Genomic DNA, 61974 nt, shown 5'->3' with positions numbered 1-61974 from the left:
CAACTCAGCAGTAGACAGTCCAAGTTGTCAAGTGACAACCAGAAATGGGGTCATGTACACATATAAAGTGCTCCTGACTGAACAGATAGTGAATTTGTTCAGGGGGGGTGGGGGTGGGGAAAAGACTATGGGAGTGGGAGAAAGACCTGTCTGTCCACACCCTAGAAGTGACTACCAGCTGATGTTCCGGATTAACTCATATAAAGTGCTCCTGGCTCTGCGGAGTAGCTCTGACTGAACAGATAATGAATTTGTTCAGGGTGGGGGCAGGGTGGGGGGTACGGCAGGGAAGGGAGAAGACTATGGGAGCAGGAGAAGGATCTGTCTGTCCACACCCCAGAAGTGACTACCACCTGATGTTGTGGATTGACTCTTATTGTGATTTGGGCCGTATCTTTATCTCTATTTAGAAAGCAAAATTTTTTAAGGAGTTAATTAATATGACCAACATGGGAAAGTCATTAAGGAAATACCTCATTTATGTATCAGGAACAAGGCCTTCAGGGAAGGTTGGACTAAAGCCTTTGAGCTGAAAATCCAGAATTCAATTCTATTGGCATTGTTAACACATACCCGTGTTAGTGTGACCCATCAGCAACGAACCAGCATCAAGGCACACACTTTACACATTCTCCTATTGTCATCTTTGCCTTGAGAATTGATGATAAAAATACTTCTTATGTGTGGACATAGTTCCTTTAAAAGTAAGTGTTGTGAATCATTAATTTAAACAAAATTGAGGTATGAGTTAATAAGGAAGCTCATAATTTTAACTTACTTGCTTATCAACTCAGGACTGTGATATGACTCCGATTCTGAGGGAAATGATATGGACAGAGGGATCTGTTTTAGCCAGCAGCTCCTTGCAACCCTGCCTGGTTCAAGGACACCTCCACAAAGGTAAGGTAGCACATACCCACCTGGTGGCCCAGAGAGTCACGCTTTTTTTCTTCCTCCCACTTGGTCCACTTGAGCAAGACAAAAGCAGGGGTACCTACCTTCGGATCACCTGGCAGGGGTGTCTAACCCATGGCCCACAGGCCACATGGGGCCCAGGATAGCTATGAATGTGGCTAAACACAAAATCATAAACTTGCTTAAAACCTTTTTTTGCTCATTAGTTTCTGTTAGTGTTTGTATATTTAATGTGTGGCCCAAGACAGCTCTTTATCTTCCAGTGTGGCCCAGAGATGCTGAAAGGTTGGACACCCCTGCTAGAGCTTTGATATCTGTTTTTTTTTTTATGGGAACGCAACCTCTCCAGTTAAATACTTAAGTACAGAGTTTATTCACTTAATTTTCGGCCCTTATACCTACCAGAGACCATGCCTACTGCCCAGAATGAGTAAGTTTTCTGTGAGAGGCAGTAGATAAACCACTTGAAACAGCTCGTGCCTCTCTCTGTGTTTTATAGTTGAACAACTGTTTTTGCTATCCAGATCTGTACAGGTTCCAGCATTAAGTCACACTTTTGGCTTATTTATTATTTGGCCAGATATATTAGCTCTTAGGTCTTGGCAAGCATGACCCTTCTCCTGGGACCACTCTTTAGAGACCCCTACCCTTGCCCTTTTCTGGTCACTCCTTCCCGCTGGGCAAGGAGTCCACAGGCCAGATGCATTTATTTACTCAGAGCCATGACTCCCCTCTTAGGGCACACTCTGGGTACTCAGACCCCAGAATTCTTGCCAAAAGCCCTGCTTCCAGGACTGGTGTGGGCCTCTAATCTTGATCTACCCTTCAAAGGGTGGACTGTGCCGCCGATATGGCATGAGCAGCCCAAGTGGTGGCCAAAAGGCAGTGGTGATGTCGCCGGAGCTTGAACATATGGGCTGGGATCCTCCTCATGGGTGTGTGAACCCGTCATGACATGGGCTGGGCCTGCAGGTGGGGAAGAAGGACATTGGTCTGGGCCAGGACTGCTCTGCTTGAATCACCACGTTCCGGTGTGGAGCTCTGAGCAGCCGGAATACTCTAAATTCAAACCTGTTTTCTAGGTCATTATGAACATATATCTGTTAGGATAGGAAACTAGCTTGTTAGCTTTAGCTACAATTTTGAAGTATTTAGATACATGGTATGTGGGTCTCCATTTTTATTCTTGTCCCAGGCCCCACCAATATGAGACTAGACCTGCTGTTGGAATAGGTTTGATTTTAAGTTTGTTTAAAGTTATAATACGAAGGATATGGTAACCGAGGGTTGAAGGGTGAGTAGTGGGTGGGCTGCTTTTTACCACGTCAAATGCAGCATTGCTCCCAAGCAATGTTCCAACTATGTCTCAATGTCCTGGTCCTGCCCCCAACTCGACAGGAGAAATTGTGTGTGTGTGTACACATGCATATGTGTATTCAACATCCATTAAGAACCAGAAGTATGTGACTTAGCTATTTTCAAATAATTCAAGCCCCACAGTGCTGCTCTGGTCTAGATTATTGCTGTTTCTCTGCCAAGCAGCTCTTCCCAGTTGACTTCCTTAAGCTGCTCAGAGTTAAGAGCCGGGCACTCTGAAGGCCTCTTCCAAGCAAAAAAAAGAATAAACTAGACAGGGAATTGGGCCAGGTGTCCTTGATTGAACACCACTTCACTTCAGCAAATCCCTAAGCCTTTCTATCTGTGTTGTCAGCTGTAAAGTGAGCAGACTGATTTGGCCCTACCGCAGAGTGGCAGGTTTAATTAATGATGACTGGGATGGGCTTTGTAATGTAAAGTTGTACATAAATGAAAAGGGAGCACTGGAGCCCTTTTATCCAGAGTCTGGAGTGCATCTTGCCTTCCGCCGCCACAGTTAAGCCTCTAAGTCCTGATCACAGACTGCTGCAGACTTCAGGGGTCCCAAAAAGCAGAGCTGGGCTCACATTACCTAGGCAGAAAGCAGGGTTTGGTAACAGGAGTGGTGAGTAGAGTGAGTAATCAGCACATGGTTCCGATTTCTGGCAGCACCAAGATCCACTGGTCCAGCTGGCGGCAGATGATGGAATGGTTTCTGCAAAGTACAAAGAACAAGTGTCCCGATTTATTCTTAGGACAATCCTGGAAAGATCCTTGAGATGTAAACTGTCACACTGAGGGGAGAGCTCTTTCTCAAAGACCTTCCCTGTACTTCTTCCTGTTGTCACTGTCGTGGTTAGTTGGCTGACAGCTCACGTTAGACTTGTTGACTTCAGGGGCAGTGTGGATAAAGCCTGTCCAGGACCCATTCCTTCGTTTAAAGTCTTGGGTCCTATCCTTGGGGGTCACAGTCCACACTTCACCTACAGACATGGGTACGTGATTTCCCAGAAGTCATATCCAGACTGGTGAGAACCTGGGAATTGTTGATTACTTTGGCTAACATGGGATTTCTGTCCCTCTCACGTAATTCATCTAAAAACATGCATATGCAGCAAATCGTAACTTTCATATACTTAGTAGACATGCTCTTTCCCGTAATCTCCTGAAGCTTTTGTGTTTCTGGAATGGAGTAAAATATTCACTATTATGTCATAACTATGTTTGTACAGCTTCTTCCTTAATATTAGGAGACCTGGAGCTCCTTGAAAATCCTGAGAGGGTCTTAATCATTTTCTCATTGCCCCTGATATCAGTGCCTTCCTTAGAGGACACACACACACCCACACCCACACACACATTGTTCAATGTGTTGAAAATAAAAAGACATAATAAGGGATGAAAAGTAACAGGATGAGGAATACAATGGAGCACAGAGTGTACAATCAGCACATGGAGAGGAAGGCCTAATGCCCATAAGGGAGCTTCATTTTCAATATTTTTAATGTCTTGTTGGAAGATCTAAGTATATTATATTAACACCAAAGGCCTTCAAATAGACTTAGACCTATATCTTGGTTCTGCAAGTTACCATTCGTGGGAACTCAGGAATGGTACTTGACCAACTCTGTGCCTTAGTTTCCTCATCTGTGAAATGGGAATAATGACACTACTTATCTTATACAGATGCTGTATAGATTAAATAATAATCCATGTAAAGTGCTTTACACAATGCCTGGCACAAAATGAGTGCTCGTGAAAGCATCATTATCATCATCACCATAGATTGGAGGGGAAGGAGTCTTGGTTGCTTTGAGAGCCTAAGAGGAGAACCTTCAGATTTATCAACCTGCCCCCGTAGTTCCATTAATGCCACCTTATAAATCTGAAGCACGACCCAGTGGGTTAGAACCTCCATGTTTTCTGCTTCTAGCCCCTGATTTCAGATTATATCTTTGGATAGTTGAAGAAGTATGATAAGATAGCTCTCATTCAGACAATATAAAAGCTGTTAAAAAGGCACTTTGCAAATTCACTACTTGAGTCTATGCATAAGTAATTTTGTTGCTTGTAAAATATATTGTTAGGCAGTGTGGATCCCTGTAAACAAGCACAGTTCCAATATATTGGTATGTTTTTAGTTTAAACTGGCTTCTCTCCTCAACATTTGGTCCCTAGATTTGATTACTCTACATGAAAAATGTTTTTATTGCACAATATTCAGCACCAATTTGCTGACTCTCATGAAGGTGTTTTCAGCAAACAAACTGTGTCCAGCTAATGTTCAGTGGTTAGGAGACAGAACACCAAGCAGCAAGGCAGCCTGACGGATGATGACTTAGATCACTGAGGGGAGTAGCCTTGTGGGGTCTCCATTCAGCCTATACCTCCTTTCCTAAGAGCTTCCTCCATTCCCCGCCCCAGGGTGGCCCCAGGAGTCACTATCACCCCGAGTGCCCAGAGATGACGAGCGCAGATGCTCCTGACCCAAGCTGAGATAACCAGATTCTTTTCCAGGGCACCTGGAATGGGGACACAGGCCTTCTGGTCAGGCATTACTGGCCCCAGAACTAGGACAGCACATAACAGGGAACAGGCATGGTCACTTTCGCTGTGTGCTCTGAGAAGCAGGAAAAACTGGGATGGAGACAAAGGACACTGAAACAGTGTCAGGGAGAAGCAGAGATGAGAAACCAGGTCAGCCCTGAGAAAAAAAAGAGACGTGGCAAAAGAATAGCCATCTCCATTCCCAGTGGCCTCTTGGGCTTTGTCCTGACCCCCACGAAGCCCAACTACTTTTCCTGCCCTGGCCCAGGTCCAGTACACTCTCCATTTTAGTGCAGGCAAGCTTCGGACATATCTGTTACACGAAACCCAAGGAGCTTTGGCTAAGTGAGTGAGCTGGCACTGAGAGAGAGGCTAAGCCAGGGAGTCTAGTTACACGGGCAGGGTCTGTCTCATGAGGTCCGCCTGGGTGGTCCAATCACACTGGCCTGCCAAAGTCAGGCATGCACACAAGTAATTTTTTGCTGATGATAAAATTGGATAGAGCAGCTTCAAAGTTATTCCTGAAAGAAAGTTCTCAGTCACTTCCTGTTAAATAGATGGCTTTATACATGGTGCACTCAGAATTTTGTCCAACCCTGAATACTTCTACATGGTTTTGTGTATCTGTGGCTGTCCTTGGTCATGCATGTTGTGGCAAAAACAAAAAACACTGGATAAGCACCAGTCTCTTCTAACGATTTGTCAGTCCCCATTGCTGGCCACTTAACATTCATCCACAGCTTTGGCCTTGCGCCAGATTCAGCGACAGATCCTGTCTCTAGCGGAAGGCTCTGAGAATTCTTGTTTCAGTAGTTTAGGGGACACAGTTAGGTTACCCTGTGACTTGTTCTGCTCTGATCAAATACCCTGGTTCTGGCTTCTGGGCCTCTGCCTTCATCCTGACACTGAGTCTCAGTTTTGATTCTCTCTTGCAGGACCTGAGTCCTTGATTGTCCAGGCTTCAGCCCCTGCCTCCATAACCTGACCAAGACCCTGGTCTGTTCAAAATCACGACTCTAATTTGCTAACATCTATTTTTCCCAAGTAACATACGTGAAATGCAGACCAAGCTGGAGGTGTGCTACCTGTCCCTTATCCCGCCTGACCCACACTGCCAGTCTGGGTCACTCACGCTGTTTTCTCAACATCTCCCACCATTCCACCACCCCCACTTCACCACTGCCAGTAATCATATTTGTTCCACTTATGGGACACCTGCCTTTCGCTACCTTCCAGACCTTTCTAACCCTGAATCTCTCTAAGTCACCATATCACCTGTTAGTACTTGAAAGATCCATGTGGTCCTGCAGCTCTGACTGCCTGGCAGACCCCTGTCCACTGACTTTGACTGGTCGCCAGTTACAAAGCCCAGCACACAGCAAGGTGGGTGGCAGGGAGACAGTGTGGTGTGATGAGTCTGACATGAGCATGGGCATCCTGAGTAGATCTGGTTCAGATCCTTGCCTTTCTACTTCCACAAGTTTCTTAATGCCTCCAAAACTCCAAAGGATTGTTGAAAGGAGCATATGAGATAATGTGTCTGGCAAAATTTAGCAGTTATTTAATACAAAATTTAGTATTTAATAAGATACATCTTTCTTTTTTGCAATTATATTTTTCAACAGATTTATTGGGATATAATTCACATATTAGTCAACCTGCTGTTTTAAAAGGTATAATTCAAAGGTTTTTAGTATATGTACTGGACTTAGATTCCTTAAAATGCAACTATAGCATGAAGGATATGAGGTTTAATAACAGTTAAAAGACTAAGGATTTTAATGAGCTATAAGTTATATAAATCAATCATGTGATGCCACTGAATTACCCAAAAGCTTATATGAGATTGGGCTGTATTTGATGCACATATAATTACAGAATAATACAAGTAATGATTCCATGTTATTCTGCGCTAGCAATGTGCTAAGTCACTGGGCCTGTTTTAAGAGGAATGTGGACAAACTGGAGCATGTCCAGAGAAACAGAAAGGGTGATGAGAAAGTGCAAAGACTGTCTGTAGGAGCCTGTGATATTCATCCTAAAGAAGTAAAGCCATCCTCAGTGAGCTCTGGGGATGTCATTTGGAAAATAAATGAATGTATTTTTTATGTTCTCTTCCTGGGCCAGAATCCAGGAAGGGTTAATGTGAATTTTGTTAATTTAAGTTAAAAAACAAGGGGATTTTGCCCTGGCCAATGTGGTTCAGTTGGTTGGAGTGTTGTCCTGTAAACTGAAAAGTTGCAGGTTCAATTCTGGGTCAGGATACATCCCTGGGTTGCGGGTTTGGTCGCCTGTCAGGGTGCATGCAAGAGATAGCTGAATGTTTCTCTCTCACATTGATGTTTCTCTTCCCTTCTCCCTCTTTTCCCCCTCTCTAAAATTAATCAGCATGTCCTCAAGTGATGATAAAAAACATAAACAAAAACAAACCAGATTTTTACAGGATATATGGAAAAATTAGAGCCCTGGACACGTGGCTCAGCTGGTTGGAGCATCATCCTGTCCACCCAAAGGCTGTGGGTACCATTCCTGGTTAGGGCACATAGCCAGGTTGCCGGTCGAGGCAAGTGATGGATGTTTCACTCTCACATTAATGTATGTCTGTCTGTCTCTCTCTCTCTCTCTCTCTCCCAAAAAGCAATGAATACATTCATGGGTGAGGAATTAAAATATAATAGTGATAAAAATAAAATTAACAAAAGAGAAAAAAGGAACAATTAGAGCTGTCTAAAATTGGGATGGACTGTTTCTTCCTAACCTGAAATTCTGTATTTAATATAAACCTCTTTATTTGCAAGTCAGACAGCAGTGTGTTATAGAACTCTTACTCTGTTATATGTTGTGCTCAGGTGGGCCAAATGATCCAGTAGGTCAGCTCTCCTTCATTCAAGGTCATCCATTCTGGGCTTGTCTAGCAATCCATTCTTTCCCTATGTTTCACTCCCACTCTCTGCTTTTTGATCAAGGAAAGAGAATAGGAAGCCCCAAACCTCCTTTTATTTTCATTAGTAATTCTGATGGTAGGGGAAATAGTCCTAAAATAAGTCTATGGCATTACCTGAACAAAATATTGTGCTCATTTATCTCTTCCCCACTTTAGTACATGACTTCATCTTAGTACCTGCCACTGGCCACAGTGGCAACATGTATGGAAATTAGCGAACACTGCAGGTCAGTAACACAACTCTCCTGCCCCAGCTCGTTTCCCAGTACTCTGCTGCTTTGGTCTAGGCTACCCAATGACTACCAAGCTGGCACGGTTAATAATGAAGGTAGACCTTCTATAGATTTTTGGACTATATGTCTCTATAAAAATATATACTTAGAGCCAGTGGTATTTACTTTTATCTAAAGGCAATATGGAATTTAAGTAGTTTAATATAGTTAACTAGTTCCCGATGAGTGGTATATGTACGGGAAAATATTTGCAGAAGACTAGAGTCATCTCCACTGCCTTCTAGGCCACATCTCCTTTTCCTTTCGGGAAAACCTGTAATAACCATGGTCTGCACAGCTACTTATGGAGTGACCACATAACAGACTGGGAAGGCATCTCCAGGACAAGGGCCCTCAGCAAACAGAAAGACAAGCTCTCTGTTGTCCAGTGCTTGGCCTGCACAAGACGTGGCTTCTTGTGCCACCTTTTGGATTTTGCAAGAACAATCTCTAAGCTTTTGATCAAAGGGAAGACTCCTGCAAACATTTTCTGCAGATGGAATGTATTCGTAATCTTCCTTAAGGCAGAACTATTGTAAAAACATTGCATTTTACATGTCATTATGAAGGAAATCACCATCAGGCCAAGATTCCTAGAGCCAACTGATTTCTATATCATCAACAAGCTCTAGCCACCACAACTGAGCATTTATTGAGCACTTACAGTATGCTATATAGTTTAAAGCATTATCTTACTTTATATTCATTTAACCTTATGAAATAGGTATAAATATTTTCATTTTACAGATGGAGAAACATAGAACTTAAGTGGCTATTAGAGTTAAAATGTTTCTGTGCTCCTAGGAAACAGGGTTTATATTAGTTCTTTGTATACAGTAGACATTCCACAGTTGAATAAGTTTTTTAATGTGAATAAATAAAATACCATTCTTAATACTTTGAACCCTTGGGCTCATTAGCCTTTTAATCTGATTTTATCTAATGGTAAAAGAGAATGATTTCATTTATTTTGCCTATACACACTTTCCAAGGGAAGCACTCACTATAATATCTCACCAACCCTAAAATGACTTAGGATTATTTTCCCAAGTTTAAAAACAAGTTAACTGAGGCTTAGCCAAAATTAAGTGGTCATTTGGTTGTTTTATCACACCAGGTTGAGGCAGAGGAAGGGTCAAAGGCATGTGTCACAAAGAACCTTGTAAAGTTACAGCTAGAATAGAAGGGCTATAGATAAACTAGAGGGGCAATAGTTATTAGTCCTCAAAGAATGACCATTGGCTTAGTTGTCTTGAATGTGGCACATTCCTGCACTTATTATGCAGTTGTAGGCACGTGGGGAGCTGAGACCAAATCATGATCTTAAGGAGGCTGTGGACTTTTAGGGAAGAGAAGATATAGATGCATAAACATAAAAGGACATGAAATTACAGTATAGTACAAGAGCATAAAACAAAAGACCGCACAAGACAGAAATAGTTATTAAGCAATGATTAATGTAGGCAATAAATGCTGCAGGAGTTCAGAAAAGGGAGAGATTACATTTGCATACATGTTTTGCTTACCCTAGCATCTTCACAAAACATCTTCACCATGAGATATGAGAAGACAATGGAGTTTGAGAGAGCACTTGGCCTCTAAGTAGCTCACTTTCTTCCCTGGAGACTCATGCAGATCCTGACTCTGAATGTCTGAGGTGGGGCCTGAAGGTTTGCATTTCCAAAAACTTCCTAGTTTTCCCAATGCTGCTGGTCCACGAGGTGGCAAAGATCTGCATGGCTAGGACTCTAGGCTGTCTCCCTTAAGGTGCCCATATCCATCTCAAGCCGCAACCTGTTAAACCCAAAGGGTTCTGTAGGCAGAGACGATGGACATCCCTGGGGTGACTAGGTTGGATGACTGAAGAGCCAATGGACCACATCCACACAGCCTTCCAAGCTAAGAAGGAGCACATTCTGGCAGGGAATCCCCATGTCTGGGTTCTGGAAGATCACAGATGCCCATTCAAAATGGGCAACTGAAGTTAGTGTATTGTAGGGACTATTTACAAGGCTGAAGCAGGGTTAACAGAAGCCAGCAAATGATTGTAAGGTATCACCTCAGGTAGAAAGGCCAAAAGGGGAGAAAGTAGTGATTAGAATCCCATGAGAGCTGTGGGAAAGGAACACCTGAAGCAACTGAAACCCTTAAAGAACCACAGCCACTTGGGAGAAAATGGCCCATCAAGGATAAATCCATGGGAATAAATTACCCAGCACTGCTCTTTTCCTGCCCTGTGATTTCCTGCTGATGCCTCCCATTAGCCTAACCCAACTAGAAACCAGGGGGTGAGAGAACCCAGTTGTGGTAGCCCATCAAAGGCAGCCTCCTGGGCACAGATTGAGTGGTTTAAACAACATATATTTATTTCTCAAAGTTTTGGAGGCTAGGAAGTCCAAGATTTGGTGCCTAGAGAGAGTCAACTTCCTTGTTCGTAAAAGGCAGTCTTCTCACTCTGTCTTTACATGGCAGCAGGGTGCTCTCTGAGGCCTCATTTATAAAGGCACTCGTTCCATTCACAGGGCTCCACCCCGATAACCTAACCACCTTCCAAAGGCCCCACTTCCCGGTATGAACATATTGGGAACTAGGATTCAACATATGAATTTTGGGGGATACAAACATTCAATCTATAGCACCAGCTCAATAAGGGCTCAGCCTCAGTCAGAAATTAAGTTGGTATGAAAAATAAAGAAAATGACAGCACAGTCTGTGTCTGAGACTCTTATCCCCTTATGGAGGGGAGCTTACCTGAGAGTGTTGAACATCTTTATGAAAGACAGGCAGAACTCTTACAATGGAGCTTCTGGAACAATGGTTGTGACTCTGTTGAGGAACTGGTATGTAGAGAAGGGGTGGGTTTTCCAGAGGTTGCTGCTGATTTCAGGAATGTGTTGAGAATAAGTCATGTGTGCTTTGAAACCTGCAAGCAGGTGGACAATAGAAGGAAGAGAAAAAGGAATGCAGCCTTGTTAAAGTTTGCTAATGACACAGATTTCTCCGAGCTTCTCAGAAAAAAGAAATGCTTAGAAAGGCAGGAGTGTGAAATGTTACTTAGGGCTCCCACCTCACACCCCAAGTTTCTTAAAAACAAAACTAAACTAAACCTCTCACCATCTTTCTGGGAAAAGAAGGGCACAAGCATGAGGAACTCTAACCCAGAGGAAAATGGGATCTGACCTATTTAGAACCAGTCTTGGCCAGCCTGAAATTTAGCATGAGTTGGGTTCCCAGCTTACACCCGACCACCTGCGAGTTTTCCCAGTGTCCGAAGTTGGTAAAGGGGGAAGGGAGAGGAGATGGCTGCACACTTCTGAGGTGAAGGGAGCCAGGAGCTGACTGGGAGAGCGCAGCAGCACCTTCTCAGACCTGGCCAGATCAAACAGCTGGAGAGCTCTCAGGCAGTAAACAGAACTCCAACTGGCATTTCATGGTCCTTGGGAAGCCAGGTGGGAGCTCCTTCTGCAGGATCCCAGAGAACAGTCTACCAAGGCAAAGGGAGTTCGGGTCCCTGCATCTTTCTTCATGTTCCTTCATCTACCATCTGTGCAAAAACCTAGGGGACATTTTAGGAGAAACTGAGCTCTGGAGGGGGAGGCAGAGTTATAAAAAGAGTTCAGGTCTTCTTGCCCTTGAGAGTTTTATTTCTCATGCTACCCCAGTTTCTCAGAAGTTGGAGGGTTTGATGCCATACTGGGCACTGGTTAAGGAACGGAAGCAATAACTAGGCCTGATCATTAGAAACTATTACAATACCTAATATAGATCAAGTACCAAAATAAATTCTAGGTTAATTCAAAGGTCAAATAATAATCATCACACAAAAAAATTAGAAGACCCTGACTGGTGTAGCTCAGTGGATTGAGCACGGGCCTGCGAACCAAAGCATCACAGGTTTGATTCCCAATTAAGGCATGTGTTTGGGTTGCAGGCCATGTCCCCAGGAGGAGCTACATGAGAGGCAACCATACATTGATGTTTCACTCCCCTCTTTCTCCCTTCCTTACCCTCTCTCTAAAAATAAATAAATAAAATCCTAAAAAAAGAATGAGAAGAAAGTATAGACAAATATTTAGCTGTTCCTAACGTGATCAAGGCGTGTCTTTTTAAAAAAAGCAAACCAATAGGTTTAAAATATACAAGCATACTTGGAGATACTGCAGATTTGGTTCCAGACCACTGCAATAAAGCAAGCATCACACTTAGGAGAGATGTACTCCTTTTGCTGATGGAGGGTCTTGCCCTCCATTTGTAAAACAAGCAACATGTGATGTGCAATAAGGCAAGATGCAATAAAACAAGGTATGCCTGCATTATACAGTATATATGTACATATATACATTTACTGTATGATTTTTAAATCACCAAAAACAAAAATTAATAAGATAAAACTAGTAGAAAACAAGTTGGGAAAATATTCGGTTACTATCCTTAATATAGAAGAACACATACAGATGAAATAGATGATCATTCCAACAGAAAAGTGCTCATAATGAGCAATAAGCAAATGGAAAGTATTACTACAACAGTGAAATATGACAAAATACCATGTCATTCTTCTGGATTCACTGACATGAGGAAAAACATAATATCCAATACTGTCACAGGAGCAAAAAAGGGGCATTTTCAAACATTTCCATCTGGAATGTAAATTGGGTTGACTTTTTTGGAGGGTAATTTGGTAGTTTATCTTATATAAGTCTGCAAATGTGCGTGATTTTGAACTGAGCAATTCCTCCTCCAGAAATTTATCTTAAGGAAATAATCGAGTATGTGCACAAATACTTATCTACAAGAATGTTTACTATAGTGTTATTTTGTGAAACATTGAGGGTCAGAAGTATTGACGTTGGGATTGACAGAGTTGAGTGGTGGGTATGTGGGTCTTCATTACTGTATTAGTTTTCTATTGCTGCTGTAACAAATTACCAGGATATTCCTGGCTCTAAACAACACAAATTTGTCATTTATAATTCTCCAGTTCAGTGTGACCCAGGTCTCACCCTTCGAATTGAGGTGCTGGCAGGCATATGCCCCTTCTGGGGGGTTTAGGGGAGAGTCATTTCCTGGCCTTTTCAGGCTTCTGGAAGCTGAACACAGCTTCATGGCCTCCTTCTTCCATCTTCAAAGCCAGCAACATAGCTGGCTTTTTCATCAACACATCTTTTTCTTTGATTAGCTTTTTCTGGCTTCCTCTTCTGCTTTTAAGAATGCTTGTAATTACATTGGGCCTTCCCAGATAACCCAGGATATTTTTCCTGGTTTAAGACAGCTAATTAGTAACCTTAATTCAACTTGCCCTATAACTACAGGTCCTGAACACTGAAATCTTTGGGGGCCATTATTTTGCCTACACAAATGTATTATTCTATATACTTCTGTCTGAAAATATTTAATATTTATTAGTATTTAAAATATTAAATACCTAACTCTAATTTAGCATTTGGGTGAAAGGAGGTTATATCTTCAAATGATGAACACTGTACGTACCCAGTAAAAGTCATAATTAGGAAAATATGTGGTAACACGGAGCAATGTTCATTATGTACTAAGTTGGGGGAAAATGAAGTTGAAATGAAGTTAAAATGAAGTCTAAAAAGGAATAGGCACAAGATGATACCAATTATGTTAAAACTCAAACCTATATGTAAGTGAATAATAGTGTAGAAGGAAGGACATAGGTCAAAATGTTTAACATATTAATCTCTGTGCGGTGATTTTAATTTTTTTCCTGAATTTTCCAAAATGTGTATTTTGCGTATATTATGTTTGCAAACAGAGAAAAAGGCGACTAGAAAGGCCTATCTAGGACAATTCACTGGTCAAGTGTCTTCCTGGTTTCTTAGCTTTCCATCACATTCCCTCACACACTCATCCCTCAAGCTTGTCTTCCTCATCAAAACTATTTCAGATCTGTGACACACTGTTTTTTTCAGGCCTGAGTTGTCCATTCTGCAAAGTTCGCATACTCCCTAAAGGACAGGAGGCAGCCTCGCAGTGAAGCAAGCCCGGCAGAGAATCCGTGCTTCTTAAAAACTTTGTTAGGTCCAAGCAAACCCAAGGCACAGCCCATAAAGAACTTTAGCAGTGTCTCGGAAGCCTTGAAGCACAAATTAGGAGTCTCTTCCATAATCTCCCTGGCACGTGTTAATAGTTTTAATTAATAACACTGTTTTTAATATACGCAGAAGAACAGAGGACAGTGGCCCAGTGAAAAGAGAGCAGATGGGCCTGGCAGCCAAATTGTGACTAGCGGCCGTGGGGTTCCGCGACGCCGCCCTCACGCCCTTTCCGTGGCCTACGCCCGAGGAGGCCTCCTGTCCCGGCACACAGCGTGGCCTGCGCCTGGCCCCCGGTGTCGCCGGTCCCGAGCGGAGCGGCTGGCGGCCCCAGCCTTGCAGCCCGTTAGGTTCTCGGGGTTCGAAGAGTTTGTGGAGTCCAAGGAGTCCGGGCACTAGGAGTGGCACAACACTCAGGTCCCTCCTCCACCCGGGACCTGCGGACCCGGCCGGAGCCCGACCGGACCACCGAGAGGAGCGGCTAGAGCGCACAGCCCGCCGCCCCCGCCCCTCCTCTCCCAGCCTCCTCTCTCCCGGAAGTTGGTGCCCGGCGCCCGGTCGGGTCGCGTGCTGCCTCCCGGGGGCGTCGCCACGCAGAGCTGGACGGCTGGCCTCGAGGAAGGATCGACATGCCTGTGAGTTGTGTACTTTCAGCCTTGTCTCGGGGTTCTCAGTGTGTCCACCGGCTGGGGTCGGGTCAGCCCGACGGCTCCCGGGCCCCTGGACGCTGCGGGAATCGCGCAGCCCCTCTCGCGTGGCGGACTCGTTGGGACTTGCCCGGGCAGCGCGACTGGTGCGGCCCCGCAGTGGCGTGGAGTGGGGACAGCTGGGCCGCCCTGCGCTGGGCGCTGGCGTCGGTTTGGGGGGGGGGCGGTGTCAGCGTCCCGGGGACTTACCCGTCTGGGTGTTTGGTGGGCTCCCACCAGGCTGAGGGATTTGAAGTCCTTCTGGCTCTCTGAGGTTGGGTCCTTTCGGGCTTTTCAGTGCTCGTCCCTTCAGCCCCCTCTCGGAAGCGAGTGTCGGTAGCGGGTGTCGGCTTGTTTACTTTTTCGAACGGACTTCGCAGTTGCCTTACGCGTCAGCTCCATCAGGGCCGTCCCTCCTCGGCCACTCCGAGCTCCTGTGGGATCCGAGGCCGCACCCGGGCGGCGGGAGGGCGTGGGGTTGCCCGGATTTCCCCGCCCGTCCCCCGGCCCGTCCCAGCGGTTTCTCGGCGAGGTCGTGGTGGTGGTTACTGTGGCCCCGCCGAGCGCAGAAGAACGGGGCTGGCCGTTCCATACGTTTCCCTGTCGACAGGGAACCCCTCTGTTGGCCCGGGAGAACGCCAGCGTCACAGAAAGTACAGAGGGACGTTATGCCCCCGAAACGTTGCCTCCGCTGAGTGTGACTGTTGTTTTTGCACGTGTGTGTCACGTCTGGTTGAATCTGCCGGCATTGTGTGTCCATTTTAGTAGTAATAACAGGCTGTTTTGTTCAGTTGGCTAGAGATTTACTGCATCCGTCCTTGGAAGAGGAAAAGAAAAAACATAAAAAGAAACGACTAGTTCAAAGTCCAAATTCTTACTTTATGGATGTAAAATGTCCAGGTAAATTTTCAAATTTAATTCCTTTCCCAATGGAAATTTCAGTATGCTGTGTATAATTTTAGGGTCCTCTGTTGAGTCGAAGTGGGATAACAGAATTGAACCTTTTCGAAATAAACTATTCAAACCGCTGTAGAAACATTTTGGGGAAAGAGGGGTGAAGATGAGTCTCCGATAGGAATATGACTTTTGATGTACTAAGCCCTTAAGCTGATAAGAGGAGGAGTTTTCCTTTTCATGATGAAAAGTCTGTTCATTCTTCAGGGTGAGGCCGTGCTGCCCAATATGGTGGCCGTTGGCTGCTGCGCACTGAAATGTGGCTAGCAAAATGGAAATAAATATTCTTTAAGTGTAGAGTCTACACCAGATTTTGAAGTAGCACTTCCCCGGTTATTGATTACATGTTGAAATGATAATATTTAACAAATTTGTAGCTACTAGAAAAGTTTCAGTTACATGTGCAGCTTGCTATTTGTACAATACTTAAGTACTTAATCCTTTGCAAAGTCTTTACTAGAAATACGTCGAACGAGTGCCGCATTTTCTGCTTTTCACTTTTAACATGGCCCCTTTTTAGGCTGCTACAAGATCACCACGGTCTTCAGCCACGCTCAGACAGTGGTTCTCTGCGTAGGCTGTTCGACGGTGCTGTGCCAGCCGACAGGAGGAAAGGCTAGACTCACTGAGGGTATGTCGTGCGGCATTTTCTAACTCAGTGCTGAGATTTTATCATTGTAAATGTCTCTGCCTTCACCAAAAACCAGTTTAAAAGAAATCCTAAATTCATAGGATTTGACAAATAATTTTGTCTTTTATTATGTACACTTTCAGTAAAGAATGCCCTTTTTAGTTGGATAAGTTTATTCTCTTGACCTTACAAAGAACTCCTTTGAATATTATTATTCTTAGTTTGGAACACTGAATTCTGTTGTATTTAGTCATGTAGTTTGCCTAAATTGGAATATTAAACAAATCAGAATGGAACAAAAGAAAACTACATACCATAGGACATAGATTTTTTTAAACATAGGATTTAAAAAATCTCTTGTAAATAATGTGTTTCATATGTATTGTAAGACTTCAAACAGTTATCATTGTTAACTAACAGATGATACGTAAATTTAAATGCTAGGAGTTTGATATCTATGAGTACCTACTTAATGGTTAATAAAAAAAATAATCTTGTCTTGACCAGTGTGGCTCAGTTGGCTGGGTGTTGTTCTGCAAAGGTTGCTGGCTCTGCTGGCTCAATATCGGGTCAGAGCACCTGCCTGGGGTACAGTTGGCCCGGTTTAGCAGCATGTGTGAGAGGCAGCCTATCGGTGTTTCTCTCTCCTTCCTCCCTCTTTCTCCCTCTCTGTAAAAATTTTAAAAATAAAAAAGTATATTTTAATTCCTCTCTCAGTTTTGTGAAGTAAGTAAAAATAATAGTTATGTATAAAGTTTTCTATAGTACAACTTATAGATTTAGAATTCCATTATGATATTTGACATTTGCTGGTGATATTTTTGGGAGCTGTGAATTCCATGTTGTTCTCACTGGATGAGTTATAAGTGGATTTGTAACAAAACTAACATCTATTTGCTGTGACCCGGTAAGATGTAAGAATGAAGTTAATGTACTTGCAGTATTTCCAAAACCTTTATATTATGCCAGTGTTGAGTTTTAACTGATGAATTTAGGCTCATGGTCTTAAATACACTCTATCATAGCATTTGAGAAACAAGAGTGACAGTTATAGTCACATCATAGTAAATTCAAATATAAATGATTTATTATAGCAAATTTTTGGTATAAAAGGATAAATAACCTTTATATCAATATTGATGTAATATTCCTAAAACACAAGTTTTCTTACTTAAGTTCTTTTTGTCATTAAAACTAGACCAAAGAGCCCTGGCTGGTGTGGCTCAGTGGGTTGAATGCCAGCCTGCTAACTGAAAGGTTGCCAGTTCAGTTCCTAGTCAGGGCACAAGCCTGGGTTGCAGGCCAGCTCCCCAGTTGAAGGCGTACAAGAGGCAATCAACTGATGTTTCTTTCCTTCTCCTGCCCTTTTCCTGTCTCTAAAAAAATTAATAAAATTAAAAAATATATATACCAAATATAGAATAGACTTGTGTTTAACATGCTTTTGTACTTCTATTGCAGGGTGTTCATTTAGAAGAAAGCAACACTAATGATCCACACAGCTTCCTGAATTTGTGTTATATCACAGAAAGCCTTATCAATTCAGTAATTCTACTTACTCTACCAAGATAATGTAATTACATTTAATTTTGTAAGTATACAGCAATGGTTTCCTATTTTGGTGTCAGTTTTTCAATAAAGTTTTGATTATGGGAAAATTCCCCCTTCTTTTTTTCTAAGTATGTGTGCATGTTATAAATTAATATATATACCTTGTATGTGAGTTTGGTTAAAATTTAAAATATATATATATTTTGATTCATTTGTGCTTCATTTCAAGAGTAGAAGACCTACATACTTGATTTTTAGTCCTTTTCCAAATTGCTCTAAATGGGCTAAACAATTACAAGTGGAAAGAAGTCTCTTGTTATTTATAAATATAATTTTGCTGTAGTAACTCTGGAAACATGTTTTAGAAGTACGTATTTAATATAATAACAATCATAGTGTAATGCCTTGGATTTATGTGGTCCTGATAATACAGCATAATTAGGACTGCAATTGGGGCTTGAGTTATAGGGAGCTCCTTTTAGGGTAGAGAATTGTCCCTGGATGGGTGACTCAGTTGATTTTGTAGCGTTGCCCTTACCTCAAAAGGTTGCAGGTTCAATTCCCAGTCAGGGCACATACCTAGATTGTGGGTTCTCTCCTCGGTCAGGGCACGCATGGGAGGTAACCAATCAATATTTCTCTCTTCCCTCTCTCTCTAAAATCAACAAAAGCATATCCTTGGGTGAGGATTAAAAAAAATATAGCATGGATTGAAAAAATTTACAAACATGAATATAAGATTGAGAGATCAGCAAAAGCAAGAAAGAAATAAGGAGACAAAATGCATCCACTCATGGAAAGCTACTTTCTTTATACTTCAACCAACTCAGAGATATCCCTCTGTTTACCTTTATAAATCAAAGTGGAAAGTGAAGAAATGGGCTTAGGGCCCAGAATGACAGAAGAACCTTTTATTAGGGTATATAAAAACATCAGTTGCTTTTGGAATTTTATGAATTCAGTGTAATCTCCAATATACACCTTCTATGGCTGTTACAACAAAATTTCCCAGTACGTTCACTACAATAGGCTGTTTGTGGAACCAGTCTCCAAGATGGCTCCCAATGATCCCTACTCCTGAGACTTAGCCTTTATGTGGACTTCTCCCAAACTGCATCCGAGTTGGTCTGTATGACCAATAGAATTTGGCATCAGTGATGTTATATGACTTCCAGGGCTGGATTATAAAATACATTGCGGCTTTGCCTTGTTCACTCTTCACTTAATCTAAAGGAGGCCTTTCAGTCTTTCTGTAAGATAGTCAAGCATACCTATGGAGAGGCCCATGTAATGAAAAACAGAACTCGTGTCAAATCCAGCAAGCCCTCTTGCCTATAGCCACAAGGGGGAGCCATCTTGGAATTGGATCCTCTAGCCCCAGTCAAGCATTCAAATGACTGAAGCCCCTGTGGACATATTTCCCACAATCACATGAGAGACCCTGAGCTAAAACCACTCAGCTAAGCAGCTCCCAAACTTAGGAAACATGGAAATTGTGAGATGGACAATTTGTTACGCAGCAATAGATAACTAATGCACACATTAAATGAAAGAAGCCAGACACAAAAGGCCACACATCGTCTGAACTCATTTATATGAGATGTCCATAATAGGCAAATCCAAAGAGATAAAAAGTAGGTTGGCAGTTTCCAGAGCCTGTGAGGAAAGAAATGAGAATAATGGGTATAAGATTTTTTGAGTGAAGATGTTCTAGAATGGATGCAAAACCCTATGGGCATATAAAAACCCACTGAGTGTATACTTTAAAAGGTTGAATTTCATGGCATATGAACTGTGAATTGTACCTGAAATAAGTTTAGTAGATTTTGATAATGGTAGAGTGTTTTTCTAACAAAAACAGCTGTGGATTTGGAACAGAGCCATGAAGAGAAGTTGGAAGGACTTTGAGGACAGTGTTAGTGCAGGCCCAAGGAGCCTTGTCAAAACTGTTGGGAAGTATTGGGTTGGCCAAAAAGTTTGTTTAGTTTTTTTTCTGTATGATAGCTCTAGTAGTACTTAGTTGTCAACTTCATTTGAAACAATTTTGTTAGATTGTACTGTAACAGCGCTATCATAGCAGCATGCATTTTTAAAAAAACTTACCAAAATTGGTGCATTTTTGTGCAGCCATTTTAATATTGGAGATGGAAGAAGATGCGCAACATTTTTGGCACATTATACTTTCTTTAAGGAAGGTAAAAACAATTGAAACACAAAAAAGATTTGTGCAGTGTATGGAGGTGCTGTCACTGGTCGAACATGTCAAAAGTGGTCTGCAAATTTTCTTGGTACTATTGACATTTGGCTAAATAATTCTTTGCTGTGGGGCTGTCTTGTGCACTGGAAAATGTTTAACAGCACCCCTGGCCTCTATCCATTAGAAACCAATAATGGAAGATAGCTGACATACTCAGAGTATCAAAATAAGTAAAGTTATTGGTGAAAATGAAAAATGTGTCTTTTACGGAAAAAGCTAAACAGACTTTTTGGCCAACTCAATATGATGGCTTTTGAGGAGGCTGCAGTGTGAACTTAAGGAGAGTAAGTTAAATCTTACTAGAAATTACAAGGAAGGGTATTATTGTTACGTAGTGGCAGGAAGTTGAGCAACACTGTTGCTTGCAGGAACATAGAAAATAAGTAATAACTGGGTGATCTGGCTGAGATTTCCAGTGTTCATTCTGCCTCCTGGCTTCTTGCTGCTTATACAAGAGAGAGGTAAGTTAAATGAAAGACTACTAAACAAAAAGGAATTCATATCGATAGTTTTTCAAAAACTTCCCAGATTCCCCAGATGGCAAAATAATGCTAAATTTAAGAAATGGCTCAAGACAAAGACAAAATAGAGGAAACTTTCAGGGAAACACGAACTAAAGATGAAATTGAGGATATAACCCTAAAAGTCTTTTAAAACTAAAAAAAAAAAAAAGATGTTTTATTAGAAGTTTAATAGTGTTTTCTCCAGTTGTCTCAGCAGAATCCCAAATTAGAGGCGGCTTATTTTAAAGAAATTTTTGGGTATGGCTTTTGTTTACTGCCATGAATCCCAATGAGATTTGTAGGAGACTAGCAAAGTTTTAAAAATTTATATTGGGAGATACACTGCTAAGTTAGACTGAAAGAGAGTGCAAGGGGCTGTTGGACCCCCACATTTCTACAAGGAGAAAACAGACTGAAAAAACATTCCACTAAGCTGCTGCACACACATGCTGCCTTACATGAGAAACGAGTAACTCGGAGGACAAAATCAAGAACCCCAAAATACTGAGCCAAGAATCAAGAATTGTTCCCAAGCCTTGAATATTGATAAGGCGCTTCCAACCTGTGTCTGGTTGGATTCTGCGATTCCTATGACTCTTGCATGTCTTCCATTTCTCCACTATTTGAAGAGGAGGATCTATAACAATCCTATATATGTCAGGCCATTGGATGTTGTACATGTGAGGAGCGAACAACTTGTCTTTAGTTTACAGGTCTTCAGATCAACAGAAACTACTTGAGTTACTGTACTTAAGTAATTACCCACACGGAGCCTCATTCACCCTTAGACCTGATTTAGATGATGGATACTGCGCTTTGAGCTGATAATATAATGACATGAAGTTTTTGGAGGACTTGGGAGGAAGTAAATGTATTTTGCACTTGGGAAGGCCATGGATCATTGGGAGCCAGAGGTCAGGCTATGGTAGCCAACTTCCAAGGTGATCCCCAATGATCGCTACCTCCTGATAGTCATACCCTGAGTAATCCCTCTAAGAGTGTATCAGAATTGGTCTGTGTAATCTATGCAAATGTGATGGCACATGACTTCTGAGGCTTGATTTTAAAAGACATTGACTTCTTCCTGGCTGGTTTCTTGAATAACTTGTTCTGGAGAGGCCAATTATCATGACATTAAGATAACTCAAGCAATCATACAGAGAGGCTCACATGGCAAAAAACAGGCCTTTTGCCACCCACAAGCAGACAACTGAGTCTTGCTACCAGTCATGTGGGTGAGTCATTTTGTAAGCATTTTCTCCAAGATCTTGTCTGCATTCTCATCTTAGATTCTGGCATCAGACCCACCCAGCCAAGCTACTTCAAATTTCTGAGCCTCAGAAACCTCATAAGATAAATAAATATTTGCTCTTTTAAACTGCAACAGGTAAACTAATATACTATTTCTCATAGTCTTGTTTCTGTCATATTAAAAGAATAAGGGATTTAAGATGGCAGCAGTGTAAGATGCCGAATTCGTCCACCCCACAAGCACACTGAAATATACACCCATATAGAGAGCAGTTACTCATGAGAGACAATGGGAGAGCTGAATGAAACCGCTTCTGAACAACAAATGAGAGGAAGAGGCTGAATAGAGAAGGCTGGGAAACTGCGGGAGCCCTATGGAAGCTGTGGGAATTCTCTGAGGTCAGTGGTTCTCGTGAGTGAGATTGTTTACATCCCCCTCCACCTTGATAGGGTGGGAGTTGTATTCAGGTGCTCTGGCTTACCTGGAAGGTTAGTTACCACGGGAGCAGACTGGATCAAAATGGCGTTACTACACATACCTGGCCTCCCCACCCGGAGCCACTCTGGCTCAGTAGGCCAGTGTTTGGACGCCATCGACACCCACTCAATTCCAAAAGCATCTGCACACACAGCCTACACAGAAGTTGCTTCTACACAAGGCCACCTTTTCAAGACTGGGGCAGAGCGCTATTTTATCTAGTTTATATAAACATAGAAAGTCAAACAAAAAGAAGGCAGAAAAATACTTCTCAAATGAAGGAATAAGAAAAATCTCTAGAAAAGAGCTGTAAGGAAACAGAGTTAAGTAATTTGCCTGATAAAGGATTCAAACAGCCCTGGCTGGTGTGGCTCAGTGGGTTGAGGGCTGGCCTGCAAACCAAAAGGTCACTGGTTCAATTCCTAGTCAGGGCACATGCTTGGGTTGCAGGCCAGCTCCTCAGCTGGGGGCATGGGAGAGGCAACTGATCCATGTATCATTCACACATCAATGTTTCCCTCCTTCTCTTTCTGCCTCCCATCTCCTCTCTCCAAAAATCAATAAAGAAAATCTTTTAAAAAAGAATTCAAAGAAATGGTCATAAGGATTCTCACCAAACTTGAGGGTAGAATAGTAGAATAGAAGAACTTAGGAAGCACTTCAACAAACAGAAACTATAATAAAGAACCAAGCAGAGCTGGGTACAATAACTGAAATGAAAAATACATTAGAAGGAATCAATAGCAGATTAGTTAATAGAGAACAGATTAGTGACCCAGAAGATAGACTAGTGGAAATCAATCAGAACAGCAAGAAGAAGAAAAAGTCAATTCCCCTACCCCCAAGGATATGTTCACAGCATGGTGGGGTTAGAGGACCTCCAGGTTTCTCCCCTTGAAGTTACAAGTTGGATAGCTGCAATTCAGTAAAGGATTTGCTGTTCAACACACATCTGAGACGTCACACACTGAGATGACAATGTGCTCAAAGGTGGGCATATCTGAGCAAAGACAGGGCAGGGAGGGGGAAGGATAGAGGAAAAATGCCTTATATAGCCCCAGGCTTGCCACAGCCCCAGTGGATGCAATAGCTGTGGGGCAGCTCCAACTGGCACACCAGACTCAAGGGCACAGACAGCAGTTGGGCAGAGGTGCCTGGCACACATTGAGACTGGGCCCAGGGAAAGGGGCAGAGAAATGATGCAAAAAACCCACAGTGCTTCAATGCCCCCCAGCACCAGACAAAGGATTCTGCAGAGGACCCCCACCCCATCTCCCTGTGGCCCACCCAGAAGTAAAATCCTCTCTCCTCAGATCATGAAAGGACTAGAAAAAAACTTACCAGCTTAAGCAGTCTGAACTCATCGTGGCTAAACCCATGAAGAGAAGCAGAACCCTGGATGTGCAAACCCACTGCCCCCCGCCCTCCCCACCGATTGTAGTGCAGCCTGGTAGAGGCAGCTAGGTTAGCTTGGAGCAGCCCTGCCAGTGCCTTCTGGCTATGGGAAGGTGGCACCAGGTACACACGAGACCCTTAGCCTGCCACTTCCAATCCACTGGAGTGGTGCTCTGAGACTAGGTAACGAGCCCGTCTCCTCAGGGAATTAGAAACACTTTCCACAGTAAAGGTGACACTGCACCACAGAGATCTCAGAAGCCCCAGTGATGCAAGTAATTGAAGATAAAACCTGTGCTTCAGTGCCACCTACTGAGAAACAAACAATCTACTTATCAACCTGCTAAACAGTGAAGTGTCAAATTTACAAAGCAGTTTTCATTCTCACAAATACCCAGGCAGAAAAATAATCCACCAAGCACAATGACTAATCAATATAACAAGGGAATTCAGAAAGACAATAAAAAATCTCTAGAAAATAAATTTAAAGACATTGAAGAATGTGATTTAAATGACAGAATTCAAGATTTCAGTTCTAAAAAAAACTCAACAAGATACAAGAAAGCTCAAAACAGTAATCTGACAAATTCAGAAATAAAGTTGATGAACAAAAGTACTTTACCAAAGAGATTGAAACTATAAAAAACAAACAAACAAACAAAAATCCCCAGAAATTCTGGGACTAAAGAACTCAATACAAGAGATGAAGAATGAACTAGCAGGATTAGGAAATAGAGAAAACCAAGAGGAAAGAATTGGTGACACAGAAGAAATTTCGAAATGGCTCAGGTGGAAGAAAAGAATCAAGATCACAAAAAGAATAAAGATAGAAAGAAAGAAGGAACTATGTGACTTCAGTAGAAAGAGGATTATAAGAATAATGAGTATCCAAGAAGTAGGGGAGTGAGAGAAGGGAGCAGAGAGCCTATTCAAACAGATAATTAATAAGCAAACCTCAAACCTATGAAAAGAGCCATGTCCCAGAATCCAAGAAGCTAGTAAGAGAACACCTTATTATCTCATCCCAAAAGGCCTTTTCCAAGGCACATTATATTGAAACTCAAAATCAAATGGCAAAGAATTCCCAAGGCAGCCAGGGAAAAGAAGACACTATTCTATAAAGAGAATCCCATTAGACTATCACTGGATTTTCACCAGAAGCCCTACAAGCTAGGAGAGAATAGAACCAAATATTCAAATTATTTAAAGAGAGAAATCACCAGCCAATAATAATATATCCAGCAAAGTCATCCTTTAGATATGAAGATATAAAGGCTTTTCAAGACATACAGAAGCTGAGGAAATTTACCCGCACAAGACCTGCATTACAGGAAACACTGAAGTGTGTTCTTCTACAAGAAACAGACAGCCCTGGCTGGTGTAGCTCAGTGGATTGAGCGCTGGCCTGCAAACCAGAGGATCACGGTTCGATTCCCAGTCAGGGCACATGCCTGGGAACTCCCAGCAGGGGACACACAAAAGGCAACCATACATTGATGTTTCTCTCCCTCTCTCCTTCCCCTCTAAAGATAAATAAATAAATAAAATCTTTAAAAAAAAGAAACAGACAAAAAAAGATATAAAACTATGAATATACAACTATGAGTACAGTAATTACTGAGTACAGTAATTACTGCAAGGGCAAACACAGACTCAAAGTGAAGGGGTAGAAAATGACTCTCCAAACAAATGGCAAACAAATGACATCCTGTACATATATTTGAGTGTCTGTGAGGACATAAAACTAGCCTCAACAAATTTAAGAGACTGAAACCATGCCAAGTATATTGTCTAACTACAAGTATATTGTCTAACTACAATGAAAGTAGGCATCAACTGCAAAAGGAAAGCATACATGCAGATTAAACAGCATGCTACTAACAATGACTGTGTTAAAGAAGAAATAAAAAATCAAAAGATACATAGAGAAACATGAAAATGATAATACAACTAATCAAAATTTGGGGGAATACGGCAAAAGTGGTAATAATAGGGAAGTTTATATTTACAGGCCTACCTCAAGACTCAAGAAAAATCTCAAATAAATAATCCAACATTTTGCCATAACTAATGAGAAAAAGAAGAACAAATGAAGCCCAAAGTCAGTAAAAGGAAGGAAATAATGAAAATCAGAGCAATTTAAATGAAATAGAGAACAAAAAGACAACAGAAAAATTCATGAAACAAAGAGTTGTTTCTTTGAAAAGATTAACAAAATTGACAAATGTCTGGCTAGATTCATTAAGGAAAAAAGAGAAAAGACTAAAACAGAATCAGAAGGAGAAGTTACAACAGATACCATGCAAATACAAATGACTATAAACAATACTATAAAAGGCCAAATTTGATAACCTGAAAGATATGGATAAGTTGTTAGAAATATATTGGGTTGGCTGAAAAGTCTGCATGGTTTTTCTGTAAAATAAAAGACATTTTTCATTTTCACCAATAACTTTATTGATTTGGATATTTTGAGAATGTTGGTTATCTCCTACTATTGGCTTCTAGTGGGTAGAGGTCAGGGTTGCTGCTAAACATCTTCCAGTGCATAAGACAGCCCCCCAGCAACAAATTTTTTGGCCAAAATGTCAACAATACCAAGAAAATTTGCAAACCACTTTTGACATGTTTAATCAGTCACAGCACATTCTCTATACACTGCATAAATCTTTTTTTTGTATTTCAGTTGTTTTTAGCTTTCTTGAAGCAATAAAGTATAATACACCGAAAATGTTGTGCATCTTCTTTCATCTACAGTGTTAAAATGGCTGTACAAAAATTCACCAATTTTGATTTTTTAAAAATGCACACTGATAATGACACCTGTCACAGTACAATCTAATAAAATTGTTTCAAATGAAGTTAAAGACAACTAAGCACTACTAGAGCCATCATACAGAAAAAAATAAACGACCTTTTTGGCCAACCCAATATAACCTTCCTAGACTGAATCATTAAGAACTAGAAAATCTAAATAGACAGACCAACAGTAAGAAAATTCAGTCATCAAAAAACTCCCCAAAAGTAAAAGTCCAGGACCAGATGGCTTCACTAGTGAATTCTACCAAACATTCAAAGATTTAATACATATTCTTCTCAACTCTTTCAATAAATTGAAGAATAGACAATACTGCCTACTCATTCTACAAAGCTAGAATTACCCTGATACCAAAACTTGGCAAGGATGACACACACAAAAAGAAAATTACAGACCAATATCTCTTATGAATGTAGATGCAAAAGTTCTCAACAAAGTATTAGCAAACTGGATTCCTCAATATATTAAAGAGATGAAACATCACAATCAAATAGGGTTCATTCTGGGGGAGCAAGGATGTTTCAACATATGTAAATTGATCGATGTGATATACCACATTAAAAAGATAAAAACTATATGATCATATTTAATAGGTACAAAAAAGGCATTTTTACAAAATACAATATCCATTTGTGATTCAAGTGCTCAATAAAATGGGTATAGAAGCATGCCTCAGTATCATAAAAACCACATATGACAAACCACAACTAAAACTATACTCCTAGCCACAGCAATCAGACAAGAAAAAGAAATAATAGGCATCCAAACTGAAAAGGAGGAAGTAAAACTCTATTTGCAGGTAAAATGATGCTATTTATAGAAAACCCTAAAGACTCCACCAAAAAACTGTTAGAATAAATGAATTCAGTAAAGTTGAAGAATATAGAATATACAGAAATCTATTCCAAATATAAATTCCAAATATATAAGGAACACATACAACTTAATGTCAAAAAACCCCAAACAATCCAAAAAATGGGCAGTGGCCCTGACAAGTGTGGCTCAGTTGACTGGTCAGTTGACAGGGTCAGCTGACTGATCCTGCAAAGTGAAGGGTCATTGGTTCATTCCTGGTCAGGGTACATGCCTAAATTGTGGGTTTGGTTCCCAGTTGGAGTACAAGTTCCCAGTTCCCAGGCAACTGATCAGTGTTTCTCTCTCACATCAATGTTTCTCTCCCTCTTGTTCTCCCTCCATTCCCCTCTCTCTAAAAATAAATAAATAAAAATCCTTTTTAAAAAAGGGCAGCATATCAAATAGACTTTTCTCCAAAGACAGCCCCACAGAAAAAGAGGGCATACAGATGTCCCACAAATACATGAAAAGATGTACAGCATCACAAATTATCAGGATAATGCAAATCAAACCACAATGACATATCATCTCATACCAGTCAGAATGGCTATCATAAAAAAAAAAACAAATAATGAGGATGTAGAGAAAGGGGAACACTTGTACACTTTTGATGGGATTGTAAATCAGTACAGCCACTATAGAAAACTGTATGGAGATTAAGTCACATGGAGAAAGACAAATACCATATGGTTTCACTTACATGTGAAACCTAAAAAACCAAAACAAATGAATAAATAAATCAACAGGCGATAGGTACAGAGAACGAGCTGATGGTACCAAAGGGGAGGAGATGAGGGTGAGGGGTTGGGTAAAAAAAAAAAGACAAACTATATGTGGAAGTTCCTGTTGAATGAGATTTTTCTCTATATCACACATTCAAAAAGTACATATTTTTATCAGAATATTTTATTTCAAGAGTTAACATTTTTCCCAAAAAGTAAATGCAATATAGTTATTTCCCTGAGTATAAAGAACTAACCCTACAATAAGACAATTACAAAATTAAGCAATTAGAGGTACATACTTTTTGCATTCAATTTTACTTACATTACAAATTTATTCTTAAAAACCTCTATTTTGGAACTTTAACATTTAAAAAAACAGTTCATTTTCCACCTGTGATGTTAAGGAACGTCTGACCTGTCTTTATCAAACTCCAGAGCAATCTTTAAAGCGGTGCTATTGAGTCCAACAGACTGCATGTTACATATGATAGAAACAACTATTCCTCTCGGAGGAACCTTGTTATACAGAGAGTCTGCGTCCAGTTCTTCAGGAAGGACCAGCAGGACACTGCTGGCACCCACGGCACCTCCAGTATGTGAGGCATAATGACGTTGCTTCCTGCAAGAACCGTATGTTTGCTTCTTTTCCACAACGCCCCATGCCATCGCATATTTACCCTCTTTATCCCAAGACATTTCTGTGTTAGGGACTGGTGTCCAAATCATAACCATTGTTTCTGGTTTGAGATATCCAGGTAAAAGATTTTCATTTGAGTTCTTAAACAGCCCAAGTTGGTAACCATACAACATCGCATTCCCAAATTTCAGAAGGTCACCCACTGTAGACAGAAATCCACCACCAGCCCATTTATAGGAGTTATCCACGTAAGGTGTGTTGACAAGACGTCTCTTTTTATTGTAAACATAAAATCTAAAATAAAATAAGAATGGTCATTAAAAATTTAATAGTCTATTATTGACTTTACAGATGAAAATGAATAGGAAAATGTACACGAGAGACTGAATTTTAATGTATTGATCATACATTTGCAGGAACTAACCACTAATTTTCAGTGTGATTCAAATCTTAATTTTACAGATAACTGAGTAAGCTAGTCTAATTACCTTGTGAATTAAAGCATCAAAGGTAACTTTTTTTTTCTATTTGATGGCTTGCTCATGCCGAGTATATAAAAATTTTAATAACTGCAAAAAATTAATGTAAGATTACACATAATATATTTGCCCATGCATATGCAGAAACACCTATGGTTTGGTAATATTCCTTAGGCATAGTGAATCATGTCCCACATGTGAATTTTGTTAAGTATTGGGTTGGCCAACAAGTTCATTCAGTTTTTTTCTGTAAGATGGTTCTAGTAGGGCTTAACTGTATTTAACTTAATTTGAAACAATTTTATTAGATTGCACTGTGACAGCTGTAATAGCAGCATGCATTTAAAAAACTTACCAAGGTTGGTAAATTTTTATGTAGCCATTTAAATACTGAAGATGGAAAAAATACTTGACATCTTCAGCATATTATGCTTCATTATTTCAAGAAAGGTAAAAGAAAACAACAATTGAAAGGCAAAAAAAGATTTGTGCAGTGTATGCAGAAGGTGCTATGACTGATCTAATGTGTCAGAGGTGGTTTGCAAAGTTTTGTGCTGGAGCTCTCTCACTGGAGGATGCCCGCCTGTCCCTGCTTCTTTCCTCAGGCATGTATCCTCTATTTCTTTCTCCTAAGCATTAAAGGTTCTCAGGAGACTTACAACCAGGGAATCAGTGGGCACAGCACCTCATCCTGGGTTGACCCCCTGAACCTGTCTCCAAGGGCCCTTCTTCTGCCTCTGTAACTTATTTCCTGAGTCCACACAGCTCAGCTGGCTCACCTCTGCCTGTATGACTTTCCTTCTAAAAGGCCCAGGCAGCCTGCTCTGAGCAGCCTGCTCGATTCTTCTCGAGTGTACTTTCACTTTGCTTGCTAAATAAACTTTCCTTAGTTCTGGAGTTCTTGGCTCTGAATTCTTTCTTTGCCAAACTCAAGAACTGAGAGCAGACATTGCCATGAACATGACTGCTGAAAAAACTGAAGAAAGACTGCATTTTATTTTGCTCAAAACTTAAGCCAGAGTTGGCCAGCAAGGGCATAAGGTGAAGCACCAATACAATAAACTTTTTTCGGTTTGCATTTACAGTTGTCACATTTGTAATGCTTTTCTGTATTAAGCTGTATCTACTTTTATGATGTCTTCTAATATCATGAGTAAATTTTAATATATTGAAATATCTGTTATTATACACTATATTCTTTTCTTCTTTGTATTCTAACTAGAGTACTATATACAGAAAAGCAGGTATATATGATTGATGCCTTTCATTTTGATGTACTGAAGAAGGTATTATAAAATATTTGTTAAATTAGGGGGCAGTTGATCTAACAGCATTGAAACTCACTACCCAAAATGATTTATCCCCCAGTTACCTCTTTGATTTCATTACTTACAACACCTTGCTTTGTTTCTTTCATGCCAGTTATTTGGTATTGCAACAAAGCAAACTAGCTTTCCTTGTCATTCATGTCTTGGCTTAACTAACATGGCCTAAAAACAAATATATTTTAAATAAATCCCACCCCTCATCCTCTCCTTGTTACTTCATATCCCACTGCCGTTTTATTTTCTTCATATCAATATGAAGAAATTCTTATTTAAATTATGTTTTACATGTCTCTTCCCACAGAATATAAATTTAATATGGGCAGGAACCTCAGCTACCTTGTGCAATGATGATTCCTCTACCCAGAAAGGTTTTTTGCCATCCAGTAAGTGCTCATTAAACATGCTGAGTAAATGAAAGCACCATTTGTTAGTCAAATATTTTAATGGCAATATCTTGCAAGGCATTGAAGAGACAAGTAAAACCACATACTGTGGTTGCTCTCGGGGATTAAGAATCTTGTCGGAAAGCTCTTAAATTATTTTCAAAGCACCACATGAATCATCTGGGGATTTTGTTAAAACACAGCTTCTTCTTCAGTGGATCAAGGAAGGGCCTGAACTTGTGCAGTTCTGACAAGCTCCCAGGTGGTACCAGTACTGCTGGCCCCGGGGCCACCCTCAAAGAGTGTTACTCAAAGTAACACAACAGGTTGTGAGATGACTGGCCAAAATGGATGCGAGAAGTTCTGCGTACTAGTGGGAGGAAGCCTCATGAGACGGCTGCTCACACAGGCCAGGCTGGTGAAGAAAGTGGTTCAGTCTGGCCAGAGCAGAGAGCGGGAGGGCTAAGTGGCAAGAGGGGATGCTGGAGGAGTAGACATGGGGCAGGTCACCAAGGATTGGCTTCCTGTGCTATGCTGGGAACTCTGACTCCTTCACCTTATTTCACAAAATGCTCCAGTTTCCTAGATCCTAAGGGGAAAAAACCTTTGATCTTTTAATTCTTGTTACACCTTCCAGGTCATAGTCCTTTCTCCCTCCTCATTTACTGCCCAACCACATAAAATAGTCCACATCTGCTGTGGCCATGCACTCACATTCTGCATTCATTCAACTCCTTAAAATCTGGCTGCCATTCCCCATCACAACCAAACTGCTCTCTACGGGTTATCAGGGATCTTCCATTTTCCTTTGTACAGGCCTCATCTCATTTGCCCGACTGTTACCCAGAACGCCCCTGCACCCCTCAGGCAATCCTGCTCTGAGCTCTCCTCCAGCTCTCCATCCTGTGGTTCCCTACACCCCTCCAGTCCCCAGTGGCTCCGGTTCCCTGGGTCTTTTCTTCCACAGAGATAACTGTGCATCTGTACCACAACCCCTGTTCCAAATTTACAATCAAATTTTCTGCTAGCATTAATAATTCTCAAATTTTGTTTTGGAGGAGGGCAGGAAAGTTGTTTATCAGAATCACCTCTGGACCTCCTCCCTCCCAAAATTATATTCTCCCTTCAAAATTAATAACTTTGGAGGGACTTTGGGCATAATTAGAAAAGAAACTCTTTTTCCTTCAAGATTCTTATGCCTCCCCTAAAAGCCCAAGTGATAACATTGGGTGACACAGGGGTGGTCATAGTATGTGCTCTAAGGATGAAAAAATAGTCTACAGAGAATCTTAATATGCTCTCTTGAGAACCAATGACTTGATAGATGGTCTTCTCATGTCTCAAAGTGAACATGGCTAAAATTAGTATCTCTCAAACCTTCTCATATATTCCCTCTCCATTAAAACCTTGGTTGACTCTCTTGCCTGCAACTCTTATATCTAACAAGATGCTAAATCCTACTGTTCAACCTCTGTTTTGTGTCTTATCCTTTCTTCCTTCCATTCCTATGGCTCCTCCCATGTTTTAGGTCCTAATTACTTTCTTTCTAAACACTGATTACACTTGGAATTCCAAGCCAATCAAATCTAAAAGAAGCCAAATAATAGAAATACATTTTCTCATTCAGAAACATAGTTCTCCAAGTTTGTAAGCTAGGAGAGAAAGACCAGCATATTTTGGCTAATAACCAGCTTTGTGCAAAGCATTTCAAACCACTTATATCAAGGCTGGAAATTAGAACTCTTCAGTTATTCCTCCTTTAAAACACAAAACTATGGAGAATTTCAGATTTTAATCTAGAATTCTAAACTTTAAATAGTTACCTTTTAGACTTTAATCCTTTGATTCTTTTTCATAGAGTACAAATTAATGGCTTTTCATAAATATGATTTATTCAGCTGGATAATAACTTTCAAATTCACAAGGAATTTCTGCTCAAAACAAATGGGGTATAGACACAAGTTCCTGAGGAGGTTACGGGGAGCCCTTTGTACCTGAATAACTGATGGAATGATGCCAAATGACAAGCAGCCTCTTCCTGTTTGCTTAAGAATCTCTAGATTCTGCATTAGAACCTTATATAACCACAGAAATCCATATCCACAAACTTAGAAATTCAAAATCCCTTTATGTTTAAAATGCTTCTTAAATGTACTTTGTATTTTATTGTTGTGAAAAGTTAAAAATCCCACAGAATTTAAAATGCATATTATAAAAACCAATCCACTCTAACATTCAGCATTAACATCTGGATTGAATATATGACTAAAGTCTGTCAGCCTAAGGCATAAGAAACAGGTGTAATTTTAGAAGATAATCTAGAAAATGAAGATAATAAATAATAACAAAAAAGAGAATAACAGGAGGTAAAGGCCATACCTATACTGTCAAAATATAGCAAACACTTCAGAAAACATTCATTTTATTTGGTTTTGGCCCCATGTAATTATAAGAGACTTTTGTTACAATTATTGTGCCTAATGCATAAAAATATGAACCAAGTCCCCTAGCTGGTTGACTCAGTTGGAATGTCGTCCTGTGCACCAAAAGGTTGTGGGTTCGATTACCAGGTAGGGCACATACCTAGGCTGTAGGTTCACTCCTGGTTGGAACACACAGGAGGCAACCTATTGTTGCTTCACTTTCTGACTCTATCTCTCTGTCTGTCTTTCTCTCTGTCTCTCTCTAAAAATATCAATAAATGTATCTTTAGTTAAGGATTAAAAATATGAAGTCTAATAAGTTAATGCGTTGACTAAGGATTCTCATATCAACAAACTTTCAGTAGCAAGAACATTCACTCCACTCCCTTGCAGATATTTGCTTCAAGGGTTATTTAGTTTATTTGTCTATACAGAATACACCTGTCATACAGACTCAATATATATATTTGCATATACAGAATCAATATCCTTATTTTTCCATTAAAATGATTTTACTCAAGAAAGCAATGTACCCCGCTAAAAACAAATTTCTCTGCTTTCTTTACAAGTAAGTGTGGCCTGTGGCTAAAATTCTGGCCAAATAAATGTACGTAGTATGTTGGGGTGGGATTCTGGGGGAAATGCCTTAATAGGTAACAGAAACTGAGAGACATTTTAAATGTACAAATGTACACACAGAAAAGAGATAAAGGCAATAAATATTTACTCTTGGATACAGTAATTCTAAAAAAACATGACCAGGATAGCATGAGCATATTTAATTTAGAATTATGACCTATGAGTCAGTAGACTAAGTAACAAAGTTAGAGACTTTTGCTGGAAATTTTATTTCCTGAAAAATGGTAACATAAAACAAATGAGTAGAAATATGCATTTACTAAATTTACTTTAAGGTTTCATTAAAAAATACATATGTTGAAATGATTCCTTTTACTCCCTGAGCTCTCTAAAAAAGGTGGTCCCTTTAAGCTCTTTTCAAATAATTACTACAAAAAAAAGAAAGAAAAAAGAGGAATCAGTTGACTTTTAGAGGCTCAAGTAGATAGTAAGTCAACTAAAATGAAAGCAAATGGACAGAGCATTTTCCTAGGCAACAACCCTACCATCCTATTTTATCAGTAGCCCATTTAACTTAAATCAATCCACTGCCCCTTTAGCACCAGTGGGTACTACCAAAATCTGAAGAAAAAACCCAGAGCAGATAGGAACCTTTAATAATATAAATGGAATCCCACCATCTTTTTTCAAAGAGTGGGAGTTAAAAATGAACTCTTCATCATATGTCATGTTTTGATTTTTGTGCAAGTCAGAAATTAATCATTCATTAAGAAAATAAGCTCTGGCTGGTGTAGCTCAGTGGATTGAGCATGGGCCTGTGAAGCAAAGGGTCGTGGGTTCGGTTCCCAGTCAGGGCACATGCCTGGGTTGCACGCCAGGTCCCCAGTGGGGGACATGTGAGAGGCAACCACACAATGATGTCTCTCTCCCACTCTTTCTTCTTCCTGTCCCCTCTCTCTAAAAATAAATAATTAAAAAAAGAAAAAGAAAAAGAAAATACATGAGTGATCGCTGCTCTGCAGTCTGTACACTCAGAGGCTTCATTTTCAGATTAGAAAAGCAGCTCAATATACATAATTTTCTCTCCCTTATATGTGTCTAGGAATTCATTGTCAAATGCCTAGATCTAAATCAAAATAAGGTCATGAATCTATGCCATTTTTATTAGAGAATCTTTTTAAGATTCAATTGACAACCTATGGTTATTTGTCAAGTTTTCTTATGCTTTCCAGTAAAATATAATGTTGTACTGGAAAACAAGCAAACAAACACACACACACTGAGTCTGAACTGGTTGAGAAAGAACTACAGGCCATTTTATTTATTTATTTATTTTTTGTTTCTTTTTTTTTTAAATCATCACCCAAGGATACATTTTTATTGCTTTTGGAGAGAAAGGTGGAAGGGAGAGGGGAGGGGAGAAAGGGAGAGAGACAGAGAGACAGGAATCAGTTGCCTCCTGCCTCCTGTGTGTGCCTGATGGGAGGTGGAACCTGCAACCCAGGTGTGTGCCCTGACCAGAGACCAAAGCTGCAACCTCTTGGTGTCCGGGAAGATGCTCCAACCAAGGGAGCCAGCTGAGCCACCTGGCCACGGCCAGGCAATTTTCGAATTAAAATTCATTGCTTGCTGCTAACCCAATTTCTTTTAGGTCCAAAAAAATTTTTCAGACTGACAAGGAATGCACATTTAATTCCTTTAAATAAGCTGATAACTTTAAAATGGTAACTTAACTACAACAGAAGATTAAACAAAACTCTGGAGATAGGAAGATAAAACTAAAAATACTCCACCATTTCATCTATTTCAAGTACTGGTAAGCCACTTAATTAAAGTGTGTGCAAATGGACATAGGCAACAGTAGATTTGTTAAATGTTACCTTTTTAACAAACCAAATAATTAGAGTAAAATGGAAAAGAAGACAACATAACCATAAAATTCTTACTAGCCATTAGCTTCAAAATTTTCTCCCAGTGCCCCTTTTACAGATTACTAGTAAAAATTATGATAGATTTTTCATTTGCTATATTTCAATGAAATGACCTTCAAACTTTTACAGTGGAGAAACATGGCAGGTACCACCTCAACAAAGCAATTAAAATTACCATCACTAATAATGGGACAGATAGACATCATGAGACTTCTGCTATAATGGACATTATTGAGACAACTGGCAAAATCTGAATAAGGTCTGTAGATGTGTCAAAAAGCATTGGGTCAGTATTAATTTCCTGAATGTCTTTGTTTTTTAAAAACAGACATCTAAGTATATATCCATAAAGAAATAAATACCATGTCTGCAACTTACTTCCAAACGGTTCAGGAAACCCAGCCCACCAAAAACATATAGATAGATAAAGCAAATGTGTAAAATGATAACATTTGTGGAATCTGGGTGAAGAGTATAGAGAAATTCTTTATACTTTTAACTCATAACTTTTATCTTTGTTTATTTTAAAATTGACTTTAGAGAGAGGAGGGAGAGAAATGGGGAAATGGACAGAAACACAGCTGAGAGAGCGAGAAACATCACTTTGTTGTTCCACTTATTTATGCATTCATTGTTTGATTCTCATATGTGCCCGGACCAGGGATTGAACCCACAACCTTGATGTATTGGGACAATGCTCTAACCAACTGAGCTAGCTGGCCAGGGACATATTATAACATTTTTAGAGCAAATTATTCTTATAACTTTTCTGTAAGTAAAAATAATGTCAAAATAAAAGTTAAAGCAATTAGAAATAATAAAAGGTAAACAAACTAATAAAGCATTAGCTTATAAACATTTAAGAAAAAGAGATGATTAAAGAGCAAATTATAGATGCTCATGATGGGTGCAATTTTGGTTTAATTATTCTTGTGCTTAAAGTATCATTGCTGCCTTTCATCCAAGGATCTTGGGAGTACTTGACAAACACACTTTATAAATGAAAAAGGAGACATTTAGAAAAGCTCCCAAAATGTGGCAAGTTGATTTTGGTAAGGAGATAAGGAAAATTTGAGTTTTAATTGATAACATAATATTAAAAGTAACCATTACCTTGCTCTATTGTAAATCACTGGTTCATTTTCTTCCTGCACAGTTGTCAGCATATCCAAGTCATGGAATATTTTCTGCATATAGTCCAAAAATTTATATCCTGAAGCTTTTTCAACTATGGCTGCCAGTAGGGTATAGCCAAAAGTTGAATACAAAAACTGACTACCTTGAGACATCATTGCGGGGAGGAAAAAAGAAAATGATTCATTATTATTTAAAAACATGTAAAATATTTTCCCACTGAAAATTGGTATGCACCTTAAAATTGGAATATTTCACTTCAGCATTTATAAAACATCATGGATAATATATTAAACTTACTCAGCTTTGTAATGGCCCTGCTTATTCCATGCCCCTAACACAACAAAATGATGATCAGTCTACTTAAAATTTCACATGAATCTACTTCTTTCTATGATAATAAAATAGACAAATAATCCTACCTCAAACATAACAGAAATAAACCCATAACAGACCAGAAATAAACCCAAGTCTCTAAGGTCAATTAATATTTGACAAAGGAGGCAGCAGCATAAAATAGAGTAAAACTAGCCTCTTCAACAAATGGTGTTGGGAGAGCTCGACAGCTACATGCAAAAAAATGAAGGCGCCAACTTACACCATACACAAAAATAAATTGAGGGTGGGTACAAGACTTAATATAAGTCATGACACTATTAAAATCTTAGAGGAGAACATAGGCAGAAAAATCAAACATAACAAATATCCTACAAACTGGCAACAAAATAGGAAGGGGAAGAAAAGCAAATTTGGATTCTTGAGTCAACTGTCTTGTTCTGAATATACTTGCTCCCCATTATTTAAGACATAAATAGTAGTACAAGTTATTTTAATAAAACATACGTAGATATAAAAACCTTTTTTCAAATATATATTACAATACAAATAAATATTCAAATATATATATTGTTTCAAATATTAATTTCTTCTAATTTTAGATTCTGGAAACATAGTAAAAATGCATGAGAACCTTATTTTTAAAGACAAAATCCACAATTATATATTAATGTTTTCACTGTTATTAATTATACCTATATAATACTTACTCATGGTAAAACATCTTTTAAAATGAAAATGGAATAAAAGAAATCTATGGTAAGTTTGAAGATATTAAGCAGTTTCAGGAGGCATCATACCAAAAGGTATACAAAAACAAAAAGTTATTTTTATAAATTAGTTTTTTTGGAAATAAAATTAAGTTGATGAACACTAATTTCTTTAAGGAATAAAGGCAAAGTAAGTTGAGCAATTTGAATGTTAACTAAATATTAAAATACTAGCAATAGTTTATCATGTCCACTTTGGTCCAGTCTGTTTGGATCATTCAGAATCCACTAACGACCAAGCAGTTTCCATGAGGCTAAACCTAAACAATGAGCTGCCTGGATGCTAGGCAAGGATTACATGTTAAGTTCTTAACTACTGGTAAGAAATGCAGACAAGCCCTGGATGGTGTGCCTCAGTTGGCTGGAGCTCACCAGTAGACCAAAGGGTTGTGGGTTTAATTTCTAGTCAGGGCACAAACCCAGACTGCGGGTTCAGTCCCCATTTGGAGCAGATATAAGAAGGCAGCCAATTAATGTTTCTCTCCCTCTCTCCCTCTCTTTCTGAAAGCAATGAAAAGCTAAATATCCTCGGGTGAGGGACCAAAAAAAAAAAAAAAGGAAAGAAATGCAGACAGTAGGCAAGCACTGGACTAGTAACAAAATCTGTGCCACAATCACCTACCACATTGAAAGCATTCAGGATGGTATTTTGAATTTTCTGAAAATTAACACTTCAATAATGATGACTTTGTTAAAAGAAGAAATTAACACTCACCAGGTTTAAAGAACAAAGGATCATTTTTAAATAATCTTAGAGATTCAATTGTATTTTCAAACTTTTCTTTCAAATATAATTCACCTTGTTCAAAATCATTTTTTTTCTTGACAGGTTTGGAATTTCGGCCTTTGGCTTCATCCTGCTCTATCTTAGCTTTAGCAAAGTCATTCCTTTCATTACTTTTGCCTCCTTTTTCTTTTAACTCTTTTTCTTGGTCAGATTCTATTTCTTTCATCATTTTCAAGGCTTTGTAAGCTTTCTCTTCTTTCACCTTTTTCATGTCCTTTTCATAATGACGAATTCCACTTAAATGGGAAATCAATAATCTTGTTGTGACAGAAACCTAATTGTAAAACATGAGAATTAATTGCATTATTAAACTATAACAAAAACTATCCTCAGAATAATACCTCAGTAATAGTTTCCATTTAAAACTACTGTTGGAAAAATATGCAATGTACAAATCTTTAGCCTCAAATTTCAGGAAATACTCACTTGGTTATCATCTGGATTTAAAATAATTTAACAATAATTAAAAACAAACCACAGGGCCCTGGCTGGTTAGCTCATTTGGTTATAGTATCGTCCCCAAATGCCCAGGTTGTGGGTTTGATCCCAGTCGGGGCACACACAAGAAGCAAACAATGAGTGCACAAGTAAGTGAATGACAAATCAGCGTTTTTCTCTCTCTCTTTTCCCCCATCTTCTCTCTCTAAAGATCAATGAATTAAAAAAGAATTTAAAAGAAACCAAACTAAAGCAAAAATCAAAAAAGTCTATGCAACTTTTTAACTATTATTAAATGTGCCATTTGTAAAATTACCTGTTAGTTTCATTACCTTTTCACCTTCATATTCTTTTTCTGGGAATTCGGGAACATAATGTTGTACTGGAAGATCGAGATCCAGTTTCCCTGCTTCCCACAATTTGGCAAGAGCAACCATGGTAAGGCTTTTGCTGATACTGGCAATTCTCATAACTGTCTCTGGTTTGCATGGTACACGGTTCTCCACATCGGCATAACCTAAACCTTTGGGGGGCAAAAAGAAAAAATCATTACTAATTAGCTTCATGGCCAAAGGAGTCTTGAAAAACTGAAATAAAACTATCTTAAAAATATCTTGTGTATTCATCTAAAGAAAAGATTTTGTTTAAAAAAAAGAGAGATTTTATTTATTTATTTATTTTTGGAGCTAAAGGAAGGGGGGGAGAAAGAGAGGGAGAGAAACATCGATTGGCTGATTGGCTGCTTGTCATGTGCCCCCAAAAAGGGAACTGACTGCAACTCAGGTGTGTGCCCTGACCAGGAATTGGACTCATGGCTTTTCCTTTGCAGGGCCAACACTCAACCAACTGAGCCATGCCAATCAGAGCAACATTCCACTTTTATAAGCTAATGAAAACTTAAAGTGTGAGGGATGAGTGTCTTGACACTGACCACAGTAAGTCTAACAATCTAACCTTGTAACTGAACCAGATTGTACTTTGGGTGCAACAGTAGTTTTCTGCCTGATTCAAATACTAATTTTTCTTAGCTTACCTAAACAATTTGGCTATTACACATTTTAATAAATTACTACACATCCTTTAAAGAAAACATTGCTTTTCTTCAGATTATGTTTATTCTTGATTTTTGAGTGATTTTCCACTGAATTCCTTAAAAGAGTCTCCAGTGAAAACAAATGTGAAGAGGTCCTACAAACCCAGTCTAGCTACTATCAATTCAACTCAGCTGCAAGTCAGAAGGAAAACAATGTACTATTAATTTAAAGCTCCTACAAAAATTTTTAAGTTTGGTTTCATCTTCTGGACAGGCTGAAAGTGGAAATCTAAGAAACTTAAGGAACTGAGATCTGAAAAGAAAGGCATACAATGATTGTTTTTACACTGTAAAGAGTTTATGCTGTAATATTTGCATGAAATCAAAGCCTTCACCCATAAAGCTGACATTTGTATAAATTCAGTTACAGTATTTTTCATAAACTAGGTATATTGATTATGCTATACTTATACTTGGGGGAAGAATCATTTTTCTTTAAATTCAGTTCTCCACTGCCCCCATAATAAGTAGTAAATAAGTACTACTTTATTTAAATGATGTCTGAAACAACATTTCCTGAAAGTATTTTTCCTCAAAACCTAGGATGACCAGTTGGTCCAATTTGTGTGGAATGAAGAAATAAATCAAGTTATAAAATCTGATTTGATAAAAATATCATAAAATGACTAGAAATCCCCAAAGCTTCTAGCTTTTTGTTTCAAAAAATAGTTGCCACTTCTGCGGACTCAAAAAAGTAATAAAGTAGATAGTAAACTCGGTAAGGTCAAGAATTGTGTACCTATTACGGAATAGGTGACTCAATGAATTGTTGGCGGGATTAAAAAGAAAAAATTCGGACGTTTTATCTACTCAGAAGGGTTATCTACAAATATGCAATTAACAGATTGTTCTATATACAATTTTCAGAACAATAAATCCAGTCTTTAAAGAGTGGGCATAGAAAGAAGCCACTTTTAAGACTCCAACTTATTCATTAGACATATTTTAAATCTTATTGATAGGAATTGGGTACTTTATTCTATTAGATACATTTTCAGCAACATGGATGCTTTCATGTAAACTGAACAGCATTTCATGACATTTCACACCAAGCAGTAAAACATCAAGATCTCATTTACCAACTGGCACAAAACAAGCTACTAAGTAACACTTTCCTGGGCCTACCTTCAGACCAGATTTCTTTCCCATCTACAGAGACTCCAACCACTATGCCGGGCGCGCCCACCTCATCCTAAGAGAGAAGGGGAAGGAAAAGGACAGTTCAAACTCGCAATACTTCACACAACCACCAGCGCTCGCAACTTGGGCGAGCTCCAGGCCCCGCCCCCGACAGGCCCCTCTATCTGGGCTCCGCCCACCCCAGCTCCAGCCGGGCTGGGCGCTAACCCGTGAGGGCTGTGCCTGGTTGGCACCCTGAGTGGGAAGGGGCGGTCCCCAAGGCGGGCGGTGACCTCTACCCCGATTTGGGCAACCCCCAAGAGCGTGTGACTGCGGCTGGACAGTCGGAAAACGGGAAGTCTTTCTCGGAAGCTGACGGTGGGCATCCCCTAGCCCTGATTGGAGTCAGCCCGGCCCGGGAAGTTGCCCACCGAGGGGTCCCATTCCGGGCTTGGGGCGCGGGGTTCCCGACCGCCTACGACCCTTGTCGCTGTACCTTGATCCTGTGCAGCAGGTCACGGCTGCTGTCAATGGCTCTGGCGTACAGCCTGGAGGTGGGCGGTGTCGGGGTCTGCGAGGACCAAGGCGCGAGGGGCTGCTCTTTCGACGGTGACGGCGGCGGCGTCTCCGCCTGAGGCAAAACCTCGGGGTCCGGGGCCATCGGGGATGGCGCCGGGGCTGCGCCCCTCAGCCCACCGGCCAGCTTCACTCCGAGCGCTAGCCCTAGCCCTAGTCCGAGGCCCCCGACCCAGCCAGGGCCGAGCGGTGGCAGCCTAGCGCGATAGTGGGCTGCTCGGCGCCCGCAGCCCCAGGCCAAGTCCCGGGGAGACCTGGCTCCGGTTGTCACAGCTGACGGGAGCCGGTACATAGCGTCTCGAGGGAGAGGGCAGGTTCGAAGTTCGCTCTGGCAGAGCCGGCGGCAGGAGCACTGGGGAGAGAGGGGAAAGGAAGGGAAGGGAGTGGAGGGGGCGGTGACCGCGCTCAGGCCCTAGCAGTCGACGCCCGATAGCCCGAGCGCCGATGGCATCGATCCCTGCCTCTCCTTCCCCCGTCCCGTTGATGTGTCTAGATTATTTCTTCCACTATTGCCCCTCAGATCAAGTGTTACCTTCTCAGAGAAGCCTTCCTATTCCCTGGGAGAACTCCTTTAGGAGTTCTAGCCACATCTCGGCCGCACACACCTCCTTAAAAGCACCTAACACCTAGTTTCGTTGAACTGATCTGATTTCTTACCAGACTGTGACCTCTCTGGATCCCCCGCCCTGGAACAGCGCCTGGCATCTCCTTTCCTCTCTGCACCCTCTTTTCTCTCTCTTGCCACCTTCATTCTTTATGTCTCATTTCAGCTCCAAAGGCTCTTGTAAAAGTCTCTTATATCCAGAGGTCCAGTTCCACACCACATCAAACATATTGAGTTATATACAGGTCTTATATTAATTTTTTGTTATTGTAAAGAACTTGAAGATTTTTAATCCAAAATAATTAATATAATTTACAGTTAAGCCATAATTTCTGGCACCTTAGATAATCAGATATTCTTGTGCGATAAAAAATCTAACTTCAAATTGCTACAAAAATCTAAAAGCTGTATAATCCTAATTGAACAAGTAAAGGCATAATGTTAATTTTGAAGATAATAAAGGTCCACTCCAATTTTACAATTTTTTCTTTATACTTTGGGATACACCCATACACACACATTCCTGAAAGATTTTTGAAAGCTTGTTGGTCTTAACTATAGGGGCAATGTACCCAAGATGTAAAATTATACTGTCTTTTCTTGACGGTGGGGTATATACAGAGAGTTTACAGATTTGAATAGATAAGCTGTTCTCCGGGGGGAAAAACGATAAACATTTTCAGCTAATAATTGTTAATGGGAGGAAAAGGCAATAATGCTAACCACACATAGGCAGAAAATACTGGGGCTAAATAATAATAAGGTGCGGGGGCTGCTCACGAAGCCCACACCCCAAGAGGTCAGGGTATGCGAGGATCCAGAGGGTTTGGCGACGGGACTCACAGAAGTCTCCAGAGCGCCATCTGCAGTTAGAGTGGAGAGGTGCACTCTGTCAAGATGGTATTGGAGGTTCCTGTCACTCAAGCGTATGATAGTGGGAGAAAAGAGTAGAAGAGAAAAATGTAAAAGACAGCTAGTGGTGATTACAATAAGTGCTGACTTTATCATTATTTTAACCAACAAGTCATGTATATATGCATTCCTTTGAACCTCTCAGAACAGAAATGGAACAGAAACAGAGGCATATAGAGAGCAAAAGCCAGGGTCTGGATGGACTTCCACCAGTTGAGAAGCAGGTAGAGGTCACCCAAAGTGTGGCTTCTGTGAAAGTGACAGAGAATAAATATTCTCCATGCAAACTGAGTGCCTAGGAGGCAACCTGACCAAGCAGCTAGGAGACCTCTTGGCAAGATCTTTACTACAGCTATGAGGCAGGAGCCCAGAGCTCTAACATTTTAGCTGGCTTTCGACTGGGAGCCATAAAAACCAGATGAAAGAAAAGTAAATCACCAGACTGGAAGAGGAATGAGAAGACAGAAAGAGAAAAGAAAAGGAGAGGAAGAAAATGGAGAGGGAAAAGAGAGGGAAAGAGAAAAGAAAAGGAGAGGGAAAAATTTCCACTGAAAATAAACCTACAAACTAAATTTCTAAAATATTTCTAAGAAAGACTAGTAACAAAATCAATAATCAAAAAGTGAAATTACCTTAGACAAAACAAAGCAGAACATCTACAGGAAAAGGATTGGGGAGGGGGAGGAGGAGCCATTCCTAGGCTTTAAAAAAAAAGGATGAGTTGATAGAAAACAAATATATATTTTAAAGATTTTATTTATTCACTTTTAGAAAGAGGGGTAGAGAAGGGCAAAGCGAGAGAAAGAAACATCAATGTGTGGTTGACTCTCATGTGCCCTACAATGGGGATCTGGCTTGCAACCCAGGCATGTGCCCTGACTGGGAATCGAACTGGCAACCCATTGGTTCACAGCCCATGCTCAATCCACTGAGCTACACCAGCCAGGGCAGAAAACAAGTATTTTTTTAAAAAACACCGAGATACCACTACATACCTGACAGAAAAGTCAAAATCCAAAATACAACAACACCAATATTCTAGTGAGGGTATGGAGCAACAGGAGCTCTCATCTACTGCTGGTGGGAATGCAAAATGGTACAGCCACTCTGGAAGACGGTTTAGTGATTTCTTATAAAACTAAACATACTCTTACCATTGATCCAGCAGTCACGTTCTTTGGTACTTACTTACCCAAAGGAGTTGAAAACATATGTCCACACAGAAACCTGCGTATGGGTGTTTACAGAAACTTTACCCATACTTGCCAAAAGTTGGAAGCAACTAGGAGGTCCTTTAGTAGGTAAACAGATATGTAAACTGTGGTACATTCAGATAAAGGAATAGTATTCAGCAGTAAAAAGAAATGAGCTCTCAAACCATGAAAAGACATGAGGGAAACTTTAATGCATATCACTAAGTGAAAGAAGCCAACTTGAAAAGGCTACATACTGTATGATTCCAACTACCTAGATGACATTTTGGAAAAGACATAACTATAGGGATTACAAAAAAAAGTAAGTGGTTGCCAGAGGTTAGAGGGTAGGAAAGGAGGAATAGTCAGAAAACAAAGATTTTTAGAGCAGTGTGACTGCTTTGTATGATACTAATGGCAACTACATTCCATTCTACATTTGTTTAGACCCACAGAATGTACAACACCAAGAGTGAACCCTACGGTAAACTATGGACATTGGGTGATAACGATGTGTCAATTTAAGTCCATTAATTGTAACAAATGTATTACTAGGGTGTGGGATGTTATAATGGGGAAGGCCATGCATGTGCCTGGGCCCGGGTATATGGGAAATCTCTGTACCTTCTGCTCAATATTGCTGTAAATCTAAAGCAGCTCTAGAAAATAATCTATTTTTTAAATGCAGGGTACAAATGAAATAGTGATGAGTACTGGTGAAGTTCAAATCACTACTCTGGTACTGAGTGTGAAAAAATACCAAACTAACTCTGTCATCTTCAGAATGTTTTCATGTCTTTTCCTGAGTGTGATTATTGCACAGTTTTCAAAGCCCAACTCAAGTGCTGCCTCCTGCATGGAGCTGTCTTTTGATCAGTATCAATCCTAAATGTTCTCTCCTCTTTCCTGTTCTTTTGTTTTCTAATTACTGTCCATGTTGTCTATTCTGATTTAGACTGCAAATCACTAAAGGCATGACATTGTCTTACATGTGTGTGTGTTCTTAATTTTTTTCATTTATTGATGAGAGAGAGATTTTGTTGCTCTGTTTACTTATGTACTCATGGGCCAATGGGAGATGGAAACCTCAACTTTGGTGTACTAGGGTGATGCTCTACCAAACCCCGGCACGGCCCGTGCTTGTGTTCTTCACGGGTTCGAATTTGGGTGGTGAGTTCTAAGCCTCAGTTTCTTCATCAGTAGGTTAGGGCTAATAATAATGACATTGAAATTTTATGGTGAAGAGTAAGTGGGTACTTCAACTTGTAAAAAGATAAAATATAAACTCAGGGAAGAGACTGGCTCCTTAGGAATAGAGATTAGAACTGTTTATTTCACTTTATAATATTTTCAGTTTAAAAAAAAAGGTCTCAGCTACAGGTCCAAAAGGAGGAGGTCCCTAGTTTTTTCCCTGCTACATATGAATTAATCTTCCAGTTTATACTTGCACAGTTTTTCTACCTCGCCACATCTCTTTCCCTCAACTTGTCAACTTAATTGTCTGGTCACTGCCTTAGTGATTAAAGATGAAATAGGAATTTAATTCCTGTCATCTGAAGAGCCAGCCGATGCCTCCCCTGCATTGGGACCGATGGAAAGTTAACAGCCCTGTCTTGAAATGTCAGAAAGACCGTTTTAAAGAAAGTGATCATGTCATACACGAGCGCGTTCTCACTGCAGCAATGGGAGTTTTAAACTCTCAGGGACCAGGGCCAAACCCTGCAGCCCTTCCATGTCTCATCTCTGCAGATCAGCAGGGAGTCCGAAACGCTGCTCTTGGCTCTGTTGCCGCAGCTGACCCTGTCTCCTGAATTAGCGGGGAAAGTGAGATGGGGTCACACTTCACTGATGAGCAACAGAGGGTCTTTCCATTAGGCAATTTCTCCTGTGGCCTTAATAACAACTAGGCCCAGATAAACGTGCCTCCTGGGGAAATGGGACGGAATTGTTTTTTAGGTCCCAAAAGCAAAGAACGAGGTAACAGGATGCTGTAAGCGTCTGTTTTGGTCTCAGAGCCCTAAACAATTTTCCGATGCAGATGTTAAAATACCCAGAATCCATGGAGAGCAGAACAGATGATATTATTCATCCTGCCTCTGCTGCTCTGAGAGCCTTCTGCAAATCATAGCATTTGATGACTTGCGTGTGGAGCAACCCTGCCTGTGCTCCCAGGCTGCATTCAATTCATTTCAGCTTATAAAACCTTTTTACAGAGAGTCACTATGGGGACTGGTTTCTATGCTAGAGACACACAAAGATGAATAAGTACCAGCAAACACTCAGGAGCTCACAGCAGAGAAGACAGGTGGAGAGGCCCTGCAGTTGGTCAAGTACACTCGTGCCCTGCTCGAGAGACAGTGGGCTGAAATTCAGCCTGTGCTCCTATTCCCAAGCTGTGTGTCTGACTCTGGAGGAAGGGGTGCCTTTTTCTAATATGAACAGAGGAGCAATGTGTGCTCCTAGCAGCCCTGGACTGAGTGCGACTTAGAACTCATTAATACAAAAGCTTAAGTGCTATAATAGAGGCAGATATCAATAGTATGGGAAGGGAGGAGAGAGCGGGTGAGTGTCCCCAGCATAGGAGATAAGGAGAGTGACAAAGAGGGGGCACATTTCAGGAGGGCCTTGGAGGAGGAACAGGAATTCTCTCTGTAGAGCTGGTGAAAGAAAGGCAAACAAGGCAGAGGAAATAGGCTGGTGATTCTCAAACCACAGTGTTATTTGAAATCCATAGTTTGTTATAAGTGTACAGTGTCCTTGGTCCAGAGATGGGTTCTGGTTCGGCAGGTCAAGGGAAGGGTCAAAGAACAAATATTTTAAATGATATTCCTGTAGGGTTTTAACCCAGTGGTTGGAAGAGAAAGTGCTGAGTGGAAAGTGTGTTCGGAGGGATTTAAGCAACAGAGGGTCTGCCAGGTCCACTGGAACAGAGACCACCAGCTGCAAAGTGGAGAGTGGAAGTGGCTGGTGAAGTCCACTGTGCTAGCGGACCAGCTATCTCAGAGCCTAGCCCAGGATTAATCCACCCTCAAGTGCAAAGGTCAGAGAACAGCTTAAAGTGTGAAGAAAGCAGGCAGAAGGGACAAGAGGCAAGGATTTCAGGCCCAGCTCTACCACCTGTGGGTTGGGTCACTTCGGGCTAATTATTTCCCTTCCGAGTCTCCATCTGTACACTGAGAGGAACTCAGGCCCCTCTCAGTTGTACAGTACAAGACCTCAGTCCCTTCCTGTGAGAAGTTCAATGTATAAGAAAATGCTGGAAAAGTCCTGAAAAAAAAAAGATACTAGTAGTGGAAGCTGGAATAGTCTCAGGCTTGTTTGGGGAAGTTCTTTCTCTGAAACCTTCTCAAGCCTCTGTGTCCCTCACAGCACCCAGCACAGCGCTCTGTACCTACTAGGCCCTCAGCGCATATTGCTTAGTGGTAAACAGGATCTGGTGTGAGAGTTGCCTCTTTGGGCACATCTGAAGGCTGCTCTCGGCACTTCACCCAGCCTACGATCAGCAGGCATTTAATAGGGCGAGACTAATCAGAGTTTTATTAATTAGGGTTCTCGATTGTCTGGATGTTTTAAAATATCCCCAGGTAATGATACCAAGGCCATAATGATAACCCTGAGGTGGATGTAACCTATATGAGATAGGGTGGGGGAAAGAATTAGAGATTTTAAAGGTAACAAAAAGTTTTTCTTGGACCTACACACACTTTAATACATTTGGACTATAGCTTTAAAACTTGCCAGATGGAAGTAATTATGTGGAATATTTGAAAGTGTAACAGAAAGTGCATATCAGAGAAGGCAGCCTTTGGTTTGCCTGGGAAGTGGTGTTTCTTCCTGTGGGAAATCAAAAGGCAAGTATAAAGTTCCTTAGTTTATCAGTTTGCGAACTGAAATAGCCTGTGACTAGGATTAGTTAGTCCTGAACAATCCAACAGACATGTTGAATCACTCACTTTGGTCAAGGGAAGGGCGACGCCAGAGTGGGAGCTGTGACCAGGAAGGCCATGTGTTTGCAAGGGCTCCTCCGGGGAGGCTGAAGCCAATGGCGTCCTGCCAACATTCCCATGCGGCCCCTTCCAGGGGCAGCACCTGCATCCCTGTGCCTGAGGGTTCTCTGGGGCCGGAGCCTGTCCTGACCATGAGTGCTACAGACAAGAGGTATCTGGGCATTAATGCCACGGCCCAGCCCCCAAAAGACTGATGGAACGAGATGTATGCCTCAGCTCCCTTGTCCCTCCATGGGATAACTATCTCCCAGAGTTCCCTGGGGGTTAAGCACCAGGTGGGCACAGTGGTAGACTGCACGATCACACATCTTTTCTCCACTGTCTTGCCTCTCCTCTGGTGTGACCTAGGACTGTCTCCCAGACAAACCACTTGTCCTGGAATCCTTGTCTCAGGTCCTACTTCTGGGGGAACCCTGACAAAAACATCAGGCCCCTCGGGGTGTGATTGCTGAGGTCATCAGTGTGTCTGGGAGTTAACAAAACACAGGGCTACCATGGGGCTTATGACGCTATAGAGGAAGTAGTAGAAGAGTCTGGCACAAAAAGAGATAGCACAGGGGCAACTCGTGGGGTAGGGGGGAGGAAAGAGGGGGCAACCTTGTTTGGACGCCTGCTCTGTGTTTGGTGTTAGACACACGTGTACATTATCCCCATGAATCTATACACCACCACCATAAACTAGGAAGATGTCATCTCAATTTTATAGTTTAGGAAACATCACTGGAGGAAGTTAAATAACTTATTTAGAACCAGGTGACAATGGAGTGGCATAGAGAAGGGATTTGAATTCAAGCCTCTCTGGTACCAAACTCCATGCTCTGTTTAGGAATAGAGCTCCCCTAGTAGCCCACACATAGTGAGTAACAATCGGTGAACAGTGTGTTCCTTGTGAAGAAGGACCAGCTCTGTGTCTCAGGCCAGGCCGGTTTTCCCAAGTGGAAGGACCTTGTGGAAGCTGAGATCAGCCACACTGGTTCTCAGCAGATCCGGAGATTTGATTGATCTACACCCTGAGCAGCTATGTGGTCCCGGGGAACTGAATGAACACAACTAAATTCTCCAGAGGCTCATGTATGATCCAGGTACTAATCTGTTAACCAGATATTCATTTTAGTTAGTATATGTATCTATGGCTGCTGCAACAAATTACCACAAACGTAGTGGCTTCAAACTACACATATTTATTATCTTGCTGTTCTGGAGGTCAGAGGTCTGAAATCAGTTTCGTTTGCCTGAGATCACGGTGTGGGCAGGGCCGTGTTCCTTTTGGAGACTCCAGAGCGGAATCCGTCTCCTTGGCTTCTCCAGCTTCTAGAGACTTTCTTCCTTCTCTGGCCCTTCATCTATCTCCAAAGCCAGCAGCACTGCACGTCTCTCTCTTCCCTTCTCCTTCTCTCTCTCTCCCCCTACCCCCCACCTTCCTGCCTCCCCCTTGTGGTTTCATTTGGTTTATCTAATTAATCTAGAATAATTTCCCTGTCTCAGGATCCTTATTAATCACACCAGCAAAGTCCTTTCTGCCATGTGAGGTAATGAATCCCCAGGTTCCAACAGTTAAGATGTGATCATTTGGGGGGCCATTATTCACCTTGCCACAGTTGGCCAGTTTTTCCTGTCCTTTAAAGACTTTGTGTAAGGCCAGCCTATGATCAGGGGCTGCTTGGGGAACCCGAAACCAGAACACTGGGGTGTTGGTGATCTGCATAGACAGGGTCACGAGCCAGCTGTGAGCCAGCTGGGCATCATCCTCCACCCAACAGATGGGGAGCGGGACTTCCGACGCTCGGACCTCCCTTCTTGTAGGTGCCACATCTCGACAGTCAGTTGCTGCTCTTTAGTAACGATGTGGGCGGCTCCCAGCTCCCCATCCTGGGCACATTTACAAACCAGCTTTCACGGTTGCCTGGTGGGACTTGCCCTGCCCGGGTCCCCTCTCACTCTGCCCATTAACGTGATCTGACAGACCATGTCATAAACAGTCTCTAGCGGCAGCACTCTACCCAGGGCCTCTCTGTTCCCTGCCCTTCTCTGCCCATTGCTCTGATTTTTAACTACGGACTCTGGGGTTCCAAAATTCACTTTGCCCCTCCCTCCTCTGTGGTTTTGATAAGATGTGAAAACTTTTTCCTCTTCATTCTGTGCACAGATTGTCTCACCCATTACGTGTTGAGGTTTATGGGTAACCTTGTCTTAAAGTTTGGGGAATGACTTACCTTCGCCTCAGGAGTGCTTAGCATCCACCTCTCTGAAATCCCTTCTGAGAACGTGCTGTGGTGGGCCGAGCACTGGTAAGGGCCTGGGGTTACAACGGTGAGCAGTCTTGCCCCTGCTCTCACGGAGCCTGGAGAACAGTAGGGAAGACGAATCTTTATCGAATAATCACACTTATAAATGTGTAATTAAAAATGGAGGTAATTGCTCTTAAGGAACGAAAAATGGTTAGTGAAAACGTAAAACAACGAGATCTGCCCTAGATTGGGGGTCCTCGAGGGAAATTTCCTTAGGAAGTGCCATCTGAATGTGATCATCCGGTGGACGGAGGGGAGAGAGGGGAAGCTGGGAGGTTAGCGTGGCTGCAGGCAGAGCCGGGTGCACCGGCATGGGGGGCATTCTTCACAGCAGGAGGAGGAGCTGTCTCTAAACCCAAACCATGGGCCGGAGGCACCTAATCTTAGAGTGGAAGGCTTACAATGAACTGGGGAGTTTCGGGAATCCAACCCCAAGAATGCTGATCCCTTTTCCCACTTGTGAACTCTACGATTTGCCAGTCATCCAGACCAAATGGCTATAGGGCACAAAGGCCTCTGGAGTCCGGAGCAGTCTCTGCCTCCTCTTCTCAGGTTAGAGGTCTTCCATGGGTCTGTCTCAGATTCCTTGCCCTTCCCCCATTTTAGTTAGAACAGACTCTCTGGTATCACGAGAATCTGCATAAATATGTATTTTTTTCTCAACATGCTTTTCTATTTCAGGACGTTTGGTTGCTTCACTGGAAGTGAGTTCCCAAGCTTTTAAACTCAAATCTCTGGTCCTAAGTACCCTGGTGGCACCCCTTGGACGTTCTAGTTAAAGTTGAGTGAGTTAAAATTGAAGTGAGTGGGCCCTCCTGGGATGTCTTCGGAGAGTCTGCTTCCAAGTCAGAGGCCTGGCCTGCTAGCTCAGCGGAGGGGCAGTGGGGAGAGGAGGGTGAATCCTGGGATGAGCACTGAAGGCTCTCTGACAGGGAGTGTGGCCTGTTGGAGAGCCGGGCCTTAACGTATTTTTGTTCAGTTATACATTATAAAAAGGGAAAGGAACGAGGAAAGCAAAGCAATGCTGAATGTTGACTATGGCATCCAATGCACATTTAAGGCTCCAGTATCTCACAGCCGAGGTCTATGCACACCTGACATCTGACCCCGCCACACCCCTACATCAATATTAACTTCTGTGATTCTCAGTCTGAATCATGGTGGGCCGGGGTGTTAAAAAACAAATGAACTAATGCCTCCGGTAATGATTTAATTCATCACCACATAAGATGCAAGTCACCCCAACTCACCCCATTTGTGTCTTACCTGATGGCCTGTAAGGCAAGCTGTGGCCACTCAGGTTCTCTTCTGTCACTGGTTCCATCGGTTCAGCACACTCCTCACACCAATAAGACGCTCACCCGTGCTTCCCGGCTGAGTCCCGTCCCTATACCTCGTCTCGGCACTGGAGCCTTGTGCTACTTCAGAACACGGACACTCACTCACCCCCCTGGCTCTCTCTTTTCTGGCTTTCCTTAATTCTCGCTTTCAGGAACCAGATCTTGATGCTGACTGGCTTGGTTGGTGCCTACACCTCCCATTGGGGGTTTTGGGGCAGCTACTTAGAGCCTCATAAGCAATTAGTAAAGAAGGAACGAATGTGATTCCCATTCTACCGACAAGGAGATTAACGCCCAGAAAAGTAAAGTGATTCATATAAGAGCACCCAGCTCTGGGCTTTTCTGCTTTTGTTCTGTAATCTGAAGAATTCATTATACTAATTTTAGCTGTAAAACATAAAAAAAAAAAAACCCAAACCATTGCTCACTCACTTAGATGGTGAGGATTAAAGAGATATAAAATGAATGTGAATGACATAAATAAGGCTCAGGTCATTGAGAGACAAATGAATAAATTGTGGGTAGTAAATAACTGGGTGGCTGAGTGGTGTTTCTTTCTCATGTTGATGTTTTTTTCTCTTTCTCTTCCCCGCTCCCTCAGATGAGAATAAAATAAACCTTTAAAAAAACAAAGAGTTCAAAATATCATAGCCTGAGTGGTTTAAACAATAGACATTTATATTCTCACAGTTCTGGAGGTTGGAAATCTGATGAAGGTCATGTTCTGGTAATGACCTTCTTGGCTAGATCACATGGCAGGCTCTCAGGTCTCAGGAGAATGCTAATCCCATGGTATCAGGGCCCCACCCTTACGACCTCAGTAACCCCTAATTCCCACCCTGTAGGCCTTATCTCCAAATGTAGTCACATGGAGGGGTTAGAGCTTCAACATACAAATATATTTTCATTAAAAATGTCAAGATGTAATGGGTTTACTATTACAACTTAAAAATAAACTAGGAAATACTTTTCTCGTTTTCAATTTCTAGGTCATAAATATTGATAAGTGTGTAACAACTAAAAAACAGAAACCTCATTTGAAATGAAGTAAGGAGGCCAGAAAGGGGAGCGCTCATGCCTAATGTCTGCCATGAAGCACACAGGGAGAACTATTTGTTTGTAATAGCCCTCGCAGCTTCCTCTTCCCCTCTACGTAAAAAAATAATTTCCTCTCCTTTGTTTTAGCAGACTTGCATGTGGCTTGCCATGGCTTCATGTACCAGATTGCAATTCCTTGTTTTTCTTGAATAAACCCATTTACGCTGGAGAAATGCCTATCTGGCTGACTTTTTGTTTATGGTCAGATAGATATTTAACTCACATAAGCAAAAGCTCTTTGGGATTCTTAGTAATTTTTGAGAGTGTAAATAGCTCCTGAAACCAGAAAGATCACCCTTAGGCAGGCCTGCATCCCTGTGTGACAACAGGAGGGACGAGCTGCCTACCTTTCTTGGGAATGTTTTTTTCTTAACAGAATTCTGTATTGGTCCTGCCTGTACCTTATGGACTATGTGACTGTTCTGCATACCTACTAGCTTTCCGGCTGAACTACTGGGAAAGGTTTCTGTATACAACGTTTTGTGGTGGTCTTTGGCCTCTACTTGTTTACATATTATATACATCTCTATTCTTTTTCCCTGTAGCTGTAACAATTCAAACAGTATTGTGTGGCCACAACATTACATAAATGCAGTGCTGATGTTGACACTGAAAGCGTGGGTGGTGCTCAGTGGCTCTCCAGATGACCCAGATTCATAAACACGACCTTANTACCTTTTGGACTATGTGACTGTTCTGCATACCTACTAGCTTTCCGGCTGAACTACTGGGAAAGGTTTCTGTATACAACATTTTGTGGTGGCCTTTGGCCTCTACTTGTTTACATATTATATACATCTCTATTCTTTTTCCCTGTAGCTGTAACAATTCAAACAGTATTGTGTGGCCACAACATTACATAAATGCAGTGCCGATGTCGACACTGAAAGCATGGGTGGTGCTCAGTGGCTCTCCAGATGACCCAGATTCATAAACACAACCTTATGGTAAGTCTGCATCAAGAGAAAAGTTCATGTGGAAGTCCTTGTGGGGCGCTCACAGGCCCCTGAGGGTGCACCTGCAGGTCCCGGCTGGAGGAGCCGAGCTCAGCCGGCTCAGCACAGTGACCCAGAGCCGCGTGCGGAGTGAACCTCAGAGACAACAGCGGTGCTGCTGTTCTTACCACCGATGGTGTGGGTTACTTCACAGTTTCTTAAAAGCTATACTTAAATATCATCTTAAGACTCACTCTTCTTATTTCTATGTCCTGGGTCTTGGTTTGAAATGTTTTCCTCTCAGCTTCCTTGATTAACAGTGGACCAAAGACCTAAATCCAGATTTACCCTCAGTTCTTCTTCCCAAAGTCTCCATCTGGCACGTCATCAGCCTTGTCTGCCTCTAGGAGACGCCTTGTGGTTCTGGGTACAGAGGTCCTGAGTCATCTTCCTTTATCTGTTCCACACTCTGGCTTCACCACCAACAGGTCATTGTGTCCTTCACCCCAGGGACACTCAACTTTCATGTTTCACAAAACAATCCTTTCTTCCTTTAGAGTCAATCAGTAATTTCTCCATGACCCCTGTACCTTGGAGTTGATACGTGGACACTTGCTGAGAGTCTGGTCATGTTGTCATATGTAGAACAATTACCAAATATTTAGTTTCAGCTCTTCTACTCACCAGCTGTGGGAACTGAGCGCATCGCTTGGCTTCCTGGGCCTCCACATCCCCCCCTGTAAAATGGCCATAATCCTACATGCACTCCTTCCCACATGGCGTTGATGCGGGGCTCAAATTTGACAAAGGATGTGCAAATAGCTTGCAAAATGTGAAATGCTAGTCAAAGGCAAATTGGAAGTAAGACAGACTTTGACATATTTGTCACTTTGTGATTCTTCCTGCTGAGGCTAGGCAAGAGTGTCATCTCAGCGAAGGTCAACATAGTGAAGATTTGGGAACACAAGACTTTTTTCCTGCACGGTATTTGTTTCTTCAAATTGCAGTTTACCGTATTCGAACATTATGGTGCTTAATAAAACTTGTTTTGCAACCTATTACTAGTTGAAACGGGAAATCATTAGCCTCTTCAAACAGATCCTAACTGTACCCCTTTTTGGAAAAGGGGTGCTCTGTAGAGTAATTAGACTCAGCTGAGAGAATATCTGCACCCTGGAAAGCCAGTTTTCTTTTATTTTCTTTTTTAAAATGGATTTTATTTATTTATTTTTAGAGACAGGGAAAGGAAGGGAGAAAGAGAGGGACAGAAATAACAGTGTGTGGTTGCTTCTCATACACCCCGAGCTGGGGACCTGGCCGGCAACCCAGGCATGTGCCCTGACTGGGAATTGAACCAGGAAACTTCTGATTTGCAGGCTGGTGCTCAACCCACTGAGCCACACCAGTCAGGGCAGTTTTCTTTTTATAATGTAACTATATTAAAGGCAACTTGGAAATAAAAAATAATCCAGAATCCTACTATCTGGATACAACACTCTGCGTATTGTCCCATTGCAGCCAGTTGTCACCAAGAAGCACATACGGCTTACGGTAGCCATGGTTACAATGCACACACCAAGAAGGCAAAAGAGTGAGGTGCACCCAGCCTCTGTTTCAGAGGCTGAGGACGGCCAGAGCTGCCCACGTGTCCACATCACATCCAGGTCTAGAGTACGTAGTAGAGTGGACAGCCCTGAAACAGTTTATGTATACTTGCCAGAATTCACCAATAGAGAGCTTCAATTTTGCCAAACTGTATTAGCAATGTAAGTTGCAAATATTCCAGTCAGGAATACCAGATTGGCAACATGAAAATTGATTATCATCCAGCTACTGGCATCCAGACCCAGTCAGAAGGAATTTTCAGGCAAACAGAATCTGGTGTGGTGTTTACATCTGCTGAGAGGGAGCCAGGCCTCTCAGCTTTGCTGTTTACATCAGTTCCCAAGGGAACTGAAATCATGGCTGGTACTCAGTGGCTCTCCAGATGACCCAGATCTGCAAACATAACCTTGGAAAAGCCCACTCCAAGACGACTTGCCTGAAAGAACTGGTGTAAGACTTGTGAGCCAGAATCTTGGAAATAACTCTGACAGTGTCGGATGGAAGCAGCAATTTTAGTTAGAAAAGCCTTCGCCATGGAAAATAGATAAATAAAATCAGATATGTTTTCACTGCTTCACATTCTGGTTCACTCTTAACAAAATGCGCAGAAAATGATTTGAGACTTAACTTCGAAAAATTCAAAATAAGTAACAAAATATGATGGGAAATGCTTTACTAAGAAAACAAAATTTATAATTGTTAAAAATGTTAATGTAAGCAGAGGTGATTTTAGGCATGCAGGCACGTTTGGTTCCCCATTCTAACTTGCCTTTTACATAGCTAACTTTTCTTTTTGGTAGGAAAACAGATCGTAGAAAGAAATAGAATCTTATTTCATCATGAAAACCATTTGTTTGAAGCAGATATTATTGTTGTCTTTGTTTTACAGATGAACTAACTCTCAAGGAAGCAAAGGGCTTGCCTGGAATTTGCCTGGCACTGAGGAGAAACCCTTGGACGGATGGGGAATGTGTGAACAGCAGGTGGCAGCAGTGTCCTTGGAGTGGCTGCTGTCCCCTGCCGTCCCTGGAAAGCAAGGTTGCTATGTACCCATCTCCCACCCCTCACCCACCCCTTACTGATCCAGGGGGACCACTGTCTTCCTGGAGGGTGTGTCCCTGAGGAATGCCTGGGGGAGAAGATTGGGAAAGATGACCCAGAAGTCATTTACAATGGAAAGGCGCCCATCTAGATAATTAATGTCATGTACAATTGTGCGACCTTGGCATGTTACCCTCTGTGTTCTTTGATAGCCTTTTCTGTGAACTGGTGGTAACAGTGGCCGCCTGCCTCACAGGGTCATCGAGGTGGTTGAAGGAGCATGAAACGCACAAAGCCTGGAGCAGCTCAGTGAGCACGACTCATGCTACTTGTGGGTGTCTGTCTTCGCAGAGGGCCTTGTCGTATGTAGTGGGCTTTCATGCCCATCACTTCATTCCAGCTTCCCTCCACACTTCGAGATGCAGATATCGTGCCCGTTTCTAGAGAAGAGCTCTTAGGTGGAGCCGAAGGAAGAAAAAATTAGCAAGAGCTTTGCCGTCAAGCAGATTGGAAGTCAGACTTCCTTGAGGTGTGAGACACGTGCAAGGTACTTAAGAAACCGGAGCCTCCGCTTGTTTGTAAAATGCTGATATTCCCTACCTGGTGCACTGATTATGAGGATTAAGTAAAACAACAGACATGGAGCCGTCTGGTGTAGTTCCTCTTCTATAGTGAGCACTCAAAATTCCTAAAACGACGTCACAAAATAAGACATATAGTAAAGTTATAACAAAGGCAGGTAAAGTTATAATCCCACCATCCAGAAATTATCATTGCGATGTGTTTGTACGTAATATGGCTGAGAGCGCATCAGATGTGTCCCAGTAACTGGACTAAGGGGCCGCCCCTAAAGCAAGTGCGGCGGAGCTGGGCTTCCACGTGAGAGACGGCTCCTCTGTGTGGCCGCTTCCTGCGTTGCCTCTGAAAAGTTCAGGCTTAAAGCCCTTTTGAGAAACTGGTGAAAAAAACATTGAAATGTTTCCAGTTTGAAATTATACACCTAAATTCAAAAACATGGAAGTAATCCCGATGTAGCCCAAACAATCCTATCATATAGTTAGAGGCTGGAATTTTGCCTGGAAAAGTAGTGCTTCGTGGAGAATTTTTTTTTACATTCTACATATTTCTGTTTGGCCAACATTTTAATTGTTAAAACATTAGTGTTCAAGCATTTACCATAGTGGGTAAATTTGGTAAAAGCAGTAAACTCATCATTTGGTAAATTGATTTAATTGACAAATTGAGTGAACTGATTATTCAGCAAATTAGGTTTGGGATGCACTGATTTCTGTCAAATTGGCTCGTATCCATTGGACATGAAATAGTGCTTAATATACACACTAGAGTGAATGAATCCATAAACAAATGGGTGAATGAATGAATGCATTGAATCTTGCCATAAACAAAATGATCTTTCCTTCTAAAAATCAATGACATAGGAGCCTTGACCAAGTTCTGGTTCCAGGATCACTCACGCTCACTGTGTGTGTACCCGTACTCCAAATTTGTACCCATGGCCTGCCTGGTTGGCTTCCAAGTGAGAGCTGGTGCTTTCCCATTGGTTCAATGTCAAAGCCCACACACCATGGGCTTGGAGTCAGAAAAACCAGGTTCCAATCTCACTTGGCTCATGTACTTACCAGCCACAGAACACTGGCCAGTCAGTTTACCCTTGAACTGTTTCCTCATCTATACATTTGGCACAGTTCTGATGCCTGTCCTTCCCAGCATCACTGTCAAGATCAAATAAAACACAGAGCTGTTCTCTGGAAGTAGGGAAGTGCTAGATGAATGCAAGCTCATTATTGTTGAAATTGTCAAACCTCAGGGTCCAAAGTGACCATGTGTGGGTTTGGTGGAGGGAAGACTGGGAGGGGCTGGATCTCCCTGGGGAAGGAGCCAGATGGGTCACTCCTCCCCTTTGCTCTTTGGCCTCTGCCTTTCTGGTCACTGACACTGATAATAGACACACAGACCTATTAAAGTGCCTCCCCTAGGTCAGCTATTGATGGAGAGCAAGCAAATGGCGGTGGCCTTACCACACTTCCTCTCTGGTCACTTTAAGGCTGAGGTCACAAGGTGTGGGTGAGGAGAGGAGTCTGGATTCTCCCACAGTCACTCTGGGGCCCACGAGGACAGGCCGGTGAGCTTCTCCTCAGTCTGGCCTCTTCTCTCCACCACTCACTGCTCTGACCCCAGCCTGAGAGGGTTCCTGGGGGGTGTCTACCAGCCAACTTTGCTGCCTCACAGAAAGAAACCCCGATTCAAATAAACCTGGATCGGGGAAAGAAAGGAGAAAGGAAAGAACACAGCTGAGTGTGGCCGGAAAGGGCATGGAATGGAATAAACCTGGGAGCGGGCCAGAAAGACCTCCCAGCTCCTCCGTCTCACACCAGGCCACCTGAACTATGCAGGTCACTGCTACCAGCCAAGCAGTAGTTTTACAACCTACTCGCTGTGGTTCAGTTTCCCTTTCATGAGTTATATTAGCCCGAAAGGAGACTTAACCGTTTACTATGTTTTTGAGGTGCTTCTCCCTTCCAGAGAGCTTCGTACCCAACATCTAAAAACTCAAACATCTGAACAGCCCTTCAGCGGGGAAAGCACTTGTGTATAGATGGACTCTGAACTGGAAGGTTCTGAGTTCACCTCATTCAGTTATTGTTCAGTGTCAGCTGGGGTCCCCTTCTTCCCTTCAAAGGTCAGGTTCAAGTTGGCCTAAACCCCAGTTCCCAGGCCTGTGAGCCGGGCTGGTTTGAGATCATTTCTGGCCCCAGGGCCTTTTAATTACAGTGCCCACATCCCACATTACATCAAACACACTAGAATATACTCATATTTAACATTAAATATAACATTTTTTTGCTGTTATATTTAATAATCGAAAGGGTTTTATTAATTTTGCTTTTGAAGTTATTGAGCTACCGGCCACTCATTTATGATATAATTGGCCCTGATTTCTGGCCTGTCATCATGCACTCACAGGAGACTTTATAGAGTGAGAACACCAAACTGCAGTGCTATTTTCAAATATAAAATATTCAAAACACTGAATTTTAAAATGAAGCTCACATAACTGTATGTTTTATAGACATTTAACTAAAATGTATCACCTTTACTTTTATGCTTTTCCCTTCGTATTTTGGATCTGTTAAACTTTTTTCTCATCACACGTGTTTCCCTGGGCCTTTGACAAATGCTTCTGTGCCAGGGGCCCGTGCCATGGGGCCTGCTGACCAGATGGCCCTGCTTGTGGCTGCTAAGAGCCCTTCCCAAGGCTTTGGCCCGGTCTCACTTCCAGCCTCTTGCTGGGTCCTTGCTCCTGCATATCTGCTTATGTTTTGGTTTCAATTGCTATCAAAACAGTCACAGAGCTCAGCTCTCTCACTGTCTCCTACAAAGTATTCATCCACACCAGACGAGTTGGTAACTTAGCAGATTCTGAGGGCCACAGAGAGAGGTCACTCAGGTACTGCGCAGCCTTTTGCCATCTGGTTGCCTCTACCCTTTTCCACCCAAGTGCCCACTCTCCCTCACTCCACATCCCCCAAACTATACCAGCAGCATAGCCACCCTGCTCTCCAGGGAGCTGATGCACCTCGTCCCCTTCCCTTTTCTGGCTCCTTCTCTCTCAAAAAGCAGACGTGCCAGGAATGCCTGCACCCCCACACCCTGGAATTTTCCCATCCAGTTAGCATTATCTGACACACTCATTTCCCGAGGATACCCTGAGCAGGAGCCCCTGCTGGGCGTACCCAGGATGGGGAGCTCTTCATCTTAGGTCAAGGCTTTGGCTTGCCTTTGGCTTATTTTTTCTGTTAGAAAGTAGTAAGGTCAACCTCGATTCTAGTTTCATTGAACCTTCACTTCTGCGCTTGGTCCTGCCTCTCTCTGGCTGCTTTGACCTGCAACATGCCCCTGAGAGACAGAGTTGTACCTCCCTGGGACAACTGGAGAGGCAGTAGGAAGGTGCCATCTGAGACCCAGGCCTCTGGGCTGTCAGTCCTGGGCTTCCTCAGGGCCTCCCTACCCCCCTGCCCCACAACTATCTTTTGTTACTTGGCTTTCAGGGAAGAAATACACTGGACTGTTCATTTCCTTCAGCAAACACAGACTCTGCTTGGATGGGCAGACAGGGCCTCAGGGGTGGAGCAGAGGGCGTGGGGCCCAGCAGGGCCAGCTTGCCCTCCGTCTGGCACAGGAGGCGCAGTGCCCAGGGCCCGTGATGCTCTCAGAAGTGCACAAAAGTGGCTTAATTTCTTTCAAAAGAGAAAGAAAACCTTTTAAGTCAAAGAGAATGTTTTAACACATAATAGTAATATATTTGTTTTCATACAAGTGCAGACTCCAAGTGTAATTTTAATTTTCTTTACGGAGGAAGGAGGCCCACAAAGGCAGGTGTACCCAGGGTCCACAATGGTCACAGTGAGGTCCTGGTGGGCAGTGGTCTCCAGACCGAGCTTTACATGTGAGCATCCATTTAATGGGACAGTTGTGGCACTCGGGGAATAGAGAGCTGGCACCGCCTGGACTATGAGCAGTCATCTCTCCCACCAGGTGGACTCATTAAAAGGCTGATTCCATCATCAGGGTCAGCGTTGTTTGGGTCCAGTGGCCCAAGCCTCGTAGGGAATTTTCCATCAGAGGAGGCATCACACAGAGTAGGGACCTGTTGTTTTTCTTCCTGATGAAGGAAGACCACGTAAAAACTTAGCCGGGGCTTAGGATCTGATTGGTTCTT

At 41.8% G+C, this 61974-nt stretch overlaps 2 protein-coding genes and 1 long non-coding RNA gene across 4 annotated transcripts; 1 reads left to right on the top strand and 2 right to left on the bottom strand.

Annotated features, from left to right (window-relative positions):
• Positions 1 to 1232: 1232 nt before the first annotated feature.
• LOC118992284 (uncharacterized) lies at positions 1233 to 15110 on the bottom strand. The gene is made up of 4 exons (XR_005067609.1): positions 14990 to 15110; positions 10786 to 10957; positions 2864 to 2986; positions 1233 to 1881 (listed from the first exon to the last, which is right to left on the bottom strand). It is a non-coding gene; the product is annotated as an uncharacterized LOC118992284 (long non-coding RNA).
• On the top strand, positions 14622 to 18022 carry RPS27L (ribosomal protein S27 like). The gene is made up of 4 exons (XM_037054064.1): positions 14622 to 14728; positions 15571 to 15679; positions 16254 to 16364; positions 17826 to 18022. The coding sequence occupies exons 1-4, from the start codon at positions 14723 to 14725 to the stop codon at positions 17852 to 17854; spliced, it is 255 nt and encodes an 84-aa protein (XP_036909959.1). The 5' UTR covers positions 14622 to 14722; the 3' UTR covers positions 17855 to 18022.
• A 10338-nt stretch (positions 18023 to 28360) lies between these two features.
• LACTB (lactamase beta) lies at positions 28361 to 42573 on the bottom strand. Of its 2 annotated transcripts, none has more exons than XM_037054063.1 (6): positions 42131 to 42573; positions 41641 to 41707; positions 39755 to 39945; positions 38997 to 39258; positions 37071 to 37236; positions 28361 to 29128 (listed from the first exon to the last, which is right to left on the bottom strand). In XM_037054063.1, the coding sequence occupies exons 1-6, from the start codon at positions 42500 to 42502 to the stop codon at positions 28597 to 28599; spliced, it is 1590 nt and encodes a 529-aa protein (XP_036909958.1). In that variant the 5' UTR covers positions 42503 to 42573; the 3' UTR covers positions 28361 to 28596. The 2 variants fall into 2 exon arrangements, with proteins under 2 accessions (XP_036909958.1, XP_036909957.1); XM_037054062.1 differs by having other exon boundaries at positions 38913 to 39258; positions 42131 to 42502.
• Positions 42574 to 61974: the final 19401 nt, after the last annotated feature.

This window comes from Sturnira hondurensis, unplaced genomic scaffold (assembly GCF_014824575.4).
Source record: "Sturnira hondurensis isolate 20B ecotype Veracruz unplaced genomic scaffold, ASM1482457v3 Scaffold0008196, whole genome shotgun sequence".
Lineage (NCBI taxonomy): Eukaryota > Metazoa > Chordata > Mammalia > Chiroptera > Phyllostomidae > Sturnira > Sturnira hondurensis.
Note: the sequence above shows the minus strand (reverse complement) of the source record. Positions and strands in the feature narration are given on the sequence as shown.

Excerpts from the sequence above, each read along its gene's own strand:
- RPS27L (XM_037054064.1), top strand. Across the intron at positions 15,680-16,253 it reads TATGGATGTAAAATGTCCAG|GCTGCTACAAGATCACCACG; the intron begins GTAAATTTTCAA and ends GCCCCTTTTTAG. Across the intron at positions 16,365-17,825 it reads AAAGGCTAGACTCACTGAGG|GGTGTTCATTTAGAAGAAAG; the intron begins GTATGTCGTGCG and ends CTTCTATTGCAG.
- LACTB (XM_037054062.1), bottom strand. The coding sequence starts at position 42,502 with ATGTACCGGCTCCCGTCAGCTGTGACAACCGGAGCCAGGTCTCCCCGG. Across the intron at positions 39,259-39,754 it reads AAGAATATGAAGGTGAAAAG|GTTTCTGTCACAACAAGATT; the intron begins GTAATGAAACTA and ends TTTTACAATTAG. Across the intron at positions 37,237-38,912 it reads TCCTTTGTTCTTTAAACCTG|GTAGTCAGTTTTTGTATTCA; the intron begins GTGAGTGTTAAT and ends TGATGTCTCAAG.